At 32.9% G+C, this 72,089-nt stretch overlaps 1 protein-coding gene across 1 annotated transcript; it reads right to left on the reverse strand.

Moving 5' to 3' along the window:
* Window positions 1–36,641: 36,641 nt before the first annotated feature.
* On the reverse strand, window positions 36,642–38,703 carry LOC139875999 (trihelix transcription factor PTL-like). Its single transcript, XM_071863296.1, has 2 exons — window positions 38,327–38,703; window positions 36,642–37,620 (listed from the first exon to the last, which is right to left on the reverse strand). Exons 1-2 carry the CDS (start codon window positions 38,701–38,703, stop codon window positions 36,642–36,644), a joined length of 1,356 nt encoding a protein of 451 aa, XP_071719397.1.
* Between the last annotated feature and the right edge of the window lie 33,386 nt (window positions 38,704–72,089).

Raw genomic sequence — 72,089 nt, forward strand, 5'->3', positions numbered from 1 at the left:
TTTTTTTTTTTTTTTTTTTTTTTTATTTATTTATTTTTTATTTAGACCTTTTTTTTTCAACAACTCCATCTCCTTCTTATCTCTTTCCTTTAGATCTAAAACCACTACCCTCTAAAAATGTCATTTTTCTCCTTGTTTTCACAACACCGCTAACACCATTAAACTCTAAATCTCGTTACGATCTCAATGAGACTAACTTTTACTTCGTCTGACAACTGACGCGCTCCGATCGCCGAAACTTCGCCGGAATAATTTTCCGACCAGATTTGTGTTTTCTCTTCCTAAGTTGGCCTCATTTAGAAACGTTGGTTTGGTCTCTACTTTTGTATACTCAGTATTATTTATGAAAAGGTACAACACCTTTAGCACAATGTACATGTTTGTATATATATAGATTTTTTAAGAGAGAAAAAGTCAGTCATAGAGGATTGGAAAAAGAAAATGAACGAGTGATATGACTTGATTTCTGATATACGATGGGTCTGGTACTTTTTAGATAAGTAGACCAATTATTGTAAGTTTTATTATTTCTATCATTTTTATTACAATTTGAAAATATTGAATATGCATATGTTTGTAAGTTGTTTGTATTATCTATCAGAAATTTTTTCTTAAGAGTATATAAACAAAAATTCAATAAATTAAAAGAAATTATATGTGAACCACAACAAAAAAAGGTGGATGTATGTTCTGTTTTCATAAAGACATCTAAATTCAAGTAGTAGCTAACTACAAAGGTAATCCTTAACTTAATATAAGTAAATTGGTCGAGTGTCGAATACCACAAATGTGTTTTAATTATCAAAAAGTCATCTTACAATTTGTAGTCGTTATTATTATTTTTATTTATTTCTTTTTATCATGTGTTCATTTAGTAGACATTTAAATCATGTATAGAGCACCTGATGAATAAGTGGTGGAAGAACCCAAGCTAATAAATCTTGATCAAAAGACACATATGAGGTTTCAAGATCTTCCAGCAGTGGAGGACGGTGGCCGACGGGAGATTTTCGTGCTGATAACGTGTTGTAATTTAGTAGTATATAAATACCTTTAGTGGTATGTGAAAGAAGAAAGAAGAGAGTAAATTCTTATTGAAGAATGGTATCCATATCCTTACAATTGAGTGGGTATTTATAATACTAAAACTTAACTGTACATTACTCATTTCCATCTTCAATTATAGAGTAGGTGAAATAGTAATCAATAATTCATAATTTTACTATACAAATAACTATTCCTCTGCATGCGCATGTAAACAGAATTATCATCCATATTTGACTTTTACTCCATATATATATCATAACATGATCAACATTTATCTAATTACAGCTAGTTGATTGATTCGAGCAGTTTCGAATTAAAAAAATTATTCAAACCATGATTGATACCTTGTTCACTGATATAGATTCACGAACCATGATTTGTTTGTGTTCTTAAACTTCTGAACTTTATTACTCCATCTTTTATTCACTATTATGATTTCTTTGTCTTTGTGATTTTTTTAATTCAAAAAATACATCATCATTGTTCATGATCCTCATAACGACTTCTTCATATTTTCACTAAACATCAAAACAAATCTGAGATTCATTTTTGTGATCTACATCATCATCAGATACCTAACATAAGATCAAATCATAAACACAAAGTCACGGATTCATCCTCCTCACCTTCGTGTTCTTCATTTTCATAGCTCGAATTATGCATTTCTTATTTCGAAGATAAATCGAAAAGCTGAGTTTAGATTTTGGTTTCTGACTGAAAATTGAACATTCATCATCAATTATCATCAATTATAATCAACAATTGAAGCTCATATCCGTTGTTCTTCGTAAAAGTCAATAAAAGTCAACTGACGATTCAGATCTCTGGATCAATCTACCAATTCTAAGATTAGATAAGTTTCAGATTCATATTCCTAATTACTTGTTTGACCTATCGGAATCATAGAATCTGAGTAAACTCATCTTTCATTTGGCTAATTTTCAGATCTAAGGTTTTGAAGATAGAAGTTGATTTTTCAATTCGACTCACTGAATTGTATTTAGGTCCTGAAATCAATTTTTGAGTATTAGGATAATAATTTAGAATAAATTTCATATTGAAATCAACATCTAAAAACATCAATATCTGAAATTTACTTTTTTGTTCAAAGCTTAGCTTGTTGTTACTTTCGCCAACCTTTCTTACGAATCAATTATTTGATTAGTTGTTATGTGATAAGTTTTTGTGATTGACATAAGTTTTGGGAAGTGCTATTTGATTAAATTATATTTGAAGTTTACATACTTTCACTATTATTATTATTAGGTTTATGATTCATTTTCTTATAAAATCTTTAGGTTATATTTTGATTTTGATTTTAATTTTAGAGTTTTGATTTGAAAATTTTATGTGCATGCAAGGTTGAAAAGATGCGAGACGGGGTCGAGACGGTCAGGACCTTAAAACACCGAGACGAGATTGAGACGAAAGTTGACTTACACACACACACATTAAAGCAAAAAACCTTTGTTGTCCAGTTTATACATATAGTCGCATTATCGTTGATATAATACAAAAATTAACACTAAACTACGTCAATTTTGATCGATTTGAGCGACCTTTAAGTAATTTTAACCGAATTCTTGAATTTGGACCGGCGTTGACCTGACCTTTCCTGAATTTGACATGACTTTTGATCGTTGACCGACTTATTAGACGATGGGACGGGGTCGAGATGAGTTAGTCACCAAAACGTAGCAACGGGTGTCGCAACGGACGTCGTTTACAACACTGTGTGTAGGTATCTATTTAATTATTATTTGGTTGTTGTTATATTTTGATTTTGATTTTAACTTTAGAGTTTTGAATTGGGGATTTTATGTGTAGGTATTGTTCATATGTTTCGTTGAAGATGAAGGGTAAAAGACGGGTTTTCCATCTCATGCCTTGCACTAGACCATCTTTAACAGACTTTTTACGAGAATTAGACGGAGGGACCACTCATGCACCATTTTTAATATAAAGGGATCAAGTTTACTAAAACAAGCCACAGGGACGCCGCATACAAAACGTGATAAAACTAAGGAACAAACGGAGTAAAAAAGTCTAAAAATAAGTCTAATGTTGTTTTTCTATTATTCAATTAATTAATAATTAATATTTTAGTCAACAAATGTTTAAGTTTTATATCAGTCGTCTACACTTCTGTATGTGTATCATAATTACTACGTATAAGCTATTAAAAAGTGAAAACGCTTTCCCGCATCAAAGTGCGGTTACTCTTTTACCTCGTTATAGATTATAGATATATTTATATATAATATGAATACCACAATTCTTCCATGACTCGTTGGCATGTACAATTTTCATATATATATATATATGTGTTCACGAGTAATATTTGATGTATTTATTCATTATGGAGTAGATTTTTTTACAAGGAAAAATGAGAATTGTATTAAATACCTCTCAAGTAAATACCTCTCAAGTAAGGCACTAGAGAGGAAAAGTTTACAATTACAATGGGATTATTAGCCAAGTGTCCCAACGAATGTTACACTTTGCTCTATTGCAAAGCCAATTAATGGAAATATTACGGTTGGAGTCAAGCAAAAAAATCTTCTTCAACGAACGAGAACCGAACAATAAGTTGTTGTGATATCTCCAAACATGCCATAAGAAGGAGATCATAATAACGTATAACCTTGTTTTTGTAGCTGAAGTAACATGTCACCCATCGAACCAGAATGACCAATCCGACCAACTAACAAAATCGGTTATCGAAGGAACATCAACCCAAATTTTGATCTTGTGTCGTAGTTCTCGAGCTAAGAGACACTAAAAATAAACATGGTTCAATGATTCGAATGGGTTATTGCAAATACCACATCCGACGTATTGAATATCTATCCCACGAACTGAAAAAATCCGCTCTAGTTAATAATGTATTTCAAGCAACTCTCCAAATAAAAACATTAACCTTACGAGGAATTTGTTTACATCATTTAGTATTTAGAGTCGATGAAGGAAAAATCGATTCATCAATGAACCGCTGAGTCTCGCATACCTTGAAATCTCCTTCATTCCCAATAGACCACATCCAATCATCTTTCCGATTCTATAATGCCATCGGTTTCAACTCCACAAAGAGTTTGCACTTGAAAAACGTTACGTGGGCCAATGTGTTCCCTAACTCAATTCCAAGCCCATTATCGGCTAAAAGACAATCTGTATCCGAGTCAAGATGATATAAACGGTTATATTTCGAACAAATAGGACCATCACCCAACCAATTGTCTCTCAAAAATCTGATAGATCTCACGTCACTAACCTTAATTCGAAGAGTGTTTTTCAGAATAAGACCTTCCCTGTTAGCTTTCATAAAACGCTTTAATAATGTTCACCCAAGTAGATGATCCCGTACCGATCTTACCATCTAACCCCCTTGATTTCCTAAATAGCTCTAATAATTCTGTTCCATTTAGCTTCAGGGCGAGACACAAACCTCCATACCCATTTGAAGAGTAATGCGTAGTTGAACGCTCTTAAACTACCAATATTTAAACCACCATTTTCAAACGAAACTAGAACTTGTTCTTATCGTATCAAATGCATATTTTTTTTCTCGGAAGTGGAACCCCAGAAAAAACACGAACGTAGGCCTTCTAACTCGTTTAAAATTTATTCTGGACACTTGAATATTGAAAGGAAATAGATTCCTTTAGCGCAACCAGTAAAAGCGTGAACTCATCAACTTCAAGTGTGGATATCCCGACTCCGAAAGTAACACCCTGATTTTTTTTATCACAGCGGAAGTAAATATATAATTACCAAAGTAGCCATGTTTAACGTTTACAAAACATAGTTAATAAATCAGCAACATCCATTAGAACTTTACATAACGACGGTGTTACATATGTAGCGACCCGACAAAATCGTCATTGACGGCGCCGTCTACTTAGGTCCCGTTACGTGGTCATAAGTCTTTAAAACAACGTTTGACCAAAATATGTCGCATTCATTTCAATTATAAAGATGTTTCAAAGTTTACAAAGTAGTTCGACGACCAAACATGTTACAACGTTTTAAATACAATTGAAACCTATGCGACACAAATTAAGTTAAGTCAAAAGACGCTCCACGTATGCATGTATACTCGACATCCAAGCAAGTATCAAAATAATGTGCGGAAGCATGTATCACCTAGCGTTCAAGGATCTGAGAAAACATATAGAAAACTGTCAGCGAAAAACGTTGGTGAAATCATAGCTGTATTAGTAACGTTGTTTTTGAACCACAAGATTTAATATAGTTGATTATCCAAATCGTTTGTATTCCAAAAGTATGTTCGCGACCACCCAATTATCAAGACTTAACTGTTTTGTACCCTGTTACGTAGTGTTAGAACATACACTATACTCGAAAATATATTTCATTCGCTAACGGTAGCGAACCGTCCGAATGAGGGCTCGTCAAGCCCAATGTAATCACATAACATAAGTTCACGTTTACACCCTGCAAGTGTAACTAATGATAATTGAATTGAGGCTTTCTGTTCTAACTCGCTGTGGAATGTTTGTTTTCGTACTTGTGTTCAAAGCATAAAAGTATGATACGTATATGTTTCTCATCCCATAGTTTAAAAGTAAAAGTTGTTGAAAAGGTGGGACTATGATCTCACCTTGGTTGCACGAATAGTAAATTGTACTTCACAAAGTAACGTGTGCAAGAACGAATGCTAGTATTGACCTAAACAAATAGGTTCGTATCAATATCGGTAAACACGGTTGGTCAAAGTGTTCAATTAGTCCTATGGCTCATTACGACTCGATTATTAAGCATGTGAATCAAGTTGTAAAGTTTCATGTAAGAATCAAGTATGCAAGAAGATTAGAATGGTTTAAACAAGTATTGGCTAAGTTTGGATAAAAGTCAACGAAAAAGTCAGCACGTTCGGATCGGGTCCCGAACTATTTTTCTGAGGTTTTAAATCATATATAAGCATGTTAGAACAAGTTACATATGAATCGGAGGTGCGTAGCATAGCAAACATTTTTCGTAAAATTGTAAAGTTGGTCAGTCCCTGGCCACGCCTAATGTCGCGCCGCGACCAAGGAGTGCCGCGCCGCGGCAATCAATGTGAACTGGTGCCTGGCCAGTTTCAATTGTTCAAGTCTCAACCAAATTTCAATTAAGCACAAATCGCAAACCGTAAACACTTAAAACATATACCATACATCGTTGGAAAGGTAATTTAACGAGGAATGCAACTAAACACATTTCATCAACCAAAATCATCATTTACAATAATCAAATTTACAAATTAAATGATCAATTAATGCTCATCATAAATGCTTCAAGTTCATAAATGCATATTGATGATTCGGGAATTAAATGCACACATATGATACGCCGTTTCGTAGGTAATCACGCATACAATACAACTAAACACTTAAAACAACATTTCAAAGCATTCAATGCATCAAAAGTTCATTTTACTTCTATCAAACCCTAACTCAAAATCATAAATTTAACAATTATGTTTATGAAGCTATTCCATGTCAACCTACATACCAAATTGAAGCTAGTGATGCTAGTAACACATTTAATACATGCACTTTTAACATCTAACAATATTTAGGCAACCAAATCTCAAGATCAAGCACACACATTTCAAGTTTAAGCTAGTTACTTAAAATAACAAGATCGGGCGTATAAATCATATACTCATGTTAGACTTGAGCCATAGACACTAATTAACACTTTTATAAGTTGAAAACATCAAGAACACAAAATCTAGTGATTTTAGAAAGTTACCTAAATGCAACAAAGTTGGTATGGATTCGAAGAGGAAGATGCAAGGATTCCGAATATGTAATTTGTTTTGATGGTTGCTTCCTTGAAATGATTTAGATGATGATTCTTTGTATTGGAAGTTTGAGAGAAAAAGGAGGTGGAAGTATTAGAGAGGGAGGTGAAAATGAATGGAGGAGATGAGGGTTTGACTCTTTGACTTAGTCACGTCTTTGGTCATTTGGCAAGTCTAGTCCCTCGAGTTTGAATCGGGTGCGTGAATTATCTAAACAAGATATTTTAAAAACGCGTATTAACGGAAGATGTTATAATTAAATAACGGACTTTAAAATAGTATAACTGAAGGTAAATGGAAAAAGGCGGGATGTTACATTACCTACTCCTTAAAAGAAATTTCGTCCCGAAATTTAAGTAGGCGTAGTAGTCGTAGTTTCTTCCTCGGGATCTTGCGTTTCCAAATCCACGAATAAATGAGGATACTTCCTTTGCATTTGATCTTGTTTTTTCCAAGTAAACTCGGGTCCCCTTTTGGCGTTCCAACGGACCTTGACAATCGGAATTCGGCTTTGTTTTAGCGTTTTAACGGAGCGATCCACAATTTCTACCGGTTCTTCCACAAAGTGGGGTTTGTCATCAATAGTAAGCTCCTCGAGAGGGATGACGAGTTCGGGTTCGGCAAAACACTTCTTCAAGTTCGATACATGGAAAGTAGGATGAACGGAGCTTAATTGAGGCGGAAGATCTAAACGATAAGCAACGGTTCCAACACGCTCCAAAATTTCGAAAGGACCAATATACCGCGGATTTAGCTTCCTGCATTTTCCGAAACGGATTACACCTTTCCAAGGTGCGACTTGTAAGGTAAGCCAAAATCTAGAAATAAAACGGCCATCTCGGTCCGAAATAATCGATAAAGGTACACCGTGACGGGTTACGATCTCTTTAATGTAAAGTTGTGCAAGTTTTTCCATTTTGTCAGTTTCCGTCATGGCTAGGAAGTGTGCGGACTTGGTGAGTCGGTCAACAATAACCCAAATAGTATCATAACCGTCCACCGTCTTTGGTAGTTTGGTGATAAAATCCATCGTTATCCCTTCCCACTTCCATTGCGGAATTTCAGGTTGTTGAAGTAGTCCGGACGGCCTTTGATGTTCGGCTTTGACTTTGGAGCAAGTTAGGCACTTTCCAACATAAGTAGCAACGTCCCTTTTAATGTTCGACCACCAATATTGTTCTTTAAGGTTGTGGTACATCTTATTGGCGCTGAGGTGAATTGAATATCTTGACTTATGGGCTTCGTCTAAAATAAGGCTTCGTAAGTCCCCGTAACTAGGCACCCAAATTCTTCCGGTGAAATATCAGAGTCCGGTCTCCTTAACTTCGAATCGTGAGGTGAGGATGTTCAAGCGTTCATGAGATATGTTTTCATCCTTAAGAGCTTCATCTTGGGCTACCCGAATTTAGTTATTGAGATTGGTGTGGATGGTGATGTTTAAAGCTCGAACACGAAGAGGCACCGCACTTTCTTTTTGACTTAAGGCATCGGCTACTACATTTGCCTTCCCGGGATGGTAACGAAGCTCACAATCGTAATCGTTCAAAGTTTCAATCCACCGTCGTTGTCTCATGTTTAGTTGCTTTTGATCTAAGATGTGTTGAAGGCTTTTGTGATAGGTGAAAATAGTACTCTTGGTTCCATAAAGGTAGTGTCTCCACATTTTGAGTGCAAAGACAACGGCTCCGAGTTCGAGATCATGTGTCGTGTAGTTCCGTTCATGAATTTTTAGTTGTCGGGAGGCATAAGCAATGACTTTCTTTCGTTGCATTAATACACACCCAAAACCATGTTTCGAGGCATCACAATATACAACAAAATCATTATTGCCTTCAGGAAGTGACAAGATAGGAGCGGTGGTTAGCTTTGTCTTCAAGATTTGAAACGCGGATTCTTGTTCGGTCGCCCAAATGAATTTCTTTCCCTTGTGAGTTAATGCGGTTAGAGGACGAGCAACCAAAGAGAAATCTTTGATGAATCTACGATAGTATCCGGCGAGACCCAAAAATTGACGAATGTGAGTAGGAGTAGTAGGAGTTTCCCATTTGTTAGTGGCTTCGATTTTTGATGGATCGACCTTAATGCCTTGGTCGCTTACGGCATGACCGAGGAATTGAACTTCTTTCAACCAAAATTCACACTTGGAGAATTTGGCATAGAGTCGTTCTTGTCTCAAGAGTTCGAGCACAAGTCGAAGGTGTTGTTCGTGCTCTTCTTCGCTTTTAGAATAGACCAAGATATCATCGATGAATACAATAATGAACTTGTCGAGATACGGTTTGCACACGCGGTTCATAAGATCCATGAACACCGCCGGTGCATTAGTTAGACCAAATGGCATGACGAGGAATTCGTAACTACCATAGCGAGTCCGAAAAGCAGTTTTGGAGACATCTTCCCCCTTAACCCTTAGTTGATGATAACCCGAGCGGAGATCGATTTTTGAATATACACGGGATCCTTGTAGTTGATCAAAGAGGTCATATCTGTTCTTGACCGTCAATTTATTTAGTTCACGATAGTCAATGACATTCGTAGGGATCCATCTTTTTTCTTAACGAATAAAATCGGAGCACCCCATGGTGAATGGCTAGGTTGGATAAAACTACGGTCAAGTAGTTCTTGAATTTGACTTTGCAATTCTTGCATTTCGGATAGAGCAAGTCTATACGGTGCACGTGCTACGGGTGCAGCTCCCGGAATAAGATCGATTTGGAATTCAACCGGTCGATGAGGTGGAAGACCCGGCAATTCGTCAGGAAATACATCGAAAAAGTCACTAAAAAATTCCACATCGTCGATATGCTTCTCATCGGACTCGACTTTCTTAACGTGGGTAAGGATCGCAAAATAACCTTTACGAAGGTATTTTTCAACTTTAAGGCACGAGACGAGGTTGAGTCCGGTGCAACTCTTATCGCCATAGACAATCAAGGGTTCACCATTCTCGATAGGAATTTGAATCGCTTTAAGATCACAAAGGATGTGAGATTTCATTTTGGCTAACCAATCCATACCAATGATTACATCGAAGCTCCCTAGTTCTATAGGTATCAAGTCAATTTCAAACTCTTTACCCATTAAGTTTAACGTACACCACCGGTAAAATTTGTTGGCACTCAATAGTTTCCCGTTGGCCACTTCAATGGTATAAGTAGTATTTAGTGGAAGTGGTGGAGTGCTAAAAGAATGAGTCAAAGTCTTGGATACAAAACTCTTGTCGACACCCGAATCGAATAAACAAGAGACATAAGAATTGTTGAGAAGAAACGTACCCGTGACTAGTTCATTGTCATCTCAGGCTTCCACGGTGTTGATGTTGAAAGCTTGGCTGTGTGCATTGGGATTAGCTTTCTTCTTTGGGCATGCGTTTCTAAAATGACCCGGTTGGCCACATTCAAAACAAACGCCCGATTTTGCCGCATTGGGCCTCTTTTGAGCGACGGGGGCGGCACTTCTACAATCGTTGGCCAAATGACCACTTTTTTGGCACCGGTGGCAAAACGGCTTGTCACATTCACCATAGTGATGTTTGTGGCATTTGTTGCAAAAGGTTTATTTCCGACATAACTTTTCTTGCCGTCGGAGGTGAAAGGCTTTTTGGTGAAGTTGTTGTTGTAGTTGTTTGATGGAGTGGCTTCCCATTTTCTTTTGTTGCCACCCGAATTATGCTCGGCCTTAGGTGCCGGTACTATGATTTCGTCCACCGTTTCTATCAATTGGCGGGCCATCTTCAAAGCTTCTTGTAGGTTAGCGGGTTTGGATGACATTATCCCATGTTTGATGCTCTTAGGGAGGTGATGTCATAGCGTGGGGGTACGTGATAGTACTATATTTTACTACGAAATACGTTACAAATTACACAAGTTTTAATTATTTATTTACAAATGGGATATACCTAAACCTTGCTACAACACTATAGGCAGTGTACTGATGATGTAGCGTGAGGGTACGAAATAGTATTATTTTTAATACAAAATACTACAAAATATGACACAAGTTTTATTAATTTACGGATGGGATATACCTAAACCTTGCTACAACACTATAGGCAGTGTACCTAATCGTAGAGTAGTGTAGTTTTTAGTAAGTCCGGTTCGTTCCACAGGGAGCTGGTGAAGTTAACGCTATATTATTAAGTTTATTTGTAAAAATATATATATAAATAAGTAGTAGTATTATTATAAAATGGGGGTTTTACCGTTTAATGACCGGTTTGTCGATTTTAAGCGTAAAAATAAATGACAAAAATTAAAGTGCGTAAAATAAATTGCGATAAATAAAATGACAGAAAATAAAATTGCGAGTAATAAAATGACAGTAAATAAAGATACGATGAGAAATATAATAAAAGAATTATGCTTATTTAAACTTCCGTAATCATGATGTTTGACGTGTTGATTTTAATTTATTACCATGGGTTAATTGTCCTTTGTCCTGGTTTATTTGATACATCTATCTGGTTTTTGTCCATAATAGTCCATCGGTCATAAATATAAAGTGCGAGTATCCTCGTCAAATTACCCTTATACCCGAAGTCAAATATTCCAACTGATTAAGGATTTAAACTGTGACGCAGTTATCACGTCTGTCAACAATTACACCAGTTATCACTGTATGTAATCCACCCCTGTTTTAATTAGTTTATGAATATTAATTCATCCACTTGATCAGAATGAATAATCAATTACCCAACCCAATTGATTAATTAAATGATTATAACAGATTCCATATGAACATCACTAAATAGGACAACCATAATCATTATTAATTATTAGGTTAATTAATTTGAAGATAGGTTCGACAGACTCCAATGAGTTGTCACTCAATTAGACAATACCCCCCATCTATTAATAGTCAATAGTTCAATTTCCACAAGTGTCGGTCTTTTGCCCAAACCTTAATTATGGTCCAAAGTTCAATAACCCCTTCTTAATATTTTAGCCCAACATCACGATTACTTCGGCTCAAATAAGCATAATAATAACTTAGTTACGATACATTAATTTAAAAAGGAAGAACATAGCTTACAGTGGTGATTAATCGCGTAGCGTTACACGGGCAGAGTTTCGACTTACACACTCAAACGATCTCTATCATAAATCTTATTATTATCATAATTTAAACTTAAAATTAAGATTATTGTTATATCTTATTAAGTTAACATTATGATAGAGATATAGAATATAGATATTGATAATTGATATTGATAAATAAGAAAAAGATAGAAAAAGGTGTCTTTAATTGATCGTAATACGTTGCCTTATATAGGCAAAATGTTAAATTGAATTTTCGCTTACGACCCCTGAACTATGCTCAATTAACAACTTTTTATTATTTAATATTATTCTTATTATGAATTATTTAAATATTATATTTTATTCTTGTGCATAGTTGACTCGTAATTTTTACACCGTTGCGTCGAGCGTTGAGAGTTGACTCATGCCTCGGTTCCGGATTTTCGAACGTCCTTTCGTATAATTTAATATCTTGTACTTTGCGTTTTGTAACTTGTACTCTTGTCATTTTTAGACGTTCTTCATCAATAATTTGAACCTTTTTAATTGTATCTTGAACATTTGAGCTTTTTTGGACGTTTTGGTCTTTCAAATCTTTTTTTTTGTCTTTAAATCTTCATTTTCGAGCGATTTGCGTCTTTCGTCTTCGCACTTATTTATTTAACTATTACAACTAAAAATAAGGAAATTACATTTAAAAACTTTACATATTGGAACGATATTGCTACTAAATATATGTTCATTTGGAACACTATCAAATATCCCCACACTTGAGCGTTGCTTGTCCTCAAGCAATACAGAACTTGAAATAAAAACATACATGAATCACTTTTTTATTCATCACATTTTGTACATCAGTGATTTTGATATAGCGGTATAAACAATGACAGTAATGATGGTTAAAGGTGGGTGTGTCATCCACAGTTGCCTTGGGTTTAGGTCAACGACACTTGCAATCAAATAGCCGATTTACTTTCGGTTTCCAAAGCAAAGTGCACATTTGAAAGGCGGTTTACAGTCCCACATGACTATAAAAATGTAGATCCTTTAGGAAATTGGATCTTTATGAAAACATTTGATCTTTTAAAAATTCAAGCTAGATTTTACCCTGGACAAGTTTTCTGATTTGACCCACCATCGGTGTTGCAAAATATATTTATGGATCAATATTTTGGCTAAAAACATTTAGGTTCGTGTAATCCACTGCTATCCCGGTATCGGAAAGCACACATCCAGTTTACTTGTTCCGTATATTACCTTTCGGTAAACTACCGTCCGGTTGTAAAGGAAAGCGATGAACAAGAAACTGTTAAGGCAATGTCCCGTGACATGCAGATGATTATGGTCTTTTAACGTGTCGGATGCTAGAACTATCCTTGGTAGGAGCGATAGTAAAGATCATCCTATGATTTTTCGGTCTGGCACAAGGTCCTGTCTCCGACCATGCTATGCAACCACCGTTCTTACGGTTGACACCCGATTTGGTTCAGGTGACCTAATGAATTCTGATGAATTCTCAGGATTTTACGTTCAATGGTAATGAACGCATTGAAAATGGTTTTTCAGAAAAAAATCGGTTTGTATTTTTGATCAAAATATTTTCTCGTTCAAGCTCGAGTTTAGATATCATCGAATTCCATGAGTTTGAATTCTCAATCTTTAAGGTCAATCTCTTGGATTGAGTATTATCAGTCTTAAAAGCTGATTTTTAATCTTTAAGGAGATTATCCTTTTCTGGGGATCTGATTCATTAGTCTTATCAAGCTAATTTGCACGGTGCCTCCCCATTGTACGAGATAAATCCTTCTCATGGTTAGGATAAATCTGACCACTTGGCGACCCTGTTTGATGCTGAGGTCCGTGGATTTCCTGCTGATTTTAGAGATGACTTTTCTAGATTTTTCGTCAACCTACAGCTGGTCTGGACGACAACTTCATGACCTAAATCAAGAAGCGCGTGTCTTTTTCGGAAGACTTTACTTCCTTCAAATGATGGAATTGATTCATCGTGTAGATCCATCTCTTCTTTTCTTTCATCGGATAAAACAGTTGATTATCGTTCAAAACAAAAGTATTTTCAATTGTTTGTACAAAAATATGTGATAGATAGTTTTTAATTGAATAACTTGGTACATTCTCCCCACACTTAGTTTCTTTCTTTGCCTTTTTATTCTCCTTTATTCTAATTTAAATGAATTCAAGCGTTTTAAGTTGTTTCTCAATTTATGTCCTTTTCGAGGTAACGATAATTTCGGTATTAACACCTAGTTTTCATCGTTCATAAATATGTATAAACATGATTTTGAGTTCATTTAATTGAAAATTTTTCAAATTTTCACAAAATTTGGCAAATAAACTAAGTGCAAACCCGAGAGAATTTATAACCCTTCCCCACACTTGAGATCATGCAATGCCCTCATTTGCATGAAATCAGACTATAATTATAAATTCATGAGGGTGATTAGTGTAGAAAAGTGATTAAAAATACCCAGTTTGTAAGCATATTATTTTACATCACATTTGATATTTTGCTTCTTGTCGTCAAAATCAGTAGCTATTGCTGAACTTAATGTTAGTCTTTGAAAGTGCGTTGTTCTACCCTGTTTTGTACATAATATAAAATACAAACATATATATACATATTTTTGAAGTTTGGTATATTACCCTACTTTCAAAAATTTATAATATTTAATATTTTTTTTTTTTTTTTACTTTAAATCAATAAAATTAAAAATAATGATAACAAAATTTGTCGTCCCGCCCTCGGGTAAAGCAATTTCGGCTCAACGACCTAGTCTTCAACTCACGACGAATTTTAGAAATCAATTTTTTTTTAAACTTAATGAAATAAAGTAATTTTTTTTTTTAAAATCACACAAAAACTTAAATTTGAAAAGCATATTAATTTCATATAAAACCTATAAAACAAAAAAAATCAGAATGGAGGGAGAAAACTAGTTCTTTAGTGTCTGCTAGCGGAAAAGACCAATCGGATTCCATTCTCGGAACTACACGAGAACAGAACAACTAACTCTAGACATCATTTTCTTTTTAGAACACTTGAATCTCCCCACACTTAGGTAGCTGTGGTGTCAAAATTGTGATTAACTTCATCGTCAATTTCTCTTGGTCCATAATCAACTTGCATATCTGTGACTTTTTCTTTAAGCCAGTGCCCGGCTTCTTCCGTAATATCCCATAATTCAACTAGCTTCGCCTTTTCTTTAGGCGACAGATTGGATACTAACCGGTTACATAACTTAAAGTTCCCCTTACTTCTAGCATCAATAGCCCGTTTATAAAGTTTCTTCATTGAACTGTTAATAACGGGATCATTTAATTTCGTATCAACAACGGGGTTATTTGTTATTGTGTCGTCATTAGGTGTTACTTCATTTTCCCCACACTTAGGCGTTTTATTATTATTAAGCACTACCGTTGGAGTTGGTAAAACAACATGGTTCTTACCAATCGTTTTTACTGGTTCAACGGTTTTAGTTGGTGGAGATTTAGACTTTCGAATCATAAAGGTGATTGATTTGTTACCACTTTTAAGTGTCATTCTTCCATTTCCTACATCAAATAACGCCCCGGTGGACGCAAAGAATGGTCGACCTAAAATTAGAGGAACGTTTGGGTCCTCTTCTATGTCAATGACAATAAATTCGACTAGAAAGGTTAAATTGCCTACTTGAACGGGTAGGTTGTCAGCAATTCCAACTGGGTGCTTAATGGTTTGATCAAAGAGTCGAACACTCATGTCCGTTGGACTTAACTTACCTACACCTAATCTCTTATATAAGGAAAGAGGCATAACACTTACACTTGCACCTAAATCTGCTAGTGCATCATACATGACACAATCACTAAGTAGACAAGGAACAATAAATTCACCCGGATCACCTACCCTAGGTGGAGGTTTTGGTGGAACTGTATTCACCGGGTTTACTTCTACGGCTTTTGTTTCTTGTACTTTCTTATTCTTTTTCTTCTTCTTCTTTCCAGAGGTATCACAATCTTTATTACCTATCACTTGCTCATACTCAACTCCTTTTCTTGGAAACGGGATGGGTGGTTTGTATGGTGCCACCACTGGCTTTACATACTCGGGTGGTGGTGGTGTAACTTCTTCATTGTTACTCTCATCTAAAACCTTCCCATCTTCTGGTGCTGGTTTTTCAGAATTCATTGAAACCATATTAACATTCTCATTCCGAGGATTTACTTCAGTATCACTCGGTAGCTTTCCTTGTTCTCTTTCCCTTATTAATCTAACAACAGTACCTACTTGTTTTTCTAGATTCAAAATGGAAGCTTGTTGAGTTCTAAGTGACTGATCAAACCTCTCATTCGTTTGGGTTTGAGATGTAATAAATTGTGTTTGAGATTCAACTAGCTTTGCTATCATTTCTTCTAGATTTGACTTTTTCTCTTCGAGTTGTTGTGGTGGTTTATACAAGCTAGGTCTTTGTTGATTGAAAGTGTTGTTTTGAGTTGGTTGGTTATTCGGACCTTGTTGGTTGTACAAGTTATTTTCGGGTCCTTTTGGATTGTAAAGAATGTATTGATTTCGATTGAAGTTCGGCCTTGGCGGTTGATAATTATTTTGATAATCATTTCCCGGCCTTTGGTTCATATAAGAAACATTCTCTCGTTGTTCCATCGTTGGTTCAACATTACAATCTTTCAATAAGTGTGGTCCACCGCATTGCTCACAACTGATTCGAATTGCGTGAATATCTTTATTCATCTTTTCCATTCTTCTTTCGAAAGCATCTATTTTTGCGGAAACGGAATCAAAGTCATGGCTAGAATCGGCTCTAGCCGCTTTAGATGATCGAAATATATCTTTTTCTTGGTGCCACTCATGTGAGTGGGATGCTGTGTTATCAATAATTTTGTAAGCTTCAGTTGCGGTTTTCTTCATAATGGAACCACCAGCTGTTATGTCGATGTCTTTTCGTGTGGCGATGTCTACGCCTTTATAGAAGATTTGTACTATTTGAAAAGTATCTAATCCGTGTTGAGGACATCCTCTCAACATCCTTCCGAATCTTGTCCACGCTTCATATAGAGTTTCATTTGGCTTTTGCGCGAACGTAACAATTTCTCCTTGAAGTCTCACGGCTTTGGATGCCGGAAAGAATCGTTTAAGAAATTTTTCAACTAAAACATCCCATGTGTCAATCGCCCCTTCAGGTAACGATTCTAACCAATCTTTGGCTTCTCCCTTTAAAGTCCAGGGAAACAACATGAGATAGATCTGCTCATCTTCCACTTCTCGGATTTTGAATAGTGTACAAATTCTTTTAAACGTACGAAGGTGTTCGTTAGGATCTTCATTCGGTGCACCACTGAATTGGCATTGGTTAGTTACCATGTGTAGGATTTGTCCTTTAATTTCATAATCTGGAGCATTAACTTCTGGTTTAATAATGGCGTGACCTTGGCCCGTACGTGTGGCTCTCATTCGATCTTCCATACTTAGAGGTTCCGTTACTTCCATAATTGAATTTGTTGAATACGAATCACTAGAGGATTCTGATTTAACGGTTTGTGGTTCAGGAGGAATAATTAGTGGTTCAGGATCTTGGAATTGTCCTTGAATATGCTCCGGGTTCTTAATTGTGAAGTCGGGTTCAAAAGATGGATTATCAGAAATTTGAGTTGGAGTTCTTGTTCGACTAGATGACGATTCTAAAGAAAAATCAACGGCGACAATATTTGCTAGATGTCTTGATCGAGTTACAGGTGGTGAACGTATGAAAGGTGGTGAACGTTTTGCTCGGTGCATTCACTGAATATCCTATTAGTTTTTAAAAGGAAAAAAAATTATAATAAGTTATCCAATCAATAGACTTTTCTGATTTTGCCCACGTTTCGAATAGCCAAAAGATGCAGCAGAGGGGCAGGATTCGTTTGGTCTCAATATAATTGAGGACTGTTTGGCTCCAATAACCCGGTCCACGTACAAATCCAACTATTACTACGAACCAGAAAATTTTGATGTCTATTAATTTAACCACTTAAAATAAATTTTCGTAATTTTAAGAAATTTAGATAAGAAGTAGAATAAAAATCTATGTCCTAAAACTAGAATAGCGAGAAATAAGAAAGAAAAAGAGTTCGTCGAAAAAGATCGAAAAATAAAAGGTCGAAAAATAGGCGTCGAAAAATAAAAATAAGAAAGTAGTGCGAAATACGGCGTCGTAAAATTCTAAAGCACCTAAAACTTAGTCTAAGGAATAAGCACTTAAGGGATTTTACGGCAAAGCCTAAAAATTCTAGAAGTAAAAATAACTATGGCAAAACTAAACTTAATACTAAAAGTTGCGACTATAGTCTAAAAATCTAAAGGTAATAAAACTAAAAAAAACATTTTTTTTTTTTTTTTTTTTTTTACGTTTTTGTTTTTGTTTTTTTTTTTTTTTTACGTTTTTTTTTTTTTTTTTTTTTACTTTTAATATTTTAAAAAAAAAAACGATTTTTTTTTAATTCATTTACTATTCATGAATAGTAAATGAAAATAAATTAATTAATTTACTATTCACATGAAAGCGACATGATAGCAATTATTAATTATAAGTTACATAATATACCCCTGAAGTATTTAATAAATACGACTTTTTTTAAAATTTACGTATATTTTTAATTCTTAAATATTATTATATTATTATATTCTATTTCAATATTATTATATTATTATATTCTATTTCAATATTATTATATTATTATATTTTATTTCAATATTATTATAATTAAAAATATAGCGTTTTAGCGCTCCCCGGCAGCGGCGCCAAAAACTTGATGATGTAGCGTGAGGGTACGAAATAGTATTATTTTTAATACAAAATACTACAAAATATGACACAAGTTTTATTAATTTACGGATGGGATATACCTAAACCTTGCTACAACACTATAGGCAGTGTACCTAATCGTAGAGTAGTGTAGTTTTTAGTAAGTCCGGTTCGTTCCACAGGGAGCTGGTGAAGTTAACGCTATATTATTAAGTTTATTTGTAAAAATATATATATAAATAAGTAGTAGTATTATTATAAAATGGGGGTTTTACCGTTTAATGACCGGTTTGTCGATTTTAAGCGTAAAAATAAATGACAAAAATTAAAGTGCGTAAAATAAATTGCGATAAATAAAATGACAGAAAATAAAATTGCGAGTAATAAAATGACAGTAAATAAAGATACGATGAGAAATATAATAAAAGAATTATGCTTATTTAAACTTCCGTAATCATGATGTTTGACGTGTTGATTTTAATTTATTACCATGGGTTAATTGTCCTTTGTCCTGGTTTATTTGATACATCTATCTGGTTTTTGTCCATAATAGTCCATCGGTCATAAATATAAAGTGCGAGTATCCTCGTCAAATTACCCTTATACCCGAAGTCAAATATTCCAACTGATTAAGGATTTAAACTGTGACGCAGTTATCACGTCTGTCAACAATTACACCAGTTATCACTGTATGTAATCCACCCCTGTTTTAATTAGTTTATGAATATTAATTCATCCACTTGATCAGAATGAATAATCAATTACCCAACCCAATTGATTAATTAAATGATTATAACAGATTCCATATGAACATCACTAAATAGGACAACCATAATCATTATTAATTATTAGGTTAATTAATTTGAAGATAGGTTCGACAGACTCCAATGAGTTGTCACTCAATTAGACAATACCCCCCATCTATTAATAGTCAATAGTTCAATTTCCACAAGTGTCGGTCTTTTGCCCAAACCTTAATTATGGTCCAAAGTTCAATAACCCCTTCTTAATATTTTAGCCCAACATCACGATTACTTCGGCTCAAATAAGCATAATAATAACTTAGTTACGATACATTAATTTAAAAAGGAAGAACATAGCTTACAGTGGTGATTAATCGCGTAGCGTTACACGGGCAGAGTTTCGACTTACACACTCAAACGATCTCTATCATAAATCTTATTATTATCATAATTTAAACTTAAAATTAAGATTATTGTTATATCTTATTAAGTTAACATTATGATAGAGATATAGAATATAGATATTGATAATTGATATTGATAAATAAGAAAAAGATAGAAAAAGGTGTCTTTAATTGATCGTAATACGTTGCCTTATATAGGCAAAATGTTAAATTGAATTTTCGCTTACGACCCCTGAACTATGCTCAATTAACAACTTTTTATTATTTAATATTATTCTTATTATGAATTATTTAAATATTATATTTTATTCTTGTGCATAGTTGACTCGTAATTTTTACACCGTTGCGTCGAGCGTTGAGAGTTGACTCATGCCTCGGTTCCGGATTTTCGAACGTCCTTTCGTATAATTTAATATCTTGTACTTTGCGTTTTGTAACTTGTACTCTTGTCATTTTTAGACGTTCTTCATCAATAATTTGAACCTTTTTAATTGTATCTTGAACATTTGAGCTTTTTTGGACGTTTTGGTCTTTCAAATCTTCGTTTTTGTCTTTAAATCTTCATTTTCGAGCGATTTGCGTCTTTCGTCTTCGCACTTATTTATTTAACTATTACAACTAAAAATAAGGAAATTACATTTAAAAACTTTACATATTGGAACGATATTGCTACTAAATATATGTTCATTTGGAACACTATCATGTACCTAATCGTAGAGTAGTATAGTTTTTAGTAAGTCCGGTTCGTTCCACAGGGAACGGGCTTATTGCACACTATATTTTAAACAATTATATTCGTACAAAATATATTATATTAATAATATATAAAAGGAGGTTTTACCGTTTAATGACCGGTTTGTCGATTTTATATTTTAAACGAAGCGTAAAGTAAATGACGATATTTAACTAACAATATAAAATAAATAACAATAATTAAAATGACAATAAATAAAAGTACGAGAAAAAATGAAATAAAATAGATTATGCTTATTTAAGCTTCCGTAACCATGATGTTTGACGTTTTGATTATTTATTACCCTGGGTTAATTGTCCTTTGTCCTGGATTATTTGATAAGTCCATCTGGTTTTTGTCCATAATGGTCCATTAGTCATAAATATAAAGTGCGAGTGTCCTCGTCAAATTATCCTTATGTCTGAAGTCAAATATTTCAACTAATTGGGGACTTAAACTGTAACAAGATTTTAATACTTTGTTTAATAATTACACCAGGTTATCGACTGCGTGTAACCCAAGGTTTTAATACTTTGTTATCAATTATGCCAAGTGTCCTTGTACATAATTTCACCCATGTTTTAATAATTCTAGTGACTATTAATCCATTCTCGTGTCCGGTTAAATGAACTATTATTCGTACATATAAATACCCCGCCCATCGTGTCCGATCGAGTGTATATGGTTATTTATAGGGACGTCCAATTGTAAATCTTTTATATTAAAATTAACAAACTATCATTTAGTTAAACAAATATAAAGCCCATTAATAGCCCATAGTCTAATTTCCATAAGTGTCGTTCTTTTGTCCAAACCCCAATTATGGTACAAAGCCCAATTACTCCGTCTTTAATTTTTAGCCCAACATCATGATTACTTCGGCTCAAATAAGCATAATAATAACTTAAGCATGAGACATTAATTTAAAAAGGAGAACATAGCTTACATTGATTATTTATCGCGTAATGGTACACGAACAGAGCTCCGACTTTAAAACCCATAAAAATAACTTTTACATAACCCAAACTAATCTAATATTTCACTAATCTATACTATATATATATATATATATTATATATTTATTTATATTATACTACGGAGTATTATTATTATTATGTTATTTAAACTCGCAGAATTCGTGGTCTTTTATAGGCATTTTGATTTCTGACAGCTCCGCGAGTCGTGGACTTTTAAGCCTTCAAACTCCGCGAGTCGTGGAGTTTGAAAATCCAGCTCACAAACTTTTGGCTCCTAGCTTGTCGACATAATAAATATATAAATATAAAATATAAATAATTAATATAAGTATTTATATATTATATTATATTCTTGTGCATAGTAGACTTGTAATTTTTGGTCCATTGCGTCGGGCGTTGATAGTTGGCTCGTGTACAGGTTCCGGATTTTCGAACGTCCTTTCGTATAATTTAATATCTTGTACTTTGCGTTTTGTAACTTGTACTCTTGTTATTTTAGACGTTTTTCATCAATAAATTGAACCTTTTGAATTGTATCTTGTACATTTGAGCTTTTTGGACGTTTTTGTCTTCAAATCTTCGTTTTCGCCTTTTGTCTTCGCACTTATTTATTTAAACAATTACAATAAAAATATAATACAATTACATATGAAAACCTATTATTTAGGAGGGATATTGCTATGAAATATATGTTCCTTTTTAGCCTTATCAAATATCCCCACACTTGAGCGTTGCTTGTCCTCAAGCAATACAGAACTTGAAATAAAAACATAAATGAATCACTTTTTTATTCATCACACTTTGTACATCAGTGATTTTGATATGGTGGTATAAACAATGATAATAACGATAGAACCATGGTTAAAGGTGGGTGTGTCATCCACAGTTGCCTCGGGTTTAGGTCAACGACACTTACAATCAAATAGCCGATTTACTTTCGGTTTCCAAAGAAAAGTGCACATTTGAAAGGCGGTTTACAGTCCCACATGACTATGAAAATTTAGATCCTTAAGGAAATTGGATCTTTATGAAAACATTTGATCTTTTGTAAATTCAATCTAGCTTTTACCCTAGATAAGTTTTCCGGAATAACCCTTCACCGGTGTTTGCAAAATATTTTTGTGGGTTTTGTGGGTTTCAGATTTGAAAATTTTAGCTCAAAACTTATGGTTTTGTATCACCCACTTGCTAACCTTGTATTGGGAAAGCAACACGTCCAGTATACTTGCTCTGTATATTACCTTTCGATAAACTACCGTCCGGTTGTAAAGGAAAGCGTTGAACAAGCAACTGTTAAGGCAGTGTCCCCTGACATGCTTTTAATTATGGTCTATAACGTGTCGGATGCAATTACTATCCTTTGTAGGAGCAATAGTAATGCTCACCCTTATAATTTTTCGGTCTGGCACAAGGTCCTGTCTTCGACCATGCTATGCAACCACCGTTCTTACTGTTGACACCCGATTTGGTTCAGGTGACCTAATGAATTCCAGGTGAATTCCTAGGATTTTACGTTCAATGGTAATGAACGCATTGAAAATGGGTTTTCAGAAAACAAATCGGTTTATAATTTTGATCAAAATATTTTCTCGTTCAAGCTCGAGTTTAGATATCATTGAATTCCATGAGTTTGAATTCTCAATCTTTAAGGTCAATCTCAAGGATTGAGTAATATCAGTCTTAAAAGCTGATTTTTAATCTTTAAGGAGATTATCCTTTCCGGGGATCTGATTCATTAGTCTTATCAAGCTAATTTGCACGGTGTCCTCCCCATTGTACAAGATAATTCCTTCTCATGGTTAGGATAAATCTGACCACTTGGCGACCCTGTTTGATGCTGAGGTCCGTGGATTTCCTGCTGATTTTAGTGATGACTTTTCTAGATTTTTCGTCAACCTACAGCTGGTCTGGACGACAACTTCTTGACCTAAATCAAGAAGCGCGTGTCTTTTTCTGAAGACTTTACTTCCTTTTAATGATGGAATTGATTCATCGTGTAGATCCATCTTTTCTTTTCTTTCATTGGGTAAAATAGTTAATTTAGTCCAAAACAAAAGCACCTGCAATAACTTTACGGAAACATGTGCTAGATAGTTTTTAATTGAATAACTAGGTACATTCTCCCCACACTTAGTTTCTTTCTTTGCCTTTTTATTCTCCTTTATTCCATTTTAAATGAATTCAAGCGTTTTAGAGTGTTTCTCAATTTATGTCCTTTCCGAGGTAACGATAATTTCGGTATTAACACTTAGTTTTCACCGTTCATAAATATATATAAACATGATTTTAAATTCATTTAGTTGAAATTTTTTCAAATTTTCATAAAATTTGGCAAATAAACCAAGTATAAACCCGAGAGAATTTATAACCCTTCCCCACACTTGAGATCATGCAATGCCCTCCTTTGCATGAAATCAGACTCTAATTATAAATTCATGAGGGTGATTAGTGTAGAAAAATGATTGAAAATACCCAGTTTGTAATTACAAAGCTCGTCGAATGATAGATGGCGCGCCTCATCGTTCATTCCTTCTTGTTTTATCACACATGCTTTTTTTTTCTTTTCAAAAACGGTTGCTTTTCTGAACTGTTTACTAATATTTGAAAATGAGTCTTTTACCCTTACTTATTATGCATGTTTATTTAACGAGTTATGCACTAACCCGAACCCCGAATTTAACGTTAAGTGGGGTTAAACTTCCCCACACTTAGCTGACGACATGTGAAGTCGGTAGAATAAGTTCCACGAATTAAAATAGCGAGCCAGTTATTTACATCTCGGGTGGTATAAAATATATCAATGGGTTTAAAGTTTAGACCCACCAGATCGTCACTACTTAATTCTTTTTTAAGTGTAGCTTTTAGTAAATGGATATGTCTCTTTTCTGGTTCTTGGTCAAATGGATCGATATACACCGACATACATATTATAGGGTGGACAATTTCTAACGTTTCCTTCCTTTTATTCTCAAGATCAAACTTTTCACCTCTATTACCCAATTGGGTGAAATCCGAGGTGTTATTATCTATTACAGCTCGTAGTTCATTTTCGGTAGATGACTCGTCTATTGAGAATATTGGGTTGGAAGGTTGTGGAATGGTGAATTTCGGGATCAAAGCAAATTCTTCTTTATTAATGGTACTTATTGGTCTCACCATTTTGGTCTCGGGGGTAAAATTTTCAACGTTATCGTTTTTCCAAGAGTACCAATTTGTCACCCTTACTTCTTCTTCATTCATTGATGGATCGATGATTTTGTCGGTAGAGGCTAATGTGTCGATATGTTGTGAAATTGGTAAAACTGAATAAAAAGTATCATCGGGATAGTTGGTGATTTCGGAGCTCTCGAATTCATCAAAATTCGATGATATGAGATTTTCTTGCACAATACTCCTCAGATCAACAGGTGTGTAATCTGATAGAGTTTCAGCTTGCCGATTTACAAACTCTCTCATTTGTTCATTTTGAGCATCGAGTTCTTCGAGTTTGATTTTCATATTGTCTAATAAATTTTCAGACACGTAATTTTCCTCGTCTACTGGTTGTTGAGTTTGGAAATATTCTTGGGAATAATCCCAATTTGAATTGTATTCTTCGTAATCATTCCATTCAGGTTCCGTAGGTGCGTAATTTTCCATAGGAACGTAATAATAACATTCCCATGTTGAGTGATAATCTCCACAGATTTCACAACCAGTTATTGTTTCGTCATTCGTGATCCAAGATTGACCGAACGAATTGTCATCAACACCCGTTTGAGAGTATTGATTTAATTGATTTTGGATATCAAAAAGAGTTTCCATAGCCTTGTTTTCAAAATTTTCCATTTTATTGCGATGGCCAAATTTTAGCTACAATGTGGTGCATTTACTAATTATCCTATTAGTTATAAAAATAGAAAAACTTATATAAGTTGTCCAATTAATAGACTTTTCTGCTTTTGTCCACGTTTCGAATAGCCAAAAGATGCAGCAGGGAGCCAGAACCCTTCAAATCGGAAGCTCATAACTCAGCCACTAACAAATCCAACTATTACTACGAAGCAGAAAATTGTCAACGTCCATTAATTTAACCACTTAAATAATTTTTCGTTCCGTTTGAGATATTAGATAAGAAATAGAGAAAATTTCTAAGTCCTAAAAACTAAAGCATCGAGAAATAAGAAAGAAAAAGAATGCGCGTCGAAAAACGTCGAAAAATAAAAATAAGAAAATAGCGCGTCGTAACTTAAAAGTCTAAAAGTTATATCTAAAAAGTTACGCCTAAAGTTCTAAAGGTAAATGCAGTTTTATTCAAAAAACGGCAATTACTTAAAGGCACTAAAATCTATTTAAAACTAAAGCGAAAAACGGCGTCGCAAAATTCCAAAGCGCCTAAATCTAAAGAAAAAGCACTTAAGGGATTTTACGGCAAAGCCTAAGAATCTATACATATAAAATAACTACGGAAAAACTAATTTTAAAACTAATTGCGAACGAAAAATATACAAAATATTACAATTACACTAAATAAAAGGATACAAATTTAAAAATAAAAAGTGATAAAATTACTTATTTTTATAAAAATATTATTTTTATATTTATTTTATAAAAGTATTAATTTTTATATATAATAAAACTAATTATAATACAAAATACAAATTAATTTAAAAACTAAAACTAAATATTAATAATAATAAATTAAATAGGGTTTATAAATAATAATAATTAATAATATTCTGTAATTAATGCGAAATAGGGTTTCTGGTCAGGCTGGTCAGGGCGGCTCCGCGAGTCGTGGAGTTTTAAGCCTGCAAACTCCGCGAGTCGTGGAGTTCGAAAATCCAGCTCACAAACTTTTGGCTCCTAGCTTGTCGACATAATAAATATATAAATATAAAATATAAATAATTAATATAATTATTTATATATTATATTATATTCTTGTGCATAGTAGACTTGTAATTTTTGGTCCATTGCGTCGGGCGTTGATAGTTGGCTCGTGTACCGGTTCCGGATTTTCGAACGTCCTTTCGTATAATTTAATATCTTGTACTTTGCGTTTTGTAACTTGTACTCTTGTCATTTTTAGACGTTTTTCATCAATAAATTGAACCTTTTGAATTGTATCTTGTACATTTGAGCTTTTTGAACGTTTTTGTCTTCAAATCTTCGTTTTCGCCTTTTGTCTTCGCACTTATTTATTTAAACAATTACAATAAAAATATAATACAATTACATATGAAAACCTATTATTTAGGAGGGATATTGCTATGAAATATATGTTCCTTTTTAGCCTTATCAGGAGGCCATCCATGTAAAGTTCAACCCTTAGCGACTCGGGGTTCACGAGGTTTGGGCACATCAAAGATAGCTCGGCGAACCGTTGATTATAAGCCTTGAGGTCGTTTCTGACCGCTTTTAAAGTTCTTAGCTCTTGTTCGAGCTTGCGAGTCTCTTCACGCGGGAAGTATTCGATGATCATCTTTTCTTTCATATCGGGCCAAGAGAGAGCGTGGGCTTCATCGGTACCCACCAATTGTACATACGTGTTCCACCACGTGAGAGCGACACCGGTGAAAGTGTGGGTGGAATATTTGACCTTGTCTTGGTCCCGACAACCGCTTATGCTAAAGACGGCTTCCGTTTGCTCAAACCATCGAGTGAGAGCAACCGGTCCTCCGATCCCATTGAAAGTATGAGGTTTGCACCCCATGAAAGCTTTGTAGGAGCGTCCCTCGTTTGAGTTACCGGCTCCATTGTTGTTGTTGTTGTGGTTGTTGTTATTGTTGTTGTTGTTGGATGAGTGTCCGGCCATGGCCGCATCTACGACGGTGGCTATCATTCGTTGAAGAGCTTGTTCGGGAGTTTCATGGCGCGGTACACGGCGAGGAGGCATTGTTCCTTCAAAACACAAGAATATCGTTGATTAGTATTCTTAATAATACTAACCGTGATATGGAATAAGGATAGAGAGAAAATTTTCCTTGACTCGCCTTAAATTCTTTATGTCATAATGTCGGAACGTCCATATGAGTCACCGTAATATAATCCCGGCAATTATATTACCCTAATTCATATGTGCATTCAACATTATTTCATATAGTCAAGGTGGCGTGTCAATCAACTTAAACAACGTGAGATTAAGATGGAATAAGAGTTAGATATGAATAGAAGAGTTTGAGTATAAATGCACAAGTAGTCAAGTAATTCCTACTTCAAGTCTATATGCCGGTTGTAGTCTAGAATCACTAATGTACCCTATGACTCGCGGTTGACACCAATGAAATCTAAATCCCTACAACCAACGCTCTGATACCATCTGTAGCGACCTGACAAAATCGTTATTGACGGCGCCGTATACTTAGGTCCCGTTACATGGTCATAAGTCTTTAAAACAACGTTTGACCAAAATATGTCGCATTCATTTCAATTATAAAGATGTTTCAAAGTTTACAAAGTAGTTCGACGACCAAACATGTTACAACGTTTTAAGTACAATTGAAACATATGCAACACAAATTAAGTTAAGTCAAAAGACGCTCCACGTATGCATGTATACTCGACATCCAAGCAAGTATCAAAATAATGTGCGGAAGCATGTATCACCTAGCGTTCAAGGACCTGAGAAAACATATAGAAAACTGTCAACGAAAAACGTTGGTGAAATCATAGGTGTATTAGTAACGTTATTTTTGAACCACAAGATTTAATATAGTTGATTATTCAAATCGTTTGTATTCCAAAAGTATGTTCGCGACCACCCAATTATCAAGACTTAACTGTTTTGTACCCTGTTACGTAGTGTTAGAACATACACTATACTCGAAAATATATATTTCATCCGCTAACGGTAGCGAACCGTCCGAATGAGGGCTCGTCAAGCCTAATGTGATCACATAACATAAGTTCACGTTTACACCCTGCAAGTGTAACTAATGATAATTGAATTGAGGCTTTCTGTTCTAACTCACCGTGGAATGTTTGTTTTCGTACTTGTGTTCAAAGCATAAAAGTATGATACGTATATGTTTCTCATCCCATAGTTTAAAAGTAAAAGTTGTTGAAAAGGTGGGACTATGATCTCACCTTGGTTGAACGAATAGTAAATTGTACTTCACAAAGTAACGTGTGCAAGAACGATTGCTAGTCTTGACCTAAACAAATAGGTTCGTATCAATATCGGTAAACACAGTTGGTCAAAGTGTTCAATTAGTCCTATGGCTCATTACGACTCGATTATAAAGCATGTGAATCAAGTTGTCAAGTTTCATGTAAGAATCAAGTATGCAAGAAGATTAGAATGGTTTAAACAAGTATTGGTTAAGTTTGGACAAAAGTCAACTTTAGTCAAGTCAAGGTCAACAAAAAAGTCAACACATTCTTGTCGGGTCCCGAACTATTTTTCTGAGATTTTTAATCATATATAAGCATGTTAGAACAAGTTACATGTGAATCGAAGGTGCGTAGCATAACAAACATTTTTCGTAAAATTGTAAAGTTGGTGAGTCCCTGGCCATGCCTAATGTCACGCCGAGACAAAGGAGTGCCGCGCCGCGGCAATCAACGTGAACTGGTGCCTGGCCAGTTTCAATTGTTCAAGTCTCAACCAAACTTCAATTAAGCACAAATCGCAAACCGTAAACACTTAAAACGTATACCATACATCGTTGGAAAGGTAATTTAATGAGGAATGCAACTAAACACATTTCATCAACCAAAATCATCATTTACAATAATCAAATTTACAAATTGAATGATCAATTAATGCTCATTATAAATGCTTCAAGTTCATAAATACATATTGCTGATTCGGGAATTAAATGCACACATATGATACGCCGTTTCGTAGGTAATTACACATACAATATAACTAAATACTTACAAACAACATTGCAAAGCATTCAATGCATCAAAAGTTCATTTTACTTCTATCAAACCCTAACTCAAAATCACAAATTTAACAATTATGTTTATGAAGCTATTCCATGTCAACCTACATACCAAATTGAAGCTATTGATGCTAGTAACACATTTAATACATTCACTTTTAACATCTAACAACATTTAGGCAACCAAATCTCAAGATCAAGAACACCCATTTCAAGTATAAGCTAGTTACTTAAAATAACAGGATCGAGCGTATAAATCATATACACATGTTAGACTTGAGCCATAGACACTAATTAACACTTTTATAAGTTGAAAACATCAACAACACAAAATCTAGTGATTTTAGAAAGTTACCCAAATGCAACAAAGTTGGCATGGATTCGAAGAGGAAGATACAAGGATTCCGAATATGTAATTTGTTTTGATGGTTGCTTCCTTGAAATGATTTAGATGATTATTCTTTGTATTGGGAGTTTGAGAGAAAAAGGAGGTGGAAGTATTAGAGAGGGAGGTGAAAATGAATGGAGGAGATGAGGGTTTGACTCTTTGACTTAGTCACATCTTTGGTCATTTGGCAAGTCTAGTCCCTCGAGTTTGAATCGGGTGCGTGAATTACCTAAACAAGATATTTAAAAACGCGTATTAACGGAAGATGTTATAATTAAATAACGGATTTTAAAATAGTATAACGGAAGGTAAACGGAAAAAGGCGGGATGTTACATTTCCTACTCCTTAAAAGAAATTTCGTCCCGAAATTTAAGTAGGCGTAGTAGTCGTAGTTTCTTCCTCGGGATCTTGCGTTTCCAAATCCACGAATAAATGAGGATACTTTCTTTGCATTTGATCTTGTCTTTCCCAAGTAAACTCGGGTCCCCTTTTGGCGTTCCAACGGACCTTGACAATCGGAATTCGGCTTTGTTTTAGCGTTTTAACAGAGCGATCCACAATTTCTACCGGTTCTTCCACAAAGTGGAGTTTGTCATCAATAGTAAGCTCCTCGAGAGGGATGACGAGTTCGGGTTCGGCTAGAAAATACCCAAATTAATCAACAAGTACAATACTGATCTACATCCATACGATTGCAGATGCATCCGTACGGTTACAAGTCCATCCGTATGGTTACATCATGTATCTGTACGGTTGCATGCTCATAGCCCGGTTGCACAAACACCACTGCATCCGTACGATTGCACGTACACCCGTACGGTTGCATGTTATATCCGTACGGTTGCAAGATGCATCTGTACAATTGTGTTCTTCGAGCAACATCAGCAGAAACTGACGGGTTTCGAACCAAAATCACTCAATCTCGTTTCCAGACATGTTTTTGACCCAAAATCCAAACATAACAAGTTAGAAAAACGTTTAGGGACTTAAACCCTCTAATTTTAAGCATTAACAACATCAAAATAACTAGATTTGACTCAAAATCCAATTTGACAAAACGTAACTTAAAAACCACATAAATCCACCAATTTGAATCTGAAAATCATGGATTGTCACCTTGAAATGATCACGAAAACAGTAGTAACAAGTCTCACAACACAATTGTAAATCCAAAAGCGAGATTTAAAATTTTAGGGTTTTTAAGTGTAAGAGAGTTAGGTACGGGTGTATAGAAATTTCAAGAAGAATAGGAAAAATGAGCTGCCCTATACACATAAAATGGTTAAAAACTTATACCCCATCACACACGGGTATTTACCAGTTATCTGATAACTTTCGTACTTAATTTGACAACCCTAACGGAGTCCAAATTAAATCAACGAACCTGTTCTGTGACTCTTGTCACAAACTGGTCTTAACCATATAGTAAAATAATATCAAACATTTAAATAAAATAAATGCATAAATAATTACACAATTATGTCTAAGGGCAAAAATGTCATCTTACATCTAGGTCCAGTCTGAGGAGGTTACATTTTGCCGTTAATAAACTTCATCTTGTCATGAAACGTAATGATTGAATCCTGTCCGCTACCCCTGTTACAATCTTGAAGTACTAGCCATCTCCATCATGATGGTAGTGCGATCTTCCAATGTCGATTGCAGCGCCGTGATAAACTTCCGGAATTTTTGGATCGCCCTGATCTTCACAGAGCGTTTTTTTTTTTTTTTTTTTTTTTTTTTTTTTTTGCAATGTTGAACTATTTTACATCCCTTATGGAGTAGATATACTAATACTATCTCCATCCGTTATGGAGTAGATATACTCAACAAGTTGTTTATCTTTTCTCGACCGTTGCCATCTTTACGAAGATGTAAAAGATGAGAAGTTCAAAGACAAGGAGCCAAAAGCGAAGATGGCAGAGGAGGAATCTGATGGCTAGTCGAATGGAGGTTGAATACTCCGAGTCAAAAAGATTGGTTGGAAAGCCTAAGAGGAGCCGTGATAAAGAACAGTCTCGAAATAAGGAGCCTGAAGGGAAATCAAAGCGGGATATGGATCACCCTCCCCCAAAATGTACCAAACTCAACATAGATGGATACTATATTTGTAGAAACGTTGTTTCAGATACTATATTTGTAGAAATGTTGTTTCAGATTTTAATATTTTGACAAGCCTTTTGGAGAAAAGGCTATTAATGGCCCAACTGAAAACATATACTCCATCTTTTCTCACTACAAGTGTACATCTTTTTAAAGTTTTTATTTTTCAATTTTAATATATAATTATTTTTATTTGTATTATTTAAAATTTGATAAAAATTATATTAAAAAGATACATGTAAAACTCAATTCATTTACAGTATATAATTTTCATCAAGTATATATAACACAAATACAAATATTTACCGTCAAAGTTGATAAAGAAACATTTTGAAAAATCAATAGCGGAGACTTAATGTAGGATGGATGAAGTATTCAATTATATATAAATGTTTCATTCTAAACCTTGAAACCTCAACCTCATAATTAAATGAGTTAACTAGATACTGCGAGGTCACTAATTAACGATTTATATAATAAATAATGTGTTTAATGTAGGTTTCATATTAAATTTAATTAATTCAGTATTTTTAATTTTTATGCATTTGTTATACTTAAATTTGTGCTTTCAAAATATAAATTTATTTGTTGTCAATTGAAAAATGAAATATTAAATGAAAAAAACTTAAAATTGATACTGTAGTAAATTTTTAGTCTCTGTTCAGTCTTTATAAATGTATCAATAAAAATAGTTCAAATTTTCAGGATATTGAGTTGGTTTGTCTCGTATAAACAAATAAGATGCATGTTAACAAATATCAGATTTAAATATTTAATCAGGAAGTAATTGAGTAGGCGGTTAATACTCAAAAGAAGGTATTACAGCATGTAATAGAACTATAGAAGTACTCAAACTCCTACAAATTGCAAGTTGCCATTTAAAGAAAGTATTAATTTGAATAAAGAAACAAAGAAAGTTGCCAGTTTTAAGATTCTGAGAAGAGTGAGTTTGTAGCAAAAACAGCAGTCTTACAGTTTGGTTACATTCACTTGTCAAATCACATAACATCATCAAGTCGTAGTATATGGAATCATTTAAATATCCAATTAAAATATTAAAGTATTAGAATAGCATTAGACCATTTGTAACGGTGGGTGACGTTTTTGCTCGTGTTTCTTGTTTTTTACACTTTTTTGATAAGTATGATATGTTTCTTTTTTTGGGTGGAGTAGTGGTGGTGAATCTTTTAGGTGTTGGTTTGTAGTAGTGTGATGATTTTTTAAAATATAATTGAGTTAATTATTAAAAGGGAATAAAAATAATATTTTTAAAAAAAATAAAAAATAATAAAAAACAAGAAACGGGTGTTTCTTGCCCCGTTACAATCGAACACACGCCAGAGAAACGGCTGAAAGTGACGGCCTGTTACACCAATTTTTAGCGTTTCTTTTGGTCTACATCGGCAAGTGACGCCGTCACTTGCCACCGATACAAATAGTCTTATTGTCACATTTAAATTTAAATAATCATCGATTTATATAAACATTTGTAATTGTAATTTGTAATTCTACTTTATCATCAATCTACCCTTGTTACAGCTTTTGTTATTTGGTGCTCATCGACAATGAGGACTCGGCGTCAACATCGTTAAAAGAAGGGTGTCGATCTGTACACAACATTTTTTAATTTGTTATGTACACAATCAATAATGCTTTATCGTGTTGTACTGTACAACACTGTAAATAATAATTAGTTGTGTATGTACATATCACTCCCCTTAAAGAAAAGGATAATCAATTTTACGCAGACGGGTAGAAACATTGCGAGAAGTTGCTGGGTTAAAAGTAGGTTTGAGTATAACAAACTCATTTCACATTGTTTTAATTGCTCTTCACGTCTTAAAATTATTGTCTGGGTTGCTTTTTTTTTATTGGATTTAAGAATTTAAAATATTTTTTATTGGTTTCTATTATGCCTTTTGTTGAATAAGTTACTTTAAGTAAATTAACTTACTATAAATAGTAATTTGGAAATTTGTTTATATATTAAACGTTACCTTTTCAATTATAAAAAATGATTTAATTGGAAATTAAGTGATTTTTATTGTTATGTAAAGTAAGAAATGATTTTATGGAAAAATCAAAATATTAAGATACACAGTTATTTTGTGACGGAATGTGTAAGATTCAAGTTTTCAACACTATATTTTTGAGTTTAACAAAACTGAGACATTTTTTCTTGACAAAAAACATAAATTGAACTAAAATAGATCTTATTATCTAATAAAGTTACTATTGATGAAAATAAGACATTCTGTTTAAAACTATATTCTACGATTTATATCATCATTGATGATTGAATTAATATTGATGATAAAATGATCATTGAAAATTAATAATAGTATATCATGTCTACATAAAATGTGTGAGCAACTAAATATATATGAATACATTCAAAGAAATACTACCAAAATATATAACTTTTAGTTTATTTCAATTATTTGATTAATTAGGAGCAAATTACCAATCCCAAAATGATTATTCAGTTTTGGAACCAAAATGATTCAAAACAACCAAATATACTCCGTATTAATTAAATAGTTAAACCAAATTGTTCATCTAAACAGTTCAATTATGTCCAAGTATGAACACCCCTACATAAGACAATTCAAAGAGATTTATTTGAGAGAAACAAAAATATAAATTAATATAAATCCAATGATTGAATTCAATTGATGCATATTCGAAACAATCTTTTTAAATATCTACTTGAGCTAAGATATATTTACTTCAACAAACACAAATCAATCACAATTCAAAGAGATGCCTAGTTAACTTTATAATGCATGCATTATTGGAGATCTTAATGTTATTGTTAGAACTTGAGGCTTATCAAGAATAAAACAAAATGAGTATTTGATAGAATAAACAAAATCCAAAATAAAATCTCTTACAGTGTTAGTTTCTAAATCTATGATAATTGACCAAAGTGTTACTGTAGCATATGATGTAAGAAAGCAATTTATAGTAATGGAAGTGGGGTGACATTGACACTGGTAAGCTCTTCTGTTCCTTGTTTTGTTTATGGTTTAATTTGGTTATTCCTTCAAGAAAAAGGAAGGTTGTGTATAAAGATGTGAAAGTGGCAGTGGGTTGTCTATCATGTATACATGCATCATACCTCATTTTACATCAATTTGCATGCATTCCCTATAACTCCTACTTTCTCCAATATTTTCCAAACCAATATATGTATGTATGGAGTATATGACTGTATATATGTAGGTGTAGCTAGATAAGTATATATCTCTAAGTGTATGTATATATATGTGCAGGTATGTATGAGTAATGAGTAAACGCATGAGCTTTTTTTTTTTTCAAATTATTTGAGGATGGGAGTATGTTTACTGACATGACATGTACGCTGTCGAACCATTTTTTTCGTGACCGTTTCCGACCATTTTCCATGACATATATAGGTCGTTACTAAGATTTGAACCTAACACTTCTTTTAAAAATATGAAGCTCAAACCACTAGGATACATTAAAAAGTTGTAAGGTTTTTCCTGTTCGGGTTATCCGAGAAGGACGAGTAATCCGACTCCATACCCTAGTGTACGCAATCCATCAGGAATACTCTCTAACTGTTTCCAACCCTTTCCCGACAACCTCAAAATTCGCTATACAAGATTCGCTATCAGGAATCCGACCCTATATGTTGTCACTAAGATACATTAGGATGCTTCAAATATACAAGTAATCTTTATTAGCTATAGGGGGAACTTAGAATTAAGAACAACAATTTATTTCTCAGAACAAGTAACGTAACTGCAAGATGGGTATGTTCTCAAATTAATTGATCAAACCAGCATCAATATCATCCAATCATTATCACTTTATTTCAAAGAAAATAGAGACAAATTTAAGTTCATGACATAAATAAGTGTTCACCTTAGTATTTATATATGTCTCAATTATTCCATTTGCATAAAATAACTCTAAACAATAATTAAACTCTCCAATTTACTTTCATTTATTACTCGCAATCACTCTTATCTTAAATAAATTCAATTAAACTTACCTTAAATATAAGGGGACTAACTGACATTTATCACACTTATCCTAAATCCAACAAAAATTTCGACCACATCGTGGAATGAATGGAGTACTCTACTACTATCTAACTAGAAAAGGAAAACTTTTAAGGTTTAGATCCGATAATCTTTAGTTAATCACTTTTTAAATTACACAGAACAATGCATAGATACATAGATTATTGTTAACTTGTAATTTATAAGATATAAGATTTATGTTTGAATGGGTGAAAATAATTTAATGCCAAATGATTCTGCAAGTTACACTGCTACAGAATAGGTGTGAAAGTTATAACCAAAGTTACAAAAACATAAATGTGAATGGGTATTTATAGAAACAAACTCATCCTTACAACTAAAACAAAACACATTACAAAAATTTAATTCTAACAATTATCCATCAATATTGAAGATACAAACATAATAATTAAGAAAACCAAACTGACAAATTTTAGTCAGATATTTCCATGCAGATATACTGTGACATAATCAAGATTCACAATCAAATTTTGTCTCAAATCTTTCCAACACACATAAAGTCAAACCTATAAACTGCTTGCAAACAAACTGAACCCTAGCTAATAAACTGTGACATCTCTTAATGTGACACAACAACACAACACAACCAACAATAATTAACACAATCAAATTTATCTTAAATCATACTCTCTTAAATTTGTTAAATTGCTAATGTTTCTCTCCTTTGTCCATATTCATCTCATATAGCAATTCCACATCAGCTCATGATCATTCATTAGTGCAACATTTCTTTCACTAATTGCTTGATGATTAGCAAAGATGTAATTATCTTGATCAAGATCCAAATTTGAGCATGATCTTGTTGTGTTCTCTTTTCTTTTCTTGGTTCTCAATAGAAAATTAAGGTGATCCCATTTAGCTTTGTAGATCAATCCATTCCTATTGTACCCCAAACAACTCATTGTTAAAGCAATTTCTTCCCATAAAACCTCTTCCAAACATCCACCTTGCTCAAATCTTGTTTCCATACTACTTCTAACTTTCATCAATTGTGTAATCTCATTTTCGTCCCAACCCGACTCAATTTGGTTATGATCACTCGAATAGACACGAGATTCGAAATCCTTCAAAGTTGATTCGTTCGTGGTTAACTTTTGCAAAGCGGACATTATAGCCGAGTCACGTGACTCCATTCGTGCTCGTTCATTCGATAGATACTTTTTCTTTGTTTCTAACCTTGCACCCTCTTCTTTTCTCCATCGTTCCTCTTTTGAAATTCTCTCTTTCTCCTTTTCGTCGATTGTATTCATCATCTTTTGCATCCATGCATCTTGTTTCTCTATAAGTGTGTTCATTTTTGTTTCAATGAAACTTGTTATCATTGTCTTCCAATGCTTTTTCTTCCCCAACCTTCTTTTATTATTAGCCTTCTCAACACGATCAATATCTTCGATGAATGGGGACAATTCACACGATTGAGGGTCTAATAAAAGGGACGGATTATTAGTGACTAATGGTGGATTAGGGTTAGGATTAGTAGTAGTGATTTTTTCACTATATATAGCGTCAAGTTGGCGAAAAAATCGATAATGCTTCTTGTCTTGTCTTCCTGCTTTACCTTCCTTAATCTTCTTGTAATACTTGTACAAGTTTTCAAATTTCTCACTGCATTTTTTCCCAGTTCTTTTATACCCATGCTCCATACTCATAATCCTGATAATTAAACACAAAAAGTCAATTAATTAGTAAGATTAAAAGATGTAGGGGTGTAAAATTTAGTCAAATAAATTGGACTACTAACTATGACTTTTTAGGTAAATTTTCTACAGGCTAATCATAACTCATGTTAAACCATGAAAAACAAATCAAACCCTTCAAGCATAATATCAAAGCTGTGAAATATTGAACCTTGTTTTTGTATAAGAGTTATATTAAAGGTTGAATCTTTATGCATAATTAATCAAGAAAATTATAAAGAAAGCAAATGATGATGAACTAAGGTGATTGGCTTAATTAGTTACAAGAAAATGGATGTTTAATACTGAAAGTTCTTGAATTTAGGCTCCTATGTTAGCTTATGTTATCTAGAGAATAGTTCTTTTTCATTGAACCTTGTGTTTACATAAAAATTATGCTAAAGGTTGAACCTTTATGCATACTCAATCAAGAAAATTATAAAGAAAGCAAATGATGATGAACTAATGTAATTAGCTAAGTTACAAGAAAATTGATGTTTAATCCTGAAAGTTCTTGAATTTAGGCTTGTCAACTTATATTATCTAGAGAATAATTCTTTTTCATTGAACCAAAACCAAGATATACCCATATTGTTTTATAGTTAGTAAATCCCAAAATCAAGGGTAGCTATAAGAACACGAAAATTGAAAAAAAAAAAAAAAAATTGTAGAGAAATTAAAACCTGGAAACCTCATCCCACAAAGGACCTTTATGAGTAGCTTCTTTAAACTTAGAATTAAGTCTTGATCTAATATCAAGTAGTATTAGGGTTTCTTCTCTAGGCCATCTTCCACCACCATTAATCTCCATATCTAAACCACCACCACCACCACCACTATCACCACTAAACCCTGAAGTTGTGGACCCCATACCCATAACTGTTGTATGATCAGATCCAAATGAAATTTCACCATTTCCACCACCACCCAACATCACCATAGCATAGTGCAAGTAATCATCATGAGTTTGTTGAGTTTGTGGTTGAGATATTGTTGGAAAAATTGGACTTTGGTTCATGTAATTTGTGATTAGATCCATCATTCCATACTTTTCTTCCATTCCCATATCTGGATTTTGAAAAGTTTGTTCCTTTTTTCAGTGAAATTATAGGAGAATGAATTTAGGATATGGGAGAGAAAGAAAAATGTATGATTAGGTTAGAATGAGGTTGGACCCATATTTGTGGTTGATCTAAAAGAATGCACATACTTTAAATAGTACTAGAAATTAAATGCATACAGTATATATCTATGTGTATATATGTATATATCACATATATTGTATATCACGTATGACCTATATATAATATATCTGTATCTATATGTATATTCTATGTATATATCACATTTCTAAAATAATACTTCACATGTATCTATCTCTTAAGACAGATGCACAGACAGGTAAAAACACATGTTCTTGTAATAAGTTTATTACTCCGTATATACTCATTATTATATTATTATATTAATATATACTCCGTATTGCATATGCATCAACAGTGAACACTGAACTGTCCTAGGACCCCCTTTTCACTATTTCTTCTTTGAGTGTCTTTTTTAGAATTTTTCTCTTTAAAAATGATCCCCTTTTTAAGGCTTTTATGGTCATATTCCTTAATAATTTTGTGAAAGTACAACTCTTTAAGAAAATTGTTCGATTGAAAGTTGATGGTGTGGTTGTTAAACCGATCATTAAGACTCGGAAAGGTAAAACGGTTATCGGGTAGTTCGTGTTCGGTTTTCTTTTTTAGTATTGTATGTCGTTTGTTTAGTCAGTCTTGGGTTTATGTTTTGGTTCTTATATTTGTTTGTGGTCCGAAATTGTTTTTATGATCCGGTTACTCAAGGCTCGGGTTTAGTTAGCTTTTGTTCTTTGTTTAGTGCTAGTTAGTGCTAGGGTTTGTTTTTTGTTTCCGAGAGGTGCTTTGGTTTTCTTGTATCCTTGTTCATCTTTTTCATCTATTGATGAAAAAGATTTGTTTAATGTTATCATTTTTTTGCCAAAAAAAAAAAAAAAAAAAAGTTTGTCTTAATTGGTATTGAGCTAGTTTTTTTTTTTAACGAAAATATTAATATATATATATATATATATATATATATATATATATATATATATATATATTAGTTTGGAAGATCCGGTGAAGTACATTGGAGTTACATTGATCAGATCCTATCGATCTGTAAAGTAAGTACTTGATCACACACGATCAAAACTCATTGACAAACGCTCACAAAACGAGCGTCGTTGAAATTAAAATTGAAAATGAGATTACATATAAAACCACCAATCCTAAGTCTAACACAAATACATAAACCCGATCTCGTATTCACAACCGCATCGTCACTCCTCAGAAGCCGCGTACCCAAATCAAACACCGGGCAACCCAAGAACACCTAACCCGAGGCCTATTTGCCGAAATCAACTTACTCAACATGAAATGTCCGCGACTAATCCTCCCGGACGGAGTCTTCAACAGTTGGTTCCATTGCGATGATCGACTCCAAGTAAAATCCTTAATTTGAACTAATGCACAGCGGAAGACTTAATTCGTACCTGAGAATAACATGCTTTAAAAAGTCAACATAAAGTTGGTGAGATATATAGGTTTGATGCTAGCAGCGTTATAACTATGGACCACAAGATTTCATATATAAAAACATAATACACTCGCAAGTGTATGAAAAGCATTCCAAGCAGTGGGCACCCGGTAACTAGCCTTAACAAGAGTGTGTACCCCTGAGTTATAATAATATGTGCACCGAATCAAGTGCGTTTCGTTAACCTCGAAGTACTAAACACCCGTTCTTCTAGTTTAGTAGTGACTAGAACAACATCTGGGTGGGGGTGTAAAACCCGATAGATCTATCTTTAGGATTCGCGCCTACCAGTTCATAAACCAATAGTTAAAGTTACCAAGCTAGGGGATTTTTGATTCAAACCCTCATAGAATTAGTTTTAACACTTGTGTCCATAACGTAAAACATTTATAAAAACAGCGCATGTATTCTCAGCCCAAAAATATTTAGAGTTAAAAGGGATCTATATACTCACCTAATGTATTTTGTAGTAAAATACATATAACACCACTGATAACTTATAAGGTTGGCCTCGGATTCACGAACCTATATTAATTGTATATTTGTTAAAACATTTAATGAAATCAGAAACTTTCCTTTATTAGTATATATTATCAATATGTTTTTAGTTATATATAGGTTATACCAAATTCCATTAATTACTTATATTATATTGTAAATTATATTATATATATATGTAATTAGAATGATTAATATCTATATATTTAATTATCTTAATATATCTATATATATATATATATGATTGATTAAAAAAAATCATAACTTGTTACATATACATATCTATATTATTAAGGTTAATATGTTTGTTATATAAATATATAAACTATTACTATAATATGTAAAATAATTAGGTTTAAGGTTCAAAATATTTATTTGTTCCAAAAATGATGGTTTTGATATTAATTAGTTACAAATAATTATAATAACTTTAAAAAAATAATGTTAATAATAATAATGATTTTGTTAAAAAATACTTTTGCTTAATAATAATATTAGTAATAATAATAATAATAACATTAGTAATAAGTGGTAACTAATTCTTATTTTAGTGATGATAATAATAATAATGAGCATAATACATATAATATTGATGGTAACAATAATAGTAACAAGAATTTTCAAAAAGACTACCTCATATCAGCTGTTTTAAAAAGAAATGACACCAGACAGGCTCGAACCCGTGTCAACCCGCTTAACCACACACCACTTAAACCATTCTTCTAACTTGTCATATCTGATTAAAACCGCCCCCAAATTTACTTATCCCTTCTTTCTGTTACCCTAATTCCTTTCTTCCTCACAACCCAGAAATCGAACCAGGGATCAATCCCACTTATTAACAGGTTTTAACTAATTTTAGGGTTAATAAACAACCCAGGAACAAATGAAGATTGATTTGAGACAACAAACAAAATGAAAAAAAATAAAAAAAATTTGTAATAGCATCGTTGGTGTTCTTCACCCACTGGAAATCGATTTATTGGTTTTAGAAAGTTTTAGGATCAAATTATAACATGGAAAAGGTTTTAAATCGTTTATGTAAACTAAACGATTCATTAACTGATCCTATATCACATAAACGAATTCGAATTTTTCATAAAGAACACAACAGATAGCTTTTAACATCGATACATTGACTCAGGAATTCATATTCGATATTAGAAACTGGGATTTATGATTTTGCTGAAAGTTTCACTGATCGATTCCTATCATCCTTGCATCTATAATTTTTGGAATTAATTACGAAATCCAATAATTGCCAATTTTGTTCAAGAACAGAGAGAATAGACAGGTTCCATGTAATTGCTTTCTGTATCCTCTTTTTAACAGATGAAATTGCAAAACGATAAATATAATAGCTGTAAAGTCGATTGTTGTATTATGTTAGTCATTGACAAAAGATCACGGGTTAATAGAACAAAAAAAAAAAAAAAAAAAATAGAAACAGATAGGGATACGTAGCATATCTGTGTTCTTATATTAATATTTATAAATTATTAATAATTTTATTAATTTTAACTATATTAATATGTATAATCTTATAAATATAACTATTTTAATAAAACTACCAATATTATAAATAATAATAAAATTTATAATAATATATTAGTAATAATAATATTATTAATGATAATGATAATTATAACTATAAAATTTTTAATCATATTAACCATAATATTAATACTAAGTATAATAATACTAATTATAATTATTATGATATCAATATTATTAATGGTAATAATATCATACTACTACAATTTACGTAAGTCAAATTCGTATCTGTAGATTATATATTTAAAATAATATTAATAACACTAGTATTTATATTAATATTGAAAGTAATAGTGACATTATTATAATAACTATATTTATAATAAAATCTTATTATTATTTTTTTTTTATACAACATATTATTATTTAGACAATACATTTATATATATATATCTAATGGTTCGTGAATCGTCGGAAAAAAAAATCAAAGGTCAAATGATTACAAGACTTAGATTTCAAACTTTCTAGACTCAGAATTACAGATTTTGCTTATCGTGTCGGAAACATATAAAGATTAAGATTTAAATTTGATCGGAAATTTCCGGGTCGTTACAGTACCCACCCGTTAAATAAATTTCGTCCCCGAAATTTGATAGAGGTCGTCATGGTTAACAATAAAAATGTTTTCATGACGTATATGAGGTGATAATGAAGTTTTATCATTATTAAGAGATATAGATAAAACGATTCGATTAGACGAAAGATATGAATGAAGCTATCGCAAAAGAGTGAGAGGAGTGATCGTATATTCGTTTAACCGATGACGTAATTATGATTGATTCCCGGAATTTATGGAATTAAAGAAAATCTTCTAAATAGAAAGGAAATATATTAGCACGAATCATTAGCAACTGTTGGAATTACGAAAGAACAGAAATATCAAGGAAATATTTCCATGATATGCTTAGAAATCAAATAGAATGAAAGAGTCGTGTAACATGGCACATGATGATGGTACTGTGAATCATCACATTCCATTAGAAACTCAACATGGATTACTGTAATATAATGACGTTGATCAAGTGTCATTATATTATACTAATTCATGCATCAGTTCCCAACACTACTTCAAAACATTCCTTGAAGTTTTCAGAATTTAGAAACTAACACAATTTCTTTTATGTTGTAACGCAGATATCACGGAGAGATACATGATCTCAGATGCTTATGGAATATTTTCAGAAATATCGAGGATATTTATAATGAAAGGCATGATGATATCTTAGATTTTCTATCATCGATGGATGATGAAGAAGATTTGTCGGTGAAGGTTTAGAATGAGGAGTAAGGTGTTTGCTAATGATTTTAGCAGGTACGGAATCATTTGGATCCTTTGAAGGCAGGTTCAGTCTTTGTGATTTATCCACAACCTCTTTCATACTTTGCTCAATCCGTTTTCCAGTTCTAACCCTTCCCTTTTTCTGAGCTTTTCCAACACACTATACTTTTTAGTAAACTTTTAACTTGTTAAAGTCGTTTACAGTTTTTGCTGCTTCATCAGCACTTCAAGAACTAGTTCGCAGTTCAGGGTGTTTTTCAGAAACTTCACATTCGAGGTATGATATTCTTAGGGATAGACGTTGTAGATATAACTGGAGAAGTGCTGCGAGATTTTCAAAATACTAATTGCGGATTCCGTCGAAGAGATAACGAGCTGCTGGTACATCTGCTGTTGTTGTCGCGGAATATAAAAGGTTTTCCGGTCACGACGGCGAAAAGATAACGTATTTATATCGAGGTGATAATAAGACTAGTTTTACTGAGAAGTTATAGTGGAGCTGTGACAAAATTAGCTTCTTGAAAAGGAATCGTACGGTTGTTTTTGTTAATGAATGATAAGGAATTCGACGCGGATAGGTTTTAACTATAATTTTGGTTTCGGAAGTTTTTCAGGTGCATAATGTATGCATAAATCTTTCTTCCGTAGACGAGGTGCGGCTGGTTCAACTTCTCGATCGAGGTATTTTCAAAGAAATCATGATCGGTTTGAATATGAATTGTAATTGTCGAGGTACAAATGAGGTTTAGGATGAAATCAAGTGGCAAGCTTGAAGAATTATTTAGTTTCATATGTTATAATCAATATTTTAATTTAATTCATTTTAATTGTCCAAAGTTAGCAGTCCAATAGTCCGATGGTTCAATGATTCATATATAATTTAATATATAATATTCGAATTAAATAATACGTATCGTGACCCGTGTACCGGTCTCGGTGTCGATCACAACTCAAAGTATATATATATTTTGGAATCAACTCCGACCCTGTATAGCCAACTCCCACCTTCACATATAGAGTGTCTACGGTTGTTCCAATATATATATATAGATGGGTCAATATGATAAGTCAAAACCTTGCATACGTGTCCCGTTATTTATAGTGCGTAAAAGTAAATAACAAAAATTAAATGACGATAAATAAAATTGCGAGAATGTAAATTGCGATAAATTAAATGTTAATCAGTTAGCTGGGAACAGTTAGCCGGAACAGTTAGCGTGGAATCCTTAACAGATTTTCAATTAGTTAATTCGTGTGTTTCTAACAATTTTTGATTTGTCTAATGTTTCTTCTTTATGCCACTTGTTGGATTCGGATAGGTAAAAATCCAAATATGAAATTGAAAAAGAAATGGTTATTCTGTGATGAACGGACACGTATATCAGTGATTGTAAGTAGGATAGTAAATAACCGTTGAATCAGATTCGGAGAATGTACAGTGTAACTTGTTAATGTGAATTTTAAATATTCCTTGGGTACTACCCACCCGTTGAAATATTTTCATCATTAACAGTTTGTACGAAAGAATTTTTAATTACGATCTTTATGAAAATATACTTGCATATATATTTTCTATTTTCTTCAGATGTAATTATGGATTTAATGAGTCAATAAGATATTATACTCATTTGATTTATTGTCAGCACTTGATTACATGATCTCTAAAACATTTAGAGATTACATAATTGCCATGTCGAACGAAGGTAAATGAGGTAGAACAATACGTAGAACGAAATTAATCGATGTAGAACGGTATGTAGAACGAAGATCATACTCGAAATACAGATGGTAATATTGAGGCGTGTGATGTTGACATTCGAGGTACAAATTGTGATGTTGAAAGTTACTGCGCGGTTATGGTTTAGGGATGATAAGGGTACTGTCGACGTCGATGATGGTGGTACTGATTATGCTGCTGGTGCTGCTGCTGATGTTTGCAACCTTCGCACCATATTCTTCCAAAGCCGTCACGCGAGTACGAAGTTTGTTAACTCCTGGTAGTATACCTAGATGATTGGCGGTTGGAGCAAGCGGATGAACAAGATTCGAAATATGGGATAGTATATACTCGTGATGAGATACTCCAGAGATGGGAGAGAAAATGGTTTCTCGAACAGGTTCGCCGGTAGGTGCTTCAGGTTCCTCGTCAAGAAGGTAATTTGATGGATGGAAAGGATCTTCGTTGTGAAATGATTTTCAAATATAGGATGATATTCTAACTTCATAGAATATCTATATATATAGTACTAAAGATTCCGTAGACTACGGAGGAATTTACGACATGTGTCAGGCATTCTACAGTAACAGATACGTCAAGATAGGAATTATCAGATACGCTAAAATATGAATTTTGTCTATACACTATCGATGCACTAAATGCAGTAGAACGTGTCTAGACTTGAGAATGATAGGCAGGCAATTTCCTAAGGATGATGAGCAGATGATTTTCGACTAGAGATGATAAGCAAAACTTTTAACAGGTAGACACGGTCAAAGTCCAGACTCACTAATGTATCCTAACTACTACCAGTTAGACACACTAATGGGAGACCTGGTTCGCTAAGACCAACGCTCTGATACCAACTGAAATGTCCGCGACTAATCCTCCCGGACGGAGTCTTCAACAGTTGGTTCCATTGCGATGATCGACTCCAAGTAAAATCCTTAATTTGAACTAATGCACAGCGGAAGACTTAATTCGTACCTGAGAATAACATGCTTTAAAAAGTCAACATAAAGTTGGTGAGATATATAGGTTTGATGCTAGCAGCGTTATAACTATGGACCACAAGATTTCATATATAAAAACATAATACACTCGCAAGTGTATGAAAAGCATTCCAAGCAGTGGGCACCCGGTAACTAGCCTTAACAAGAGTGTGTACCCCTGAGTTATAATAATATGTGCACCGAATCAAGTGCGTTTCGTTAACCTCGAAGTACTAAACACCCGTTCTTCTAGTTTAGTAGTGACTAGAACAACATCTGGGTGGGGGTGTAAAACCCGATAGATCTATCTTTAGGATTCGCGCCTACCAGTTCATAAACCAATAGTTAAAGTTACCAAGCTAGGGGATTTTTGATTCAAACCCTCATAGAATTAGTTTTAACACTTGTGTCCATAACGTAAAACATTTATAAAAACAGCGCATGTATTCTCAGCCCAAAAATATTTAGAGTTAAAAGGGATCTATATACTCACCTAATGTATTTTGTAGTAAAATACATATAACACCACTGATAACTTATAAGGTTGGCCTCGGATTCACGAACCTATATTAATTGTATATTTGTTAAAACATTTAATGAAATCAGAAACTTTCCTTTATTAGTATATATTATCAATATGTTTTTAGTTATATATAGGTTATACCAAATTCCATTAATTACTTATATTATATTGTAAATTATATTATATATATATATGTAATTAGAATGATTAATATCTATATATTTAATTATCTTAATATATCTATATATATATATATGATTGATTAAAAAAAATCATAACTTGTTACATATACATATCTATATTATTAAGGTTAATATGTTTGTTATATAAATATATAAACTATTACTATAATATGTAAAATAATTAGGTTTAAGGTTCAAAATATTTATTTGTTCCAAAAATGATGGTTTTGATATTAATTAGTTACAAATAATTATAATAACTTTAAAAAAATAATGTTAATAATAATAATGATTTTGTTAAAAAATACTTTTGCTTAATAATAATATTAGTAATAATAATAATAATAACATTAGTAATAAGTGGTAACTAATTCTTATTTTAGTGATGATAATAATAATAATGAGCATAATACATATAATATTGATGGTAACAATAATAGTAACAAGAATTTTCAAAAAGACTACCTCATATCAGCTGTTTTAAAAAGAAATGACACCAGACAGGCTCGAACCCGTGTCAACCCGCTTAACCACACACCACTTAAACCATTCTTCTAACTTGTCATATCTGATTAAAACCGCCCCCAAATTTACTTATCCCTTCTTTCTGTTACCCTAATTCCTTTCTTCCTCACAACCCAGAAATCGAACCAGGGATCAATCCCACTTATTAACAGGTTTTAACTAATTTTAGGGTTAATAAACAACCCAGGAACAAATGAAGATTGATTTGAGACAACAAACAAAATGAAAAAAAATAAAAAAAAATTGTAATAGCATCGTTGGTGTTCTTCACCCACTGGAAATCGATTTATTGGTTTTAGAAAGTTTTAGGATCAAATTATAACATGGAAAAGGTTTTAAATCGTTTATGTAAACTAAACGATTCATTAACTGATCCTATATCACATAAACGAATTCGAATTTTTCATAAAGAACACAACAGATAGCTTTTAACATCGATACATTGACTCAGGAATTCATATTCGATATTAGAAACTGGGATTTATGATTTTGCTGAAAGTTTCACTGATCGATTCCTATCATCCTTGCATCTATAATTTTTGGAATTAATTACGAAATCCAATAATTGCCAATTTTGTTCAAGAACAGAGAGAATAGACAGGTTCCATGTAATTGCTTTCTGTATCCTCTTTTTAACAGATGAAATTGCAAAACGATAAATATAATAGCTGTAAAGTCGATTGTTGTATTATGTTAGTCATTGACAAAAGATCACGGGTTAATAGAACAAATAAAAAAAAAAAAAAATAGAAACAGATAGGGATACGTAGCATATCTGTGTTCTTATATTAATATTTATAAATTATTAATAATTTTATTAATTTTAACTATATTAATATGTATAATCTTATAAATATAACTATTTTAATAAAACTACCAATATTATAAATAATAATAAAATTTATAATAATATATTAGTAATAATAATATTATTAATGATAATGATAATTATAACTATAAAATTTTTAATCATATTAACCATAATATTAATACTAAGTATAATAATACTAATTATAATTATTATGATATCAATATTATTAATGGTAATAATATCATACTACTACAATTTACGTAAGTCAAATTCGTATCTGTAGATTATATATTTAAAATAATATTAATAACACTAGTATTTATATTAATATTGAAAGTAATAGTGACATTATTATAATAACTATATTTATAATAAAATCTTATTATTATTTTTTTTTTATACAACATATTATTATTTAGACAATACATTTATATATATATATCTAATGGTTCGTGAATCGTCGGAAAAAAAAATCAAAGGTCAAATGATTACAAGACTTAGATTTCAAACTTTCTAGACTCAGAATTACAGATTTTGCTTATCGTGTCGGAAACATATAAAGATTAAGATTTAAATTTGATCGGAAATTTCCGGGTCGTTACACAACAACACCGGCAACAACATCAAGCCCATAAAAGACTTGACGACGGGAAAAATGGAATGAAAGACCCAAATAAGCAGCAACTGAACATAAACAAAAACAGAAACGAACCATATAAGGACCAGTCATCTTCGCCAATTTTTCTAAGGACATTTACATACCCCGGATTCAAGCAGTAAACCAAACCACCGAGAACCGCTGGATCTCACCACAAACACTCCAACCGCAACCCGCCAAGAACCCACCCAGCCACACCCCAAAACCCCAAATCGACCGAGGTGGTTGTAGAGTTCCGAAGGAACTCACCGCCTAAACCACCCCAGAGAAAGAGAGACGGCAGCAATGGAAGACCGAGAGGGAGTAGCAGCAGACCCCATAACCCCGACGAATCGGAACCCAAAACCTACCTAAAAAACCTAACATAACCAGATCCCGAACACAAAGACACGGAATCGCCGCCTGGTTACCGTTAAAGTTACCGGAAAGGTATTGAGCTAGTTGATAACATTTTTCAATATTTATGGAGTTAGTGAGAGGTCCAATGTTTTTTTCTACTGTGCCTCCATCCTCCATCCACCACTCCACCGGTATCTCGCTAATGGTTTGAAAAGTTTCTTCTTCATGTAAGTCGTTTCCTTCTTCCTCCGTGAAAAGATACGATCCCTTGATTTCGTGTTTGATTATGTATGAATGTGTATGTACATACAGTGTTTGTTCCTGTATATGTATGTGTATGGATATGAACATGTATATGATTGTATGTATGTATGTATGTATATATATATATATATATATATATATATATATATATATATATATATATATATATATATAAGATCGTAAAGATCCGGTGGTAAGCACAAACGACAATAATTAAAAGGTCTTGCTCTGATTCTCTTACAAACATTTGAACGATACCATTGGAAAAGAGTGAGCAGATTGAAATTGAAAAAGACATTAGAATCGTACAAACCACCTAACCTAAATCTAAATCATACATAAAACCGATCTCGTATCTAACTCCACAATCGCCACTACTCAAAAGCCGCACAACTAAAATGAACGTCGGGCACTCCAGCAGCACCTAACCCGTGGCCTGCAAACCAAAGTAACCTCTCGTACCTGAAAACCCCGTATCAACTCCAACACCAGAGAAATACAAGCCCGTCCAATAATATAAGTTCAAATCCTCGTTCGAGCAGAAAAAAGGACCTCGAGAGAACCACTCCAATAAAGATGAATATCTAGTGAGTGTATGTATCTACTGAGTGCTGTTATTGTTATGATTATGATGAATATGAATATCACATGAATATGAACAATGAAGTATCACAATTCATAGACTTCAGGTTTAGAGAGGATTTGTTGTATGTGTCAAAGTGATGGTGAGAGAGTTAGTTTACAAATGGTAAAAAGCTTATGATCTAAGTGGGAAGGAATGGTATTTATATCCTTATATCATTCTTTAACAAAATGGTGATTTAGTGATAAAAGTTAAAATACAAATCATATGTATTCTAGACTTAACAATCTCCCGTTAGATATAATTTGTCATTGATTATCATTTCCATTAGTTCCTCCTTGAATGATGAATATCGCTCCCCTTCATCAAACGTATGGAGTTAGAAGTGTTGTTTGGAAGAGTTTGTGTCGGAGACTTTTGTGCAGGAGTTTGAGTAGCAGGTTTTTCGGTTTACTTTGTCATTGTTTTTGGTGTACATTTTGTACGCATGATCTATTTAATTGATTGACCTTGAAGGTTTGATCACAGGTCTTGGTTTTTGAAAAACCTAAGTATTTGAATGAGTACTTGAATGGTTTGAAGGTGTTTTATCAAATGATGTTTTGCTCGAGTTGACGAATGAATTCTCTGAACTTTATTGCTTCGATTTATGAGAAAATCATCCGTATTGATCATGGAATTCGGTGAGCTCCCTAGATTTCTCATAAGTAGGTTGTAGAAATGATTGACTAAGTTTGGTTTGGCAATGAGAATAGACTCATTTTCAATGGGAAATAGATTTGAGAGGTTGATTAACCTTGGGGATCTCTATTAAAGGAACCTTCTTCTCAGCTTTAAGAGAAGAACATTTTGATTCAGAAATTTTTGGCTTGTTGTACTCCGGGATTTCAACTTGTATGCCCATAATTCTACTGTTTTTTTTTCACTAGACTGGGTGGACAGTTGACCGGAAGAGAACTTAGATTCCCCAGCCAGCAGGCGGGCAACACCATTGTTGGTTTTGAAATTGGTGCCGAATTAACATCTAACTCATATTGTAAATCAGAAATGGGTCTTTCAAACTCATGAGTTAATGTTTTAAATAAAAAGAAAATTGATTTCAAAAAGTGAATACATAAAATCTTATGTTTTAAATGCTTAAATTCACTTTGGCTTGTATACATCTCAGAATGCAATCCGTTTAACAATTGGTATCATTGAAGATTTGTACATTGTTCAAAATCAATAACTACAATTCTTATTTTTGAAAAATCCTAAAAATTGAAAAGTTTAAAATCCAAAAAGATTTAATTTTTCTTGAATAAATGTTCATTTTTAACATTTATCCGAATATGACAGCCAAATAGTGCAGATTCTGATGTTTCCAAATTTCAGATTCTCTCAATCATAAATTTTGATGAAAAATGATAAACTTGTGATTTAATACATCGGATTCTCCAAAGTTTGTGTAAAAATTGAATTAATGGACTGACATTCCATTTTAAGGCCCATTCAGTACTAGATTCGGTGAGGCCCAACTTTGACTTCAGATTCGTAGTATAAATAGAAGAGTCAAAAGTCAAAATTTTACTTTTTCAAATTTCTGAGCTACCCGAATCTGACACCAGCATACCGAATCGGAGACCAATCTTGAATCAAACTCTTGGAAAAATCTTTTTTAAATCAAGTTATTCTATAAATGAATAGATCAGAGTTGTATGAATGATATTAAAACAGAAAATATCCATATCTTCATGATTAGATAACATAAATGGTTAATTCGGAGAAAACTGAATCTGAAAATGAGAATACAAATTTTGATACATAAACAGATTTGTATATTTAGTTGATGTTATTCTGAGATTTAATGATGCTTGATATGTGGATATTACTTGAAAATGACTTAGATTGCATGTTTAATTAGAGTTTGATTGATTCTGTGGTTACCGAATCTGTTAGATCTAAAGATTCTGAATCTGCTCTTGATAAAACATGCTAATCTGTTCATTAAGTGTTTGAATGTGAATCTGATGATGATCTGAATGAATAAATTACTAGGATTACATGTTTAGAGTTCATACATGTGATTATTATGATTGTATCGACATTCCTGGTAACTACTGGTTGGCCATTCTAGAACATCACCAAATCTGGGGTACTCTGAGTTATACAGTGTGTGTACCTGAACAAGATCTTGAGATTCTTCATAGATCTATTAGATTTGTGGAAGAGACACTTCCAACTGCTGAAAACCCACAAGAGGAATCTGCTCATTTCTCTTTTCTGTTAAGAGGAATTGAGGGAAGGAGGTCTATCACAAAGGCTGACTTCAGGAGAATATTCCATCTTCTGGTTGTCAACAATTCTCCGGCACCCCGTAAAATGCTACCATGCTAAACTCTATTTTTGACTTGGGATACAGTGGAGACACAAATATTACCCTTGGGAACTTTCAAAAGAAGTTTCTGCATTACTGGTGGTATGTGATCTTCTCGATCATAAACAGATGCTTACTACTGACACCAAAGGGTACGGACAACATGAAAATTCCTATGATGAGGCTGTTCTACTCTTTCACAAAAGTTGAGAACCCAAATTATGCAGAGCTGATATGGGACTTGGTACAGACTCAAGTGGAAAAGACACACAATAATTCCAACTGCTCATGGATCGAGAATGGTGAGATTCTCAGGTGTGAAAATGAACACACCTAACATTGCTGATAATAGGTTTACATCGCCAATCCCTGCATGGTTGTTGAGGTTAGTTGATCCAATGGATAATAGAATAGATCCATAACTTGAAGCAGTAGGATTACCTCTACTGAACCGGGTACAACAAGCACAAGTTGAACCAGTCGCGGTTCCAGCCCAAGAGGTTAGAGAGGAACCTGGCAACTAAGCTGGACCAACTGCAACCTCATCTAGAGCAAACCCCAAACAACTTAGGATTACCCGATCATCACAACCCATGACGATTAGTGAGCCTAGTCCAATTAGTGTTACACCTACCATTTCCACACTTGAGGGTAGTGAACACTATACATCAGCAACTGAATCATCTCCCAAACTAACGAAGAAGAAGATGCATTATCAACCTGATGAGATGATTCAGACTCCACTAACAATCCACATGACTAGATCTAGGACTTCGACTCATATAATCTTACACCAAGCTGACACTATTGTTGATACGGACCAAAACTTAGAGCCTTCTAGATCTCCATCACCGATCTCTGTATCAATTCCAACAATAACAGTAAGCCCTAAACTAAATGAGGCGCAAACTTTGATAAGTAAGAGAGCTAAGAGCAAGGATGGTAAAACGACTACTAAGCCCATCCAACCTAAAAAGGACTTAAGTCTAAATCCTACACAAAGAGATGTTTCTACATCTAGAAAGGAAGTAAAGTCTTCCTCTGAAGTAAAGTCTTTGCAGACTCAATCGATTGAGTAAACTCGATCATTGAAGTCCAGAACGGTGTAAAGGGAGCCAAAAAACCTTGAACATGCACCCTGCGTATCGGCTGGAAATCCTCTATACATACTTCATCCAAGTGATGTTGTAGAGCCTCAACGTCAAACAGGGCCTGAAGGTCCGACTTATCTCGATGAGAGAGATCTGCCGCGTCCCACGGAAACGGGTCAACATGACATTCTGTGATGACCCGGAAATTTCTGACTAAATTTAAACTTAATCTTTATATGATTTAATGTTTCCGACACGATAAGCAAAGTCTGTAATATTGAGTCTCAAAGATTTGGAACTATATTCATGTAATCAATTATTCTTTGACTGTTCTCGAAGATTCACGAACAATATATATATATAACTTAATGTGCATATATATATATATATATATATATATATATATATATATATATATATATATATATATATATATATATATATATATATATATATATATACACACATGATTTCAAGTTATTTAGTAAACGATAGTAACATTTGATTATTGATTCGATTGATATTTAGATAAGTTAACTAAAACGTTTAAGATGAACCAGTAAAACACTAATTTGCTACAGTATTTTCGAATTGCTACAGTACCCGAAAAGCTACAGTGTTTTCGAAAATCACTATTTGCTACAGTAAAACACTATTTGAAAATGGGACATAAGCCGAGTGACAACGTACGAGTCAACGGACCAAAAATTACAAGTCAACTATGCACGTGAATATAATATAATATATATATATATGTATATATATATATATATATGTATATACTACGAGACGTTGATTTATAGAAGCAAATAACCAAAACACTTAATTGATTAAAGCTACACTTCGAGTGACATAATATATCAATGATTAAGTTTAATTTTTGATAAAGGTACACGTCGCGTAACGAAAAGTACTAGTTTTCTAAGCGTACGAAAATGCATTCGAGAAACTGGAACCGGGACATAAATCGAGTGACAACGTACGAGTCAACGGACCAAAAATTACAAGTCAACTATGCACGTGAATATAATATAATATATAATTAATTATATAAATTAAATATATTATATATTATATTTAAATATGTCGACACGCTAGTGACCAAACAAGTATGGGCTGGAAAAGCATCCCATGCGATCGCATGGGATTAACCCTCTACCGCCATGCGATCGTATGGCCAGAGAAATCAGGTGACATGCTATAAAAGCTCGACTTCTGGTTCCAGTGTAATCATCTATCATACACACATATATATTATATATTATTATTATTATTATTATTATTATTATTATTATTATTATTATTATTATTATTATTATTATTATTATTATTATTATTATTAGTATTAAAGATTAATATTATTATTAATCTTATTATCATTATTAGTATTATTACCATTTATACATAAAATACTAAGACGAGGTTATGAGCGTGTCACTTTCAAAACGAGTTCTCAAACGAGTTAAAAGCTAAGGAAAATTATGGGTTATAGCTATGGAGGTTATGGGTAATGTTCATGGATATTGTTTAAAAGTCAAACCTAGTGTTATCATCTCTGTTGCGTCTACGTACTTTTCTGCAGTATTAAATCACAATATTGATGCGTAAGCATTTATGTTTTATCTTTTATATATTAATAGTATATCCATGTCTAGTGCTCGAGTATATATATTTATACATGCTTGTATGCTAAATTTTGTCGTTAAACAGTTTATGATGAATCACGAATTAAATACATATATTACTGATAAAAGGTATATGATATACATGTTTTTGGAAAGCTGGCGAAAAATCAATGACTTTTCATTTAGATATCAAATAGTTTCGATGAACGGATTAAAAGATATGATCAACTGAATTATGATGGACGTTAATTGAATTTTCTTTTGAATCTACAATTAAGATTTAAACAACTTGTTTACGAGATTGATAAAATGGATTTTTAAATATTACCAACCGAGTAAATGAATTCTTATATAAGGCACGTCTCGTTTTGTTGAACAATTGTCAAAACTGATTGTTTTATCATATTTTAAAGCCTTATAAAAACTATAGTTTAATTTTACAAAAATTGGGAAACTATGATTCGATTACCATGATTATTCAACTATTGTATTGAGTCAGATTGACTTTTTGAAATAACTTTTGATAACTTTTGTATGTCGATCTCGAGCATTAGGATTGTGATACACTATGACCTGACCTAGCTTGATAGACATTTATTGACCAACATATGTTCTCTAGGTTGAGATCTACGGTTATTTGGTAATTCGAGTTTCAGTCACGTTTTGGTGAACGACTTTATATGCTGCTAAGGTGAGTTTCATTTGATCCCTTTTTTATTGCTTTTGCCATATATATTTTGGGACTGAGAATACATGCAGTTTATTTTAAACTTAAAGGACACAAGTACATACTAAATTCTACACCTAGTTTGAACAGAAAATCCCTTAGCTTTGGTAACTAGTAACTGCCGGTTATAAGGACTGGTGGGCGTGAGTAGTTATATATGGATCCATAGGGCTTGACATCCCCGTCTGTTCCAGGTATAGAAAACCTAGCCTGAACTATAAAACAGACGTATGCTATTTGAGTTTAGTACACGTTGGTTTGCGTGTATTGTACATGTTGGTTGCATGTATGTTAAAACAGGGGTACTTATTATAACGTTAAAGTTTAGTTACCAGGGTGCTCAATCTTGTAGAATAATTTGATAAACGTTTCTGGATGAAACAACTGAAATCTTGTGATCCACTTTTATATACAGATTATGCGAAACACTAAAACTATGAACTCACCAACCTTTGTGTTGACACTTGTTAGCATGTTTATTCTCAGGTTCCCTAGAAGTCTTCCGCTGTTTGCTTATATGTTAAGACAAGCTATGTGCATGGAGTCTTACATGGCATATTTTTCAAGGAAACGTTGCAGTTACCAAATCATCACCATGTATTTTATTTTGACTGCATTGTCAACGGATGTACTATTGTAAACTATTATTTACGGTGATTGTCTATATGTAGAAATCATCAGATATCGAAAACCTTTGATTTAAATATTCATTTATGATGAGCCTTTTCAAAAGAATGTAATGTTTACAAAACGTATCATATAGAGGTCAAATACCTCGCAATGAAATAGATGAATGACGTGTTCGTCCATATGGATTTGGAGCGATCGTCACATTTGGTATCAGAGCTGGTATAAGCTGTGTTGTCGGCTTAATCGTAGAGGGGATTCTCACAGTGTTACCAGTGACGAAGCATTGGCTCTTACTCCTCGCGGTTCGAATATGGTTGGTTTTGCCTAGAGGCAGGGCCGTAAAATCAGTGTCTGAGGTACGCTCAGTGGTCACCAGGCGGTTAGCTGGGAAGGCACTGAGTGGGATGCATGCCCACTATTCACAGTTGGTATCAGAGCGTTGGTCCTAGTGAACCAGGTCTTGCATGAGTGTGTCTAACTGATAGTTGTTAGGATGCATCACTAAGTCTGGACTTCGACCGTGTCTGCATGTTAAAAGTTTTGCTTATCATTTCTTGTCGAAAATTACATGTTTATCATTCTTAAGTCTAGACATTTTTTCCTGCATAAATAGTGTATAGACAAAAATTCATATCTTAGCGTATCTATTACTGTAAACTTTTCCTGACATCTTTCGAAAATTTCTCCGTGATTTATGGAATTTGGTATTATATATACATATGTAAATGTAAATTATGTATTGAAGAATACCAAACTAAATTCTATAATCTAATTCATTTCAAAAATCATCTCCCTAATTATACAAGATGGATCTCGTATCTAGTTCAAATTCCTTAAACTCCAACAGCTATTCCGATATGGATATTCACTGAATTCCGAAGACAGTGTAACCGGAATGGATCAACCAATCAGCCATCACCTATTCTGGATAAATTGGGGATGGGTTCGTAGCTTACTTAATCATTGGAGACAAGAAGAAGACGATCCCTTCCATCCACCACATTGCCCTCTTGGCGAAGAACCTGAAGCACTTACCGGCGAACCTGTTCGTAATACCATTTTCTCTCTCATCTCCAGAATATCTTGTCATGATCATATACTCTCTCAAATTGTAGATCTTATTCATCCGCTCGTCCGAACCGCCAATCATCCCGGTGTAGTAGAAGAAGTCAACGAGCTTCGCGCCCGGGTAGTGGCTTTGGAGAATATGGTGCAAAGGTTATAAGCACCAGCAGCATCACCGACATTAACAGTACCACCGAAAACAACACCAACAGTACCATTACCACCACCAACAACATCCGCATCACAAACCTCAACTTCACAATCTGTTCCACGAGCATCAACGTCATACGCACCGTAGTTATCAAGAAATACCAGCAACAATAACCGATGAAGTATTAACTCATTTCCCCTGAAGAAATTTTATGTATATTTAATATATATGAATTTTGAAATCAAAATAAATCTTTTTGTACTAAGCTATTACGTGTGAATCTTAATTGGTAGGTACTACTCGGTTAGTTCATATTACTAATATGCAATGATGTACATCCTTCCTTAACAACTTAACCATTATTAACTACAATCTCTGTTTCAACCCAATGAATTCCATTTTATAATAAACCAAGTGTATTAATCAATTACATAATTGATTTTACATTTTCAATTTCGATATACTCGAAACTTTTCCAGAAAACATCATATGTGCCTTGTAAGGTTCACAAAAATTCCACGAGCACCAACATCCTTCACCGAGGAATATCAATAAGAATAAATAATGAAGTGTTGATTTCATTAGTGAAAAACTCCGCAAAGATTATGTAATCTTTAATGTTTTAGAGATTAATCATTTCTAAATCAAGCCGAAAATCAAATGAGCTTAATATGATATTAACTCATTAAATCCGTATTACATCTGAAGAAATATACATACATATATTTTCATAAAGACTGTAATGAAAATTCTTTTGTACAAAATGTTACTTGTGAAATCTTTAACGGGTAGGTAATTCCCGGGAAATATATAAGTTCACAATTAATATGTTATACTGTACATTCTTCAACTTTGATTCAAAAAAATTAATAACTATGCTCACAGTGATATACAATCATTTCCATACAAATTCAATTACATATTCTGATATTGACGGATCAGAATCCAAGTCATAACTCTGAACCGGTGACATCATTCTTAGATCTCTACATCTTTCAAATCTATACTTTGACTTCAAAACTGTGCAAGATCCTTTAGCGTTGTTTTTACCGAAAATAACCTTGCAATTTCTTTTTTCAAAGTATCCAGTTTTACCCCACTTTCAACCAGTCAATTTCGACTTTTCAGGTTAGCCTTATTATAACCTTGACATATACATTTTTGTTACCGGGGAACCTTTTATGTTCCACCACATTAGCAGTAAATTTACCAACAACTTCATTGATCCTTGACCTTCCGAAAAATCCTTATACTCATTGAAACCCTATCATATACTCATCCACATCTTGTAACGGTAATTGCCATACCAACTACTGGGAATTAGCAATCAGTATTTTGAATCTCGCAGCATTTTCTACGACAACAGTTATATATAGATAACATCTATCTTCTAGACTTACATACTTCGAAGGTGAAGTTTCTGAAAAACATCCCAAACTATGAACTAGTTCTCTGAAATTGGAACAATGCTGATGAAGCAGCAAAAATGGTAAACGACTTTAACAGTCAAAAGTTTGATGATAAAAAATAGTATGGTGGTAAAGCTGAGAAAAAGAGAAGGTTTGGAACTGAAAAACGGATTGAGCAGACCATGAAGGAGGCCGTGGACAAATCACAAAAACTAAATCTACCTTCAAAGAATCCAAATGTTTCAGTGTCTGCTGAAATCATTAGTGAATACCTTGCTCCTTACTCTAAAACCTTTGCGGACAATATTCTTCATCATCATCTTATCTTAAATATTCTAAGATATCATCGTATCTCCCATTATAAATATCCTCCATATTTCTGAAGATATTTTTCGAAACCATTCTTATCTGAAATCATTACCTCTTCGCTCTATCTATGTTACATCATAAAAGAAACTATTTTAGTTTCTAAAATCTGAAAAATTAGAAAAAAAAATGGATGTTTTGAAGTAATGTTGGGAACTGAAGCATGAGTTAGTATAATATAATGATACATGATCAACGTGATTATATTACAGTAAGTCATGTTGAGTTTCTAATGGAACGTGACAAAGGTTCACAGATCACACCCTTATCATGAACCATGTTACATAACTCTTTCATTCTATATAATCTCTAAATATATCAAGAAAATATATTTCTTGATGATTCGGTCTTTTCCGGATATTCTGGTAATTTGACAAATCAAGATCGTGTCATTTCAATTTCTTTCTTAGAACATTAACTATGTTTATTTCGAAATCCATACCTACGAATTCTGGACCATTATTCGCTTGACTTAAAATCGAGAAGAGAAATTGAAAGCATGGAGCTTTGAAATATAAAGGAGAATATAAGCCCAATAACAACCCTGAAATTTACAAACCGTGTATATAAATGCGTATAGCAATATAAAGACATGGGAGAATGAAAAACACTATAACCCCAAGGTAATGGTAGAAGAAAATAACTTCCTCTGGCGGTAGATGAAAAAGAAGAATGACAGATATGAAAGTTAGGAGTATATCAAGAATCAGAACTGGATGAAGCATTTCACAATCTTTTGGAAGTATGAAATGAGGAAGAAGATATAGGAGTGGTGAAAATAATGAAATGGAAGAGGTCAATTTATAGCGAAATATCAGACTTAGCAATCGAGGCAGATTACTCATTTAATCAAAGAAAATTCTAATTTCCGCAAATTCCGAAGAATCAAATCTTATTTAGATTATGAAGATTTTCTATTCCTTAAATTCCGGAAATCAATCGTTACTACGTCAAGAGATAAGACGAATTTCTATTCTCCATTTCATTCTATTACGATAACTTATCTCATACGCTTCGAGTAATCGGATTGTTTTATCTGTATTATTCAATGGTGATAAAATTCTATTTATCAACTCATATTCATCATGAAAACATTTTTATTGATAGCCATGACAACCTCACTCAAATTTCGGGACGAAATTTCTTTAACGGGTAGGTACTGTGATGACCCAGAAATTTCTGACTAAATTTAAACTTAATCTTTATATGATTTAATGTTTCCGACACGATAAGCAAAGTCTGTAATATTGAGTCTCAAAGTTTTGGAACTATATTCATGTAATCAATTATTCTTTGACTGTTCTCGAAGATTCACGAACAATATATATATAACTTAATGTGCATATATATATATATATATATATATATATATATATATATATATATACATGATTTCAAGTTATTTAGTAAACGATAGTAACATTCGATTATTGATTCGATTGATATTTAGATAAGTTAACTAAAACATTTAAGATGAACCAGTAAAACAGTAATTTGCTACAGTACCCGAAAAGCTACATTGTTTTCAAAAATCACTATTTGCTATAGTAAAACACTATTTGAAAATGGGACATAAGTCGAGTGACAACGTACGAGTCAACAGACCAAAAATTACAAGTTAACTATGCACGTGAATATAATATATAATTAATTATATAAATTAAATATATTATATATTATATTTAAATATGTTGACACGCTAGTGAACAAACAAGTATGGGCTAGAAAAGCATCCCATGCGATTGCATGGGATTAACGCTCTACAGCCATGCGATCGCATGGCCAGAGAAATCAGGTGACATGCTATAAAAGCTCGACTTCTGGTTCCAGTGTAATCATCTATCTATCTCTCGATACACACATATATGTTATATATTATTATTATTATTATTATTATTATTATTATTATTATTATTATTATTATTATTATTATTATTAGTATTAAAGATTAATATTATTATAAATCTTATTATCATTATTAGTATTATTACCATTTATACATAAAATACTACGACGAGGTTATGAGCGTGTCACTTTCAAAACGAGTTCTCAAACGAGTTAAAAGCTAAGGAAAACTATGGTTATAGCTATGGAGGTTATGGGTAATGTTCATGGATATTGTTTGCATGTCAAACCTAGTGTTATCATCTCTGTTGCGTCTACGTACTTTTCTGCAGTATTAAATCACAATATTAATACGTAAGCATTTATGTTTTATCTTTTATATATTAATAGTGTATCCATGTCTAGTGCTTGAGTATATATATTTATACATGCTTGTATGCTAAATTTTGTCGTTAAACAGTTTATGATGAATCACGAATTAAATACATATATTACTGATAAAAGGTATATGATATACATGTTTTTGGAAAGCTGGCGAAAAATCAATGACTTTTCATTTAGATATCAAATAGTTTCGATGAACGGATTAAAAGATATGATCAACTGAATTATGATTGACGTTAATTGAATTTTCTTTTGAATCTGCAATTAAGATTTAAATAACTTGTTTACGAGATTGATAAAATGGATTTTTAAATATTACCAACAGAGTAAATGAATTCTTATATAAGGCACGTCTCGTTTTGTTGAACAATTGTCAAAACTGATTGTTTTATCATATTTTAAAGCATTATAAAAACTATAGTTTAATTTTACAAAAATTGGGAAACTATGATTCGATTACCATGATTATTCAACTATTGTATTGAGTCAGATTGACTTTTTGAAATAACTTTTGATAACTTTTGTATGTCGATCTCGAGCATTAGGATTGTGATACACTATGACCTGACCTAGCTTGATAGACATTTATTGACCAACATATGTTCTCTAGGTTGAGATCTACGGTTATTTGGTAATTCGAGTTTCGGTCACGTTTTGGTGAACGACTTTATATGCTGCTAAGGTGAGTTTCATTTGCTCCCTTTTTAATTGCTTTTGCAATATATATTTTTGAGCTAAGAATACATGCACTTTATTTTAAACGCAAAGGACACAAGTAAATACTAAATTCTACACCGAGTTTGAACCGAAAATCCCTTAGCTTTGGTAACTAGTAACTGCCGGTTATAAGAACTGGTGGGCGCGAGTAGTTATATATGGATCCATAGGGCTTGACATCCCCGTCTGTTCCAGGTATAGAAACCCTAGCCTGAACTATAAAACAGACGTATGCTATTTGAGTTTAGTACATGTTGGTTTGCGTGTATTGTACATGTTGGTTGCATATATGTTAAAACAGGGATACTTATTATAACGTTAAAGTTTAGTTACCAGGGTGCTCAATCTTGTAGAATAATTTGATAAACGTTTCTGGATGAAACAACTGAAATCTTGTGATCCACTTTTATATACAGATTATGCGAAACACTAAAACTATGAACTCATCAACCTTTGTGTTGACACTTGTTAGCATGTTTATTCTCATATTCCCTAGAAGTCTTCTGCTATTTGCTTATATGTTAAGACAAGCTATGTGCATGGAGTCTTACATGGCATATTTTTCAAGGAAACGTTGCATTCACCAAATCATCACCATGTATTTTATTTTGACTGCATTGTCAACGGATGTACTATTGTAAACTATTATTTACGGTGATTGTCTATATGTAGAAATCATCAGATATCGAAAACCTTTGATTTAAATATTCATTTATGATGAGCCTTTTCAAAAGAATGCAATGTTTACAAAACGTATCATATAGAGGTCAAATACCTCGCAATGAAATCGATGAATGACGTGTTCGTCCATATGGATTTGGAGCGATCGTCACACATTCCTTCGGGAAATTTATCAGACTTCCGGGAGACTGATCCTTTGTTCAAGAACTTGATCATTAGACCAAATCACTTCTCATCCGGATCTAGAAACTCAGGGTCTAGATGTTGAGTCTTTAACTGAAAGAGATGTATTACCTCATGATACATTGTTGACTTTAGGAGTCGTGTATATTAATATACATGCGAGAGCTAAAATGACGGGTAGTTCTTCTACTCTGTCAGAGTCCTATGAGACATATTTCATGGAGGCGAATGACCCAAAAAGGTCCTCGTCGGCTACAACTCCGGTTGTTAGTCAACCTCCATCAGAAGGGGACAATTTGACTAGCAGTACGTATCAACCCACATATAAGAATATTCCTACAACATCCTCACCTGCCCTCACGGCAACTCAAACACTTTCACCGACATCACCGATAACATAAGATGATGTTCCGATCGTTACTTTTCCACCATCACCCCCGCATTCAACAAATTATTATGATGCATTGGAGCAAACGTACTTCAGTCGTATGTTTGCAGATCCAAATCATGATGGCATCCGACGCGCTTTACTACAATCTATTTTTCATGCTCGCATAAGGCATCCACTTACTTCTTGTTCTTCATACCTAAAACCTCATAGAGACGATGAACATGACGATTCTGATCCTCAGAATAGCCATGAGGGGGAGACAGGAGTAGATGGAGAATGCATTATTATTGATATTTCAACAAGGGGTGGTGGTGTGGAGTCTGCTTCAACTTCTGGTGCTAAGACAGTTACTTTTGAACCTGAGACGATGCAAACTCATGATGATGTGATTGAGAATGTAGAGTCTGAACAGGTTATTATTCTGATAGTTGGACCAAATCAAACTGAAGTTGAGAGTGAACTGGTTGATGAGGATTTGAAATTAAATGACTTCTATCTTGAAGAAACTGATAATGATGGATTTTTTGTACTTAGTTGATGTGCGTAGAGGTGTCTACGAAATAGTTATATATTTATTATGAAAAACTATTAAATACGATACAATTTTACACAAGTTATTTATTTATAGAGTGGATATACCTAAACCTTGCTACAACACTTATAGGCAGTGTACCTAATCGTACAGTAGTGTAGTTTTTAGTAAGTCCGGTTCGTTCCACAGGGATCTTTAGCCAAGTTTAACGCTATATTTTTAAAACTTTGTAAAAATATAAATATCTATAAGTAGTATTATTATTATAAAAGGGGGTATTTTTTTACCGTTTAATGACCGGTTTGTCGATTTTAAAACTTTAGTCGCAGTTAAAACCTAATGTAAAATATTAAAAATAAATATAACTTAATTTAAAGCGTAAATTAAATAACGATAATGAAATTGTGATAAAATAAAATGACAATAAATAAAGTGCGATAATTAAAAAGTACGATAATTAAAAGTGCAATTAAATACAATGAGAGTAAATAAAAGTGCGATAATTAAAAGTGCAATTAAATATGAAATATATAAATTATGCTTATTTAAACTTCCATAATCATGATGTTTGACTTGTTGATTTTAGTTTATTCTCATGGGTTAATTGTCCTTTATCCTGGATTATTTGATATGTCCATACGGTTTTGTCCATAATAGTCCATCAGTCATAAATATAAAGTGTAAGAGTCTTCGTCAAATTATCCTTATACCCGAAGTCAAATATTCCAACTAATTGGGGATTCGAATTGTAACAAGGTCTTAATACTTTGTTTAATAAATACACCAGATTATCGACTGCGTGTAGTCCAAGGTTTTACTACTTTGTTAACAATTACACCAATTACCCTTGAATGTAATCCACCCCTGTTTCAACAAGTCTATTAACTATTAATCCAGTTCCGTGTCCGGTAAAATGAACAATTATTGGTATTTATAGATATCCCGCCCACCGTACCTGATTAAGCGTTTGTGGTTATTTATAGATACGTCAAATTATAACCTTTATATTAAATTAACGAGGTATCGTTAAGTTAATATAAAACCCATTAATAGCCCATAGTCTAATTTCCACAAGTGTCATTCTTTTATCCAAACCCCAATTATGGTACAAAGCCCAATTATCCAATTTTAATATTTAGCCCAACATCACGATTACTTCGGCATTAAATAAGCATAATAATAACTTAGCTACGAGACATTAATTTAAAAAGGTTGAACATAACTTACAATGATTAATAATAGCGTAGCGTTACACGGACAGAATTTTGACTTACACCCTTACAACATTCGCTAACATACCCTTATTATTAAAATTAAAATTTAAAATTAAAATTAAAATTATAATATAAATATATATATATATATATATATATATATATATATATATATATATATATATATATATATATATATATATATATATATATATATATATATATATATATATATATATATATATATATATATATATATATATATATATATATATTACGTGAGAGTAAGAAGGAAGAAAAAGATGTGTTTAAGTTCGCTCAAAACTGCGAAATTTATAGGCATGTGGCCACAAAAAGTGGCCCATGTGATCGCATGGATATTAAGCCTACAGGCCATGCGATCGCATGGAGGTAGGATCCAGCTCACATTGGTTTGTTTGCTTTCTTGCCGACTGTTTTTTAATAATAATATAATATATAAATAATTTATAGAATTATTTAAATATTATATTATATTCATGTGCATAGTTGACTTGTAATTTTTAGTCCGTTGTGTCGAGCGTTGAGAGTTGACTCTGGTCCCGGTTCCGGATTTTCGAACGTCCTTGCGTACAATTTAATATCTTGTATTTTGTGTTTTGCGGCTTGTACTCTTGTAATTTTGAGATGTTTCTCATCAATAATTGGAACCACTTTGATTTTAATTTGTACTTTTGAGCTTTTTGGTCGTTTGCGTCTTCAATTCGTCGAATCTGTCTTTTGCCTTCACCTTTTATTATTTAAACGAATATCACTTGTAAATAGAACAATTGCAATCAAAAGCTTGTCTTTCTTGAGGGATAATGCTATGAAATATATGTTCATTTTTAGCATTATCAAATATTCTCACACTTGAGCGTTGCTTGTCCTCAAGCAATATAGTCTTGAAATAAAAATACTAGAATCACTTCTTTATTCTTCACAATTTATACATCAGTGATTTTTATACGGCGGTATGAACAATGGTAGTAACGATGTGGTTTACAGTCCCACATGAATATGAAAATTTAGATCCTTAAGGAAATTGGATCTTTATGAAAAAATTTAATCTTTTGAAAATTCAATCTAGTTTTTATCCTAGATAAGTTTTCCGGAATAACCCTTTACCGGTGTTTACAAAATGTTTTTGTGGGTTTGGTGGGTTTCAGATTTGAAAATTTTAGCTCAAAACTTATGGTTTTGTGTCACCCACTTGCTAACCTTGTATTGGGAAAGCAACACGTCCAGTATACTTGCTCCGTATATTACCTTTCGGTAAACTACCGTCCGGTTGTAATGGAAAGCGTTGAACAAGCAACTGTTAGGGCAATGTCCCATGACATGCTTTTAATTATGGTCTTATATCGTGTCGGATGCAATTACTATCCTTGGTAGGAGCAATAGTAAAGCTCACTCTTATGGTTTTTCGATCTGGCACAAGGTCCTGTTTTCGACCATGCTATGCAACCACCGTTCTTACGGTTGACACCCGATTTGGTTCAGGTGACCTAATTGAATTCTTAGGATTTTACGTTCAATGGTAATGAACACACTGAAAATAGGTTTTCAGAAAACAAATCGGTTTGTAATTTTGATCAAAATATTTTCTCGTTCAAGCTCGAGTTTAGATATCATCGAATTCCATGAGTTTGTAATTCTCAATCTTTAAAATCAATCTCTAGGATTGAGTAATATCAGTCTTAAAAGCTGATTCTTTGATCTTTAAAGAGATTATCCTTTTCTGGGGATCTGATTCATTAGTCTTATGAAGCTAATTTGCACGGCACCCTCCCCATTTTACGAGACAGATCCTCTCATGGTTAGGATAAGCCTGACCACTTGGCGAACCTATTTGATACTGAGGTCCGTGGATTTCCAGCTGATTTTCGAGAAAACTTTTCAAGGTTTTTCGTAGACTCTACAACTGGTCTGGACGACAACTTCCTAACCTAAATCAAGAAGCGCGTGTCTTTTAATGATGGAATTGATTCATCGTGTAGATACATGTAGTGACCCGAACTTTTCCATGTTTATATATATATTAATTGAGATTGATATTTACATGACTAAATGTTTCCAACGTGTTAAGCAATCAAACTTGTTAAGACTTGATTAAATGAAATAAGTTTCATATAGACAATTGATCACCCATGTTGACCGGCGATTCACGAACGTTACAAAATTGTAAAAACTACATGTTGTTGTGTATATATAGAGACATATATATATGGTTGACATAAGATTATGATGAGTAAGTATCGCACTAAGTATATTAACAATGTGTGATATACATAAGAAATGAGATTACTAAGTTAAGAAACTCGAAATGATATATATAACGATTATCGTTATGATAACGTCTACTAAATACATATGTATCATATTAAGATATTGATACACTATATTTAACATGATAAAATGATATTTAAATATATCATTAAGTGTGTTAACAATGAACTACATATGTAAAAACAAGACTACTAACCCAAGAATTACGAAACGAGACTTATATGTAACGATTATCGTTGTAACGATATTTTAATGTATATATCATATTAAGAGATATTCATATATCATAATATCATGATAATATAATAATTTAACATCTCATTTGATATAATAAATAATGGGTTAACAACATTAATTGAGATCGTTAACTTAAAGGTTTCAAAACAACACTTACATGTAACGACTAACGAAGACTTAACGACTCCATTAGAATGTATATACATGTTGTGTTTTGATATGTTTTCTTACACTTTTGAAAGACTTCAAGACACATATCAAAATACTTCTACTTAACAAAAATGCTTACAATTACATCCTCGTTCAGTTTCATCAACAATTCTACTCGTATGCACCCGTATTCGTACTCGTACAATACACAGCTTTTAGATGTATGTACTATTGGTATATACACTCCAATGATCAGCTCTTAGCAGCCCATGTGAGTCACCTAACACATGTGGGAACCATCATTCAGCAACTAACATGAAATATCTCATAAAATTACAAAAATATGAGTAATCATTCATGACTTATTTACATGTAAACAAAATTACACATCCTTTATATCTAATCCATATACCAATGACCAAAAACACCTACAAACACTTTCATTCTTCAATTTTCTTCATCTAATTGATCTCTCTCAAGTTCTATCTTCAAGTTCTAAGTGTTCTTCATAAATTCTACAAGTTCTAGTTTCATAAAATCAAGAATATTTTCAAGTTTGCTAGCTTACTTCCAATCTTGTAGAGTGATCATCCAACCTCAAGAAATCTTTCTTATTTATAGTAAGATATCTTTCTAATACAAGGTAATACTCATATTCAAACTTTGATTCAATTTCTATAACTATAACAATCTTATTTCGAGTGGAAATCTTACTTGAACTTGTTTTCGTGTCATGATTCTACTTCAAGAACTTTCAAGCCATCCAAGATCCTTTGAAGCTAGATCCATTTGTCTCTTTTCCAGTAGGTTTATCAACAAAACTTGAGGTAGTAATGATGTTCATAACATCATTCGATTCATACATATAAAGCTATCTTATTCGAAGGTTTAAACTTGAAATCATTAGAACATAGTTTAGTTAATTCTAAACTTGTTCGCAAACAAAAGTTAATCCTTATAACTTGACTTTTAAAATCAACTAAACATATGTTATATATCTATATGATATGCTAACTTAATGATTTAAAACCTGGAAACACGAAAAACGCAGTAAAACCAGACATACGCCGTCGTAATAACACCGCGAGCTGTTTTGGGTTTGATAATTAAAAACTATGATAAGCTTTGATTTAAAAGTTATTCTTCTGGGAAAATGATTTTTCTTATGAACATGAAACTATATCCAAAAATCATGGTTAAACTCAAAGTGGAAGTATGTTTTCAAAATGGTCATCAAGACGTCATTTTTTCGACTGAAATGACTACCTCTTACAAAAACGACTTGTAACTTATATTTCTGACTATAAACCTATACTTTTTTTGTTTAGATTCATAAAATAGAGTTCAACATGAAACCATAGCAATTTGATTCACTCAAAACGGATTTAAAATGAAGAAGTTATGGGTAAAACAAGATTGGATATTTTTTGATTTTTGTAGCTACGGGAAATATTAACAATTCTATACAAATCATATCCTAGCTAACTTATATTGTATTATACATGTATTCTAATATATTATGTAATCTTGGGATACCATAGACACGTATGCAAATGTTTTGACATATCATATCGACCCATGTATATATATTATTTGGAACAACCATAAACACTCTATATGCAGTAATGTTAGAGTTAGCTATACAGGGTTGAGGTTGATTCCAAAAATATATATACTTTGAGTTGTGATCTAGCCTGAGACGTGTATACAATGGGTCGTGGATTGATTCAAGATAATATATATCGATTTATTTATGTACATCTAACTGTGGACAACTAGTTGTAGGTTACTAACGAGGACAGCTGACTTAATAAACTTAAAACATCAAAATGTATTAAAAGTGTTGTAATTATATTTTGAACATACTTTGATAAATATGTACATATTTATTATAGGTTCGTGAATCGACCAGTGGCCAAGTCTTACTTCCCGACGAAGTAAAAATCTGTGAAAGTGAGTTATAGTCCCACTTTTAAAATCAAATATTTTTGGGATGAGAATACGTGCAGGTTTTATAAATGATTTACAAAATAGACACAAGTACGTGAAACTACATTCTATAGTTGAATTATCAAAATCGAATATGCCCCTTTTTATTAAGTATGGTAATCTAAGAATTAGGGAACAGACACCCTAATTGACGCGAATCCTAAAGATAGATCTATTGGGCCTAACAAACCCCATCCAAAGTACCGGATGCTTTAGTACTTCGAAATTTATATCATATCCGAAGGATGTCCCGGAATGATGGGGATATTCTTATATATGCATCTTGTTAATGTCGGTTACCAGGTGTTCACCCATATGAATAATTTTTTATCTCTATGTATGGGATGTATATTGAAATATGAAATCTTGTGGTCTATTATTATGATTTGATAATATATAGGTTAAACCTATAACTCACCAATATTTTTGTTGACGTTTTAAGCATGTTTATTTTCAGGTGATTATTAAGAGCTTACTCTGTTGCATACTAAAATAAGGACAAGATTTGGAGTCCATGCTTGTATGATATTATGTAAAAACTGCATTCAAGAAACTTATTTTGATGTAATATATTCTTATTGTAAACCATTATGTAATGGTCGTGTGTAAACGGTATATTTTAGATTATCATTATTTGATAATCTACGTAATGCTTTTAAACCTTTATCGATAAAATAAAGATTATGGTTGTTTTAAAAATGAATGCAGTCTTTGAAAAACGTCTCATATAGAGGTCAAAACCTCGCGACGAAATCAATTAATATGGAACGTTTATAATCAATATGAACGGGACATTTCAATACATCTATTCTTTCAAATATATTATAAGAAATTGGGTAAAACTGATAAAATTTGTCCAAAACAAAAGTATCTTCAGTTATTTATACAAAAATATGTGATATATGTTTTAAATAACTTGGTAAATTTTTCCCACACTTAGCTTTTATTTTCCTTCTTTTGCCTTTTTATTGTCCTCTATTCCATTTTAAATAAATTTTAACATTTTGGGTTGTTTCTCAATTTATGTCCTTTCCGAGGTAACAATAATTTCGGTGTTAACACCTAGTTTTATCGTTCATAAATATGTATAAACATGATTTTGAATTCATTTATTTGAAAATTTTGAAAAATTTTACTAGAATTGGGTAGTCAGTATATAAGACTAGGGCTGTTCTTTATTATCAGAGAGCATTAGATTCTAATACAATTACTGCGTTACTAGTATTTTTAATGGTAACCAAGTGTATAAGTTTAAAATTTTAAAAATCCGAAAGAATTTAACCCCTTCCCACACTTGAAATCTTGTAATGCCCTCATTTGCAAGAAATCTGTAACAATTAAAATTATTGAGGGTGATTAGCGTAAAAAAATGATTAAATTTTACCAAAGTTTCCAAACATATTGGCGTTTGTTTGCTGAATGATAAATGGTGCACATCATTTGTTCATTCCGTCTTGTTGTTACATCACATTTGTTTTTTCGTTTTGTCGTCAAAATTAGTAGCTTTTGCTGAACTTAATGACAGTCTTTGAAAATGCGCTATTTTACCCTGTTGTGTACAATTGACAATATACATACAATACAAATAATAACATGCATGGTAATTTGAAATGAGACTTAAAATCCCACTTTCAAATCAAATATGAAATATTAGCACAACATAATAAAAATATTAAACATTACAATAAAAGTATCATAATATTATATGTTTAAACATAAATAGAAATAATAAAAAGATAAAAATCATAGAAATCACCAATAGGAACTATATCAATCTGGATAGGGGTTCCAGTTCATGTCGTCGGTCGGGTTCCATGGTTGGTGATAGGTGTACTGGTAGGCCTGGTTAGGGTCGTAGAGAGTATATGGTGGT

The sequence above is a fragment of the Rutidosis leptorrhynchoides genome, chromosome 11, assembly GCF_046630445.1.
Source record: "Rutidosis leptorrhynchoides isolate AG116_Rl617_1_P2 chromosome 11, CSIRO_AGI_Rlap_v1, whole genome shotgun sequence".
Lineage (NCBI taxonomy): Eukaryota > Viridiplantae > Streptophyta > Magnoliopsida > Asterales > Asteraceae > Rutidosis > Rutidosis leptorrhynchoides.

Excerpts from the sequence above, each read along its gene's own strand:
- LOC139875999 (XM_071863296.1), bottom strand. The coding sequence starts at position 38,703 with ATGGAAGAAAAGTATGGAATGATGGATCTAATCACAAATTACATGAAC. Across the intron at positions 37,621-38,326 it reads TTGTGGGATGAGGTTTCCAG|GATTATGAGTATGGAGCATG; the intron begins GTTTTAATTTCT and ends TTTAATTATCAG.